At 38.9% G+C, this 54922-nt stretch overlaps 1 protein-coding gene across 2 annotated transcripts; it reads left to right on the plus strand.

The window, feature by feature from the left end:
* Positions 1 to 234: 234 nt before the first annotated feature.
* NUP205 (nucleoporin 205) lies at positions 235 to 53413 on the plus strand. 2 transcript variants are annotated; one of them, XM_035551701.2, is made up of 43 exons: positions 235 to 365; positions 4743 to 4885; positions 5761 to 5932; positions 6906 to 7050; positions 7959 to 8118; positions 10030 to 10258; positions 10444 to 10608; positions 11367 to 11542; positions 14615 to 14731; positions 15351 to 15488; positions 16909 to 17059; positions 17845 to 18050; positions 19312 to 19494; positions 20377 to 20427; positions 21033 to 21242; positions 23759 to 23858; positions 25546 to 25683; positions 25944 to 26133; positions 27061 to 27181; positions 27688 to 27769; positions 28154 to 28318; positions 30548 to 30672; positions 31643 to 31757; positions 32783 to 32932; positions 33591 to 33665; positions 34401 to 34558; positions 35508 to 35588; positions 36300 to 36491; positions 38162 to 38432; positions 38863 to 38961; positions 41141 to 41289; positions 42008 to 42199; positions 42407 to 42528; positions 43959 to 44097; positions 44300 to 44426; positions 45229 to 45305; positions 46866 to 46994; positions 47534 to 47660; positions 48398 to 48564; positions 49184 to 49307; positions 50297 to 50425; positions 51137 to 51210; positions 53061 to 53413. In XM_035551701.2, the coding sequence occupies exons 1-43, from the start codon at positions 338 to 340 to the stop codon at positions 53211 to 53213; spliced, it is 6045 nt and encodes a 2014-aa protein (XP_035407594.1). In that variant the 5' UTR covers positions 235 to 337; the 3' UTR covers positions 53214 to 53413. The 2 variants fall into 2 exon arrangements, with proteins under 2 accessions (XP_035407594.1, XP_035407593.1); XM_035551700.2 differs by lacking the exon at positions 235 to 365 and adding an exon at positions 901 to 3249.
* The last annotated feature ends 1509 nt before the right edge of the window (positions 53414 to 54922 follow it).

The raw sequence follows: 54922 nt of genomic DNA on the forward strand, positions 1-54922 counted from the left end.
CCCCCTCCACTTCCCAGCGCCGGCCCCGCAAGCAGCCGCCGGGGCTCGGCGCCCTCCGCGCCTACAGCTCCCGTCATGCCGCGGCTCAGGCCCCCCCGCCCGCCGCCTGCGGCCCGCCCGCGCTCCGGCCCGGGAGCGGCCGCTCGTCCTCCCCGCGGCGAGGCGGGCGGCACCGAAGCGGGACAGGGGAGCGGCTGCGGGTCTCGCCCCGGCCGGGCCGGGCCGGGCAGCGAGCCGGGGGCACCGACCCGCCCTGGGGAGGCGCGGCGGCGGGCAGCCCGCGGCGCTGCGGGGCCTTCCGCAGGCGGCGGCGCCGCTGCCCCTCCCTCTCGCTAAGATGGCGGCGCCGCTGGCGGTAAATTCGGGTAAGAGGAGCCCCGCGAGGCGCGGCCCGGGCCGGGCGGCGGGCAGCGCTGCGGCGTGCCCGGTCCTGGGGCGCTGCGGGGAGGCCTGCGCGGAACGGGCTGCCCGGCCTGGGGAGGGCTCTGGGGGCTCGGCGGTGGGGTTTAGCTTCGGGGTCGCACGCTTTGAGCCCGTCCGCAGTGAAACGCAAACAAAAAGGAGGGTGAATTGCGGTCTGGCAGCGTGGAGGGAGTTTGTCCTGCGGGGAGCGTTGCGAAGGGTTGGGAGCAGCGGGAGCCTCTGCGGTCCTTTCAGTCACAAGGAGCAGATGGGGGCTACTGACGCAGTGCTTACCTGGTATAACTGCACGGTAACCCCCCCCCCCCCCCCCCCCCCCCAGCAAAACACAAACACCACCCCCCAAAAAACAAACAAACAAAAAAAACACCACCCCAAACCCAAACAACACACACACACCTACTTGTTGAAGCAGGACTAGCTCAGGGCTTTACCCGAAGTTGCTGGAATATTTGTGAGGATGGAGACACTTGCAGAGGCTCCTCCGGGCCTCAGTTCAAATGTCTGACAGTCTTCAGGGTAGGTTTTTGTTGTTATTTCCCCAGTGGCTGACGGAGAGCTTCCGCATTGCAACTTGTGTTAGCTGCTGCTCATCGTCCCCTGGGATATCTCTGTCTCCATTTTATGCATTCAGTGCCATTAAGTAGTTGAAGACAGGAAACCTCCAATTCCTCCTTAGTCGCTTCTTCTTAAGACCTAACAAGTTCAGTTATTTCAATCCCCCCCTCATTCGTCATATTCTTTGCCCCCCTATTCCAGCATCTGTCTTGCTCAGAGGAGCCCAGCACTCAACACAGTACCGGAGCAGTGCACTTTCAGAGATGCCTAACGGTGGCAAATAATTGCTGCCCTACAGCTCCTGGCTGCAATTCTGTTAACACAGCTCAGTGTGCAGAGACCATGTTTTTAGCAAGGGCGTGCTTCTCAGCTTATCGTTCAGCTTCTTGTCTGCCAGGGCACTCAGGTGCTTTTCTGTACAGCTGCTTTCTAGCCACTTGGTCCCCAGCCTGTGCTGTTGCATGGAGTTTTTCTGTCTCTGGTGCAGGACTTTGCATTTGCTAGTGTTGAACTTCATTAGGTTAATAGCAGGAGAGCAGAGACCCTGTGAAAAGTAGTTGTGCCTGGAATGTGGGCATGGCCAAAAGGTGGAGTCTGTCATAGTGAGGCAGTTAATAAAGCCATCAGATTTCAAAAGCTCAAATCCCATGTCAAGCAAGGAGTAAACTTACTGAGAAGTTATTTTGATCTAAATGAATCCCTAAATGAATTGATCTAAATAAAGCCCCCCCCCCCCCCCCAAAAGAAAAAAACGGAAAAAAAACCCCACAAAACAAAAGCAGAGACCCTCATTGGAAGGTGAAGAAGGGTGATTGTTCCTGTGATTCACAGAATCTGAAAAAGTGGCTTTGTTAAAGTGAAAATTGGAGCCGTTCAAATGGGACTAGACCTTCTTGCCGTGTAATGTATACAATAAATTCTATAGTCTTATTATTACAGTAGATCAAGAAGGGGGAACCTTGTACATGAAAGATGAGATAGAAATTAAAATGGATGTGGCCCTAGAACATGGCTTTTACCTTAGATTATAGTTTGTTTTTTGTGGGGACAGACATAGCGTAGTTAAGTCTCTAGCTTGTCAAAAAGTTCAGGCAGAAGCGTCAACTGCTGTTGTCAACAGAAGCAACCTAGCCTGTCCTTCCTGGCTTTCCCTGGTAGGATGCTCAGTCCTAAAACTGTAAGAATGGAAACAGCACAAGTGGCAAAAGTTAGCATGGTTGCTAGCAGCAGCAAAAGTCGAGCTGGTTTTCCATCCTGGTTACTTATTCCTTCTCTGCAATAGCCTGTCTTTGTGCTAGGATAGTTGTTTGTGGCAACACAGTGCAAATCGGGTTATAGATGTGATCCTGCTGAAAATTAGTTCTTCTTTTGGATTAGTGGTCAGTTAGAGTGGATCCTTCGTTTGTTTTAGTGCTTGACAGCACATATGTTTGGGCTGGTGCAAAGCAGTTTTGTTGCAGGGATAAGAGCAAACAACTGGGCAAGGGAAAGAGTTGAGCAGCTTTTGGCAGGCACTGGATTGCTGTTGCTGCTTATTGGACTCTGACGTTATAAGAGTGAAGGTAGGAAAAGGCTGTTTAGAATGGAAGTAATTCTCTGAACTCAGTGAAGTTATGTGGGAGAAGCAGCTAGAGTCTGCAGCGTGAAATTATTTGTCCAGTAGTAGCTGTCTTGAATGAGTTTGTCTGGGCAGGGGTAAAGTCATAAGATAAAACACTCTGATGTTTGAAAAGGGTGGAGGATTTGTCCTTTCTGTAAGCTGTTGTCTGATACACATCTCTACGGACACCGCTAAGCGCATAGGAAGCGACAGTATGCAGGATGGGAGCTTTCGTGAGTGCTGAGCTTGGGGTGGGAGGGTATATTTTATTGCTTTATGTGATTTCTTCCTCTGCAACAGAATAAAACTGAAAATTGTGCTTAGTTTGTTTTTGCTTCCAAGACGTCTCACGCTAACGGTAAAACTGACTGAAACGAGTGGTCTCGCTTGAGACTTGCTCTCGTTCCTGTGCTTGGGTTGCTCACGCGCTGCACTTCTGCGTGGCCTGTGCTGCCTTAGCGTTACGTGCTGCGTTTTGCATTGCTTTGCCTTTGAGGGGCTGTCTTCACTGTATGGAAAAGAGGGGCATCTTCACGTCAGAGCACGCCATTTGGTGTGGTGTCTTAATGTGAACAGCCTTGTCAAGATGATGCGTGGATGGATATATTTTGCTTTGATGCTCCTTGGGGTTACCTCGAGGGTTATAACTGGCCAGAACAAGCTACATGAAGGTAAAATATTGCTTCTGTACTTGATTTTAGTTCATAGTGTTACCTTGTGCATTATCAAGGGAAGAAATAAAAGTCAAGCCAGCGTTAGGTGAAATGCCAGTATTTTTGCATGTGGGCTAACCTGCAAGGCACAGCATACAAAACCCACTGCTAGGAGATGCTCTGAAACAGATGAAACTATAATCAGGCAGCGGTTGTGACGTGACAGCATCCAGGTAAACAGAATACAATTGGTAATGAATTTATTTGGCACATCTAACAATGACTTGCGGTGTGTAGATTCTGCAACTTTCACGAATGCAGATGGTACGTAACAAGGGAAACGTTTTGGTACTTCTTGTTAACGTGAGCCTTATAAATCTCGAGTGGTTTTTTTTTTTTTTTTAAATGGGACGTTAATGCCAAGTGGTAGGAATAATTTCTGTCTGTAAGGTTCTTGGTTTAGGCAATGATGCTGCCAGAATTCTGAAGACTACTTTGGCATGCTATTTTTGTGGGACTTGATGCAAATGAGGAAACTTGTAGTGCAGTCTTCATGCTACAGACTTCGAGTTGTGAATGATGCTGCTTCTAATGAGGAAGAGATCGTTTAGCTGTAGTACTGACTTTGGAGTATGCAAAGGAAACTTTCTTTCAATGTTGAGGAGAAGGAGAGATTCTAGAGTGTGGTTGGACTCAGCTTAATTAAGAACTGACTTAAATTAGTGCTTGCTAGCTTCCAGAACTAATTTTGTCTCTTCTCAGTGTACTGAGGTAAGTGTTCGTGTTGCTCTATTTCTAGTAAAGCAAATTCATATCTTTATGAAGCTCGTCTGCAGAGTGTTAGCAACAAGTGTTACGAATCCAAAGCACTTGTATGTCTATATTTTAATTCGAATGGGAAGGATGAACAAATGGGACAGTGCCTTTAGGCTTATGATTTTTGTTACTTAATGTAGAATCGCCTTTACACTTATGATTTTGGTTCCTAATCCATGTTTTATTCTGCACACTCTGAGGTAGTGATGCTTCACATTGTTAGCACCGTTGTTCATTTGTAGTCCCTCATATTAGGTATTTCTTAGTTTGGTCTTTCTGTCAAAAATGGAAAGCACGAAGCCCACCTTGCCAAGTTGCATTCAGGTTCAAGGTCTGTCCAGTTCTTGATGATTCTTTAATTTTATTGAAGTGGATGGAATTTCTTAGGTATATAAGGACACAAGACTGTAAGATGAATTTCAGCCCTGGAACTTACCTGCTTACTTCATCTTTTCTGTTTCTCTAACTCCCTAAATGCAATTAGGTTTCATATCAGGCAATTCTTGTTGTCGGTGGTACCTTACAAAGGGAAAATATGCTTTGCTTGATGTGCATAACAATCTAGACTGTAAAGCTGGGATAAACACTACATTAAAAAGGTCTTTTTATAGAAAATACTGTATGAAGATTTTTTTTTTCTTTCTTCCATTTCAAATGCTTTTTTTTTTTTTTTTTTTTTAAATTTCTTCTTTCAGCTGCCAGCTTGTGGGGTCCATATAAGGACATATGGCAAACTGTAATGAATGCCATTTGGAAAAGGCAACCTGAAGCTATTCATCGCCTCGACCAGGTTTTAAAGAAACACAAATCTGACTTCATTTCTCTCTTCAGAAATCCGGTACTGGTCTAATGCTCTGTAGCAAAATGAGTTGGAAAATTGATGATTTAATCTGTTTTGTGTTGTTGGTTTGCAAACTCTTTAGGCCCTGACTATTCTTTTCATTCTACATTTTTACAGTACATAATGCAAGTGTGTTACAGCAATCTTCTGTTGTAAGAATGGAAGTAGATTGAAAAATAGATACTGCTCTGCGTCTTGTAGAAGATAATTGTATCTATGATGTTTTTTTTTCCCTCTGATTATTTGAATGCTGTTTTGAAAGAAATAGTAAAAGTATCTGACAATCCCTGAGTTAAGTATTGTTTTTTCTGTGCTCCTCTTGCATTTCTAAAAGGAAGCACAAAACTGCTTCTTCTGGCTTTGGTCCATGCTCATGCTTCAGCTAGATAAATGTACGCGCAGAATAGGTAAACGTAAATTTACAAAATATAGACTATGAATTATTAGGAATGTGAGATTTGGAAAAACTCACTGGTTCTTGTCTGACAGATCACAAGGTAACAATTATAAAACGTCTCCTGTTGTTACTTTTGAAATAGCGTATGGCTTTGTAAGACTGGTAGGTCAGAAAATAAGTTGGGTATAGAGCTTTGTCTATGTATTTTACCATTATTCTCAGTAAACTAAATGTCAGCACTGATTGTATCATATTATTTTTGGTATATTACCACAACAAGACTATTACTGTGCAAGCACGAAGCATTTTTAGGATGCCTTTACTATCTCTGTGTTAAAAAATGCTGCCTTTGTTTTTTTTGACAACAGCGTAACCTGTCAGAACTGTATTTGTGAGGAAGGATTAAGGTGTAAAGCTTTATTCAGTATTTCTTGTTGCCATTTTGAATAACTTCCGTTGCTTGTTTCTCTTCCAGCCAAAGAATGTTCAGCAGCATGAGAAAATTCAGAAAGCAAGTACGGAAGGGGTTGCTATCCAAGGTCAGCAGGGAACCAGGCTTTTGCCAGAACAACTCATCAGAGAAGCCTTTATCCTCAGTGACCTCTTTGATATTGGAGAGTTGGCAGCTGTGGAGCTCCTTCTAGCTGGTGAGAAGGGAAAATATTTAAGAGCTGGAGAAATAGAACTTAAATAGGGCCTTACTGTTTGTGTTAAGTGTATGCTTAATGTGAATGCCTGATTCAGTCAAAGCCTGAGTTTCCTAACATCTAGAATGTTCTTAAAAAGAAATCTGGTACTGTGATTTAGTATAAAGGTTATAAAAGTATAAAGTAAAAGTGTAAAGTTCTGAACTGTAATGTTTGTATGTTATGCAGCTTTTGCAAAAGCAGTAATAATTTGATTTTTTTAAAAATGATTTATTTCTCTATCACTGAATTTCAAAATAGTTTAAAAATAATTCAAATAGTTTTGGAATAGGCTTTGGTTCTGCAAATAATGTGTTAGTTATACATTGATATGTAGCTGTATTTGGATCATAATCTAATAAATGATTAGTAAGAGAAGTATTCTGTGAAGAGACCTGCTTTGCACATAGAAAATTGATTTCAATGTTATTAAACTATAGTCTCTTAGTTATTGTTATTAGTTACTGTTCATCATTAACTTTTTTCGAATTCCTTAAAGAGGTAACTTGCTAGTGTATCACCTTTGGAAAGGCATCAGGAAGCCAGCCTCAATTTCTATTTCAAACTTGTGTTTTTGATGCAACTTCAGACAGAAAATTTCAATTTGGATAAAGAAAATATATATTCTTCTGATAATCAGCTTGAACTGATTAAGACAGGTAGACATCAGTTGCAACTACCATTTGGACTAGGATACATATGCACTTGCACCTCTACTTGTAAATGTGTGGAATTTTTAATAGTTGACTGTGAATTTTAACAATATCACCCAAAATATCTGTGATTTCTTGGAAATGTCTGAAACAAATCAAAATGATGGTGATTAACCATGGTTGTTTTGAATGCTATGTTTATATTTCAATTGGAAATGTAAAGATACAAACCTTTCATCGAAGTATGCGTGCTCAAATTTCTGTACATTTTCATTCAATAGGAGAACACCAGCAACCTCATTTTCCTGGTCTTACAAGAGGTCTTGTGGCTGTTCTCTTGTACTGGGATGGAAAAAGATGCATTGCCAATTCACTACGAGCCCTCATACAGTCACGCCAAGGCAAGACGTGGACGTTGGAACTCAGGTCTGTATTAGGGTTAACTGTTAGATTAACTAGCTCTCTGCTTTTAATGCTTTTAGGACTGTTGAGGGAAAGCAAATATTCTCAAATTTGTTTTTTCATGACCTGATGTTGTCACTTTCATGTTTAAACGTAATATTTTTTGTCTTACAAGTATGTTTAACGGGTTATAAAGATAGATATTTTATTGTCAGTTCTCCCATGCTGCTTGTGTTTTTGGCAGTGCTTTGCTTCAGACACCCACCCAGTCAGGGTTTCTTTAACTAGTGATGCCAACTCAGTATTGGGAAGACTGAGTTTCTGCATGTGCTGTGTTCTGACTTCCCACATCCTGCAAAACAGAGGATTGTGCTCCTGCCTTTACCTAAAATGGACACGCTATCTACTGGAGAACATAATGTTTTTTTGACTAAAAAGAAAACCGTACACACTGTTTAGTTCCAGTGCGTGGTGATTGCTTAACTAGAGAAAGATTCAAAGATGCGTTACAGTGTAGATACAAATTCTGTAAAAAAAAGCGATTGCTTTAGAAGTAGTTCCACTGCTTCAGTAATTGGACAATTGCATTTACTGGTGAGAAAGAGGCTGTGAGCTTGTGAAATCTGCGCATCTTATGTATAGTACTTTTGGCTCGACAGTAATCTTACCTGGCTCACTCATGTTGTGCTCTTCTCATGTTCCATGTTCTTGAAGCTATGGTTACCTAGAGACTTCGTATCTGTTCAGCACAGCATTTTGAGAGAGCACTGCTTATTAACTACTGATGCACATTTAGTTGCTTTGTGTTTCTGATGTAGTTGTACATTTTATATTGGCTAGCAAATAAATTTGATGGGAATGATTCTTTTAGACTTCCTCCGTGACTGGGAATAATATGATTAATTGTTAAATTTATATTCTCTCCATTACAGTCAAGAGCTAATGTCTATGACAACACGCTTCACAGATGACCTAATGGAACACGGTTTGACGCAGAAGATCCTCACACTTGTGTCTCAAATTGATTTGAACAATGAATTCGATAAACTCCAGAGAGAGCGAGGATTGGGCAGTGAGAAACATCGCAAAGAGGTAAAGAGGGGACTAGGTGTGACTGTTCTTCCAAATTACTGCACAGGTTAAAGTACATTTGATCACAAAGAGAGATGGATTGGTCCCCCCCCTTCTGTTTTCTCTACCTTTGGAAGCTCTGTTACTGGCTGAGACATGATGGTAACTGCACTGTGGTTTACACTATACCACTGTGTAATCCAGATTACTACCAGCATCTCTGTTTCTTTGCTGCTCCCTGATATTAGGGCACACATTAACTTGAGTGAAGAAATGCAATTAAGGACTGTGAGGAAGTAAACGTTTTTGCAGTTTTATTCTAAAGAGTGTGTGTTAAATTATCTGCTTCAGCACTACCATTGCCACCGCCACTGGAATAAAAATAGAAAAGTAAAATTCGCGAAGGATTAAAACGGAATGAAAGTGGGTCTAGGCAGGCAAATAATGCGTTTTTTTAATAATCTATTTGTGTTAACATGACCAGAAGCATCTCTAATAGTGAACAGTCAAATTTGCTTGAAAATGAGTTCTCATTTTTGTAGTCCTGAAATTAATTGGGACTGTGTCTAACTGCACACTGTGTTTGTAATAGGAAGATTTTAAACATTATCGTTTTAACTTCTGGTCTTTCCAATGTGGGATCTAAGTGGGTATTCTGTGTTATAATTAATTAATTTTTTTTTTTTGCCAGATAACCAGTTGTGCATTTTTGCTGTTTAATCTAGAAACTGTGCAAAGCATATCCTTCTAATTTGCCTTCAAGTTCAAGTAATGCTTTGTATTAAAGGTTTGCTTCATTGCTTTTAAATGGACTACTATATTCCCCTTTGTATTCATTAGAATTGTGTTTTTTCTGGAGTCTGTGCAGAGATCTCTTGCTGTGTTTAGTGTTGAAGAGTTTCTCATTTTACCACTATGCCCATGATTTTAATGGAGGTAGAATGCCTTATTTTTTGTTTTACTGAGTCCAATGGATATAGATCAAGAATATTATTAGAAACCGATAACCTAGCTAGTAAAATACCATTATGAAAGGCTTTTTATAGGGGCTTTTTATTTTTAAGGAGATTTTTGTTTGTTTGCTTTATTTTTGTTTTGAATTTCTGCTGTTTTCAGGAGACTTAAAGCAGTTAAAAAGTTAAAACTCAGCTTGGGGGGGAGGAATGAATTTAACAAATGAAGTAAATGTCCTGGCTTGAAAACAGGTAATTTTTGGTGTCACTGTTAGAAAAAAAAAAAGACAAATCGATTGTTTTGGAGAGCCAATGTACTTTATTTTAATATAACATGCAATATTGTGCTGAAGAATAAAATCATATTTTTTAGTATGAAAATGCTTCATAGCTTTCCTCTTGGGCATGATATTTGTCCCATACGTATTAGGGAATGTTAGATTTCATTTATGTGTGTATTCAACAGTTGCCTTAAATATTTTGTTTGATGGAAAGAAGTTTTTTAATTTTAAATGTCTTTCCAATTGCTCAATTTCTTTAAAAGTTATGTATGCAAATAGTCAGTTGAGGACATCTCTTCTGGGGAAAGGAAGGAAGAAATCGTAAGACCTTAACTGGATGTAACTGCCAGTGTAGTTATGTATTAGAGATATGAAACGTGACCTTTGTGTACGTGTTGTGTTTACAGCTACGAAAATTCTGTGTAGATTCATGTCTTCTGACCTTGACAGAGGTGCTGGTTTGCATCTTGTCATTCTCAAAGCTATCTAGTCACACCTCATAAGAAATGCCAGGGAATGTGAAGGCTTATACCAAGAAAAAATGTAGCTTTTGTTGCGTAGCACTTAAAGAAATTAGCATTTTCTCCAGCTGCTGTTTTTAAAGTAATTTTTAACTTACTCTAGTCATAATAATGGACTGAGAAAAGCAAACCGAATGCGCTGCCAGTACATTTTTATACACCGTTTCTTTTGAAAAGGTTTCTGACCTCATCAAAGAGTGCCGACAGTCCTTGGCTGAAAGTCTCTTTGTCTGGACCTGCCAGTCACCGCTGAGTAAGGATGACACTCTAATCCTCATAAGTTACTTGGAGAAAGTAACAGTAGAAGCTGATGGCTCATTGGACGGTGTGAACTTGTCTCTTCTCATGGCGCTCCTCTACTGCTTTGATGTCAGTTTTCTAGAACAAGGCACAGAGGATCGTGAAGGTAATGCTGACAGGTTTCCCACGGGGATTATGTTGTGCAGGTGGTTAAATTGTTATTTAACCTATTTTGTCATTGTTTGGTAACAGACTTGTAGGATTCTGCCTGTTTGTTTTCACATTCACTGGGTGGTGGTGTTGCGCTTGTGGTTTTGTTTTTCTTTAAGATCTTTTTTGTTTTTCTTTAAGATCTGATGCACCGGCTCCCTCTGCTAGCAGAAAGACAGTACATAGCAACAATACACACTCGTCTTCAGGAATCTCAGCCTTGGAAACTACCAGGCTTGCAAGCAACTGTTCGATTAGCCTGGTCACTGGCTTTACGAGGAATATCCCAGTTATCTGATGTGACAGGTAAATTGCCACTTGGTGCACTTCAGGATTCACAGCTTGCGAGTGGTGCAAGTCAAAGTGTTGTTACCTTCTTCAGGTATTAGTACTTACCTTCAGGATAAAACTACTGCTGATGCTCCTTCTTCAAAGCTTTCTTGGTACCTGAGTTTGGTTGTTGAGAATTGAGTTGCTGTGATAGGTACACAGATTTAGAAATAATTAATCATTAGCCATTAATACTGCGTAGTGTCTCATTGAAGTGAAAGGTATTGTAATGTACTGCAAAATGTGAAAAATTGCATCTTAGCAGCTTTAATATCACCTGAACACTTCAATGGAGAATAGATTCACGTTTATGACTTTTTGACTGCGCAAATATTAAACCTCCGTATCTTAAGAGGACAGATCTTTTAATTTTTTTTCCTGTACTTCACCAGCTTTCCAGGCTCATGACTAGGTCAGAACTGAGGCTACTACAGAATATTAAAGAAAATGTAAATGTCATATTTAATGTTTAATTAAGGTTGGTTTGTGCTTCTTAGTTCACAGCCTCAGATTTATCAGGTAAATGGATTATGTACTTTAACTTGCATTACAGCAGAAAGTTGAGACTGTCACCCTACAGTAACTTGTGTTTTCCTGTTCAGTGGAACAAACTTAGTGGCTAGAAGCATGTTGATTTGCTTGTCAGACAGGTATTCTGAAACATGTTTAGTTTGTTAACAGATAGTTGTAATTTATTTTCCCCCCTTTGTGATTTTGTTTTCTTTTTTATCCAGCTCTTGCAGAATTCACTGAAGCAGATGAAGCAATGGCAGAGCTAGCGGTTGCTGATAATGTCTTTCTGTTCCTGACTGAATCTGTTGTGGGATCTGAAAATTTCTACCAGGAGGAATTTTACATTCGCAAAATTCATAACCTTGTCACAGACTTCCTTGCACTCATGCCAATGAAGGTAAGTTGTTTCTGTGAATAGCGTAGTTGTTGAGAAACATGGGCACGTCGTCTTCTATTTCTAAAAGTAGGACAGGTAGCATTGAGATTCAGATATCAGCCTGAGCTCGAGGTGCTGCACTTTAGAAAGCTTGTTGACTTTGTGGAACCCATATCATTTGGGGTTTGTTTTCTGCAATGAAGTGTTTTAAAAATCAAATTCTACTTCAGTGTGGTGAGATTGCAAAGTGAGCTTTTGTGTTTGCAGTGGTTTTGTTTTAAATGCTTAGAATTTAAATGAATTCTGGGCTTGATGGCGATGTCTGTGGTTTTTGTCTTTTTTTCCCCTCTTTTGATATTGACAGTTGTATAACCTAAAAGAAGTGACAGTTTTTGTCTTTAATTTTTTATTTCATTCTGTTACTAATGATCTTTTGCACGTTTAAGGGGGGGGATTCTACGTTTTCTTTAGTACCATCAGTTGTTAGTAAAATGACCTGCTGTTTTCACTGGAATAACAGAAGTGCTGTAGAAGGGTTTAAAAAAAAAAAGTTTGAAGCAATTGCAACAGTTTTATTTGTGCAAGACCTTGTATCTAGGCATGGAAAATTAAAATTCTATGAAAATGCTTTTATGTAATTGATGTAGGCTTTCTTTTGTGACCTGCATTGTGTTGAGCTGTAGTTGGAGTTACAAATAATTACTCCTTTCAAAGAATGAGCAAAAAGAAAGATTCAAAAAGACATTTTGTTCATTGTAAACTGTCAGAATGAGAACAATATTGGCAGGAAAACATTTGAGCCTTAGGAATCTTTGAGGGTGCGTATGAAAGTGTTGCAGACAGCTTTTAGGTTTAATCCTAATTTATTTATAATCTGTTGGGTTTCCATGTTGTTTTCTGGAGCTGTCTGTTTCACAAACGGAATACCCATGGAGCAAATATAATGTCATTTCAAATGCATTCGTGTTGATAATTTCAAGCAGTATGCTTCTACTGCAGCGGTTGCCTGCATACAAAACGTAATGCACTGTAGCAGGTTTTGGACTTCCTTTGGAGGCTGCCTGCAGCCTGCGGTGGTGTTTTCTGTAATACAGACACAGTAGCCCTTAGGAGCGTTTTAAATTTGAGGAATATGTGAGGTATATTTTTTGAAACTTCTTTGAACAGTCAGGTTCTAACACGTTTGGAACTGGGAACTTTTTTTATGAGGTAGTTCTGAAGATGCTGTTGCTTTACCAAAGATGAAATATGTCCCTGTATTGATACCAACTTTTATGAAAGAGATATAGGTATGTTTCCTGAATCAAGGTGGAAGAGTTGGAGACTGACCCAGGCTGAGGTTGCTGCTTTCCTAGATTTGAAAGCACATCTGACCCCGTCTTCTGTATCCCACAGAACTCCGTGAAAATCCCAAGGCTGTTTGTTGGTTTTGTTTCACCTGTCTCCTTCATTGTATTGTGGAATTGGAGGCCTTGGCAAGAGTATTTCTCTCCCATTTCAGTTTTTGACTTTGGTTTAGATCTGCAGTTGGTTATACCTAATGCCTAAATATGAAGAGATTCTTCATTAGAAATAGGATTTTGTAATACAGCTTATGAGCAAAAATCTGACCATTGACTTGTGACATTGACCATTCCTGTTTGACAGAGGCCAGTACTAGTTCTTTTAGAGGAACTAGTTCTTTTAGAGGAAAGACTTGTTAGCAGACAATTGGGATGTGGCTCTAGAAGGGATTTTTTGTCCACCTGCAGTTTGTTAGTGCTTAGCTTATGTGCGGAGTTATTTCTACTGAATCCTAAATTTTAGGTAAATAGAAGCATCTGCCTTTCAGGATCCTTTTTATTTTTAGGTGTGTGTAAATTTAAATTAAACTAAATGAAGATTATAATAGGTCAGCATTTTATTTAACTCTTCTGTATAGCTTTCATGTATTTTCAGCTTGCCAGTGATGATTTGGGTAAATCTTTTGGTTGAGTGCATTACATTTGGAACTCAATAATTAGCTTTAGTAGTTTAGATAATGCACTATTTCACTTACCAACACTTTATTTTATCCCTGTATTAATTTTGTTAGTATACTAATTTAGATACTTTGCCCTGACCCTTTCTGCAGTTATCTCTAGTTCTAACTAAGTTTTTGAGACGAGTCAATTCTTTTGTAGCTCATTCAATTTTGCAATTTGATATATTATAGAACCATGAACTTACATCTATTGGGCATCACTGTGTTCTAGTTTTCGTTGTGTTGAATTGGTTGCTTATTTCTGTTTCTTGTTTCTCAGTGTCTACTTAATATGTAACAAAATTGAACTTTTCATCCCCTGGCTGTTTGCTTTCTTTAAGCATCTCGTGGGGTGCTTTGTGAAAGGTGTTTTGATGTTAAAATTAAATCAGCTGGGTTTTGTTTAGTAACTGGTCTTTTTAGACACACAGAATTCTGAGATACTGACTAAAGGACTTTTCCATTGCTGCAGTTTTTCTTCCCTTTCCTTCTCTCTTTTTTGCTACTGTATTTGTTGACATGTGGTCATGCTATTGGCTGTGACAGACAATTTTCCTGGGTCCAAAGTAATTACATCAATACAAAACTTTTCAGAAGATGAAGTAGCTGTAATTAGAAGTAGCCTTAAATAGCTAAGAAAAGTGGAATGCATAGGTCTCTATACAGAAAACATTGTTTCATGCTGTTTTCCATTTCTCTTCACTCCTTTTGGACCATAATCTAACTTTCTTTGTTTGAAGTCCAGCTAACCTATATAGCTTTCAAAGTAAAAAGAGGAAAAGGATCCACCTTCTGCATCCAAACCAGAGAATCGGGTGAAGTCAGCTGGGAAAACCCCCATAGGCTAAGTTCAGGGCTTTTGGTATGAACTGAGGCCTTGGCAGTAAGGAAGTGATCGAATATGTCTTTGAATGTAGGCTCTGTTTAAAATAAATAAATAAAATTGTTAAATATTCTTGTCATGTATGTGCAAGTTCATTTCCTTTCTTACTTTTTAATAAACTGTTTAGGTGATTCAGTTATTTCTGTTGTTCTGTTCATTCTTAGCTAAATATTGATCAGCGTTTTTCTCCAATTCATATATTGTGTAGGTGAAACAGCTGAGAAACCGTGCTGATGAAGATGCTCGCATGATTCATATGAGTATTCAGATGGGTAATGATCCACCTATTTCCCTTCGGAGAGATCTGGAGCATTTAATGCTTTTAGTAAGCCCTATTTTCTCCTAAATTGCTATGCCAAAAAGTGATCGTGACTTTCAGTCTTCATTAGAAAATCTGTATCTGAATAATAAAATGCTGCGTCTTGTACTTTTTGGATTAAAGGATTTTTTTTCTTAAACGAATATTGACAGACACTTGCTATAAGTTTTCCAGAAAACTGCCCTGGCTTCTGATGTTAATAAAGTGTCAATTCATAAATGTTTAGTGAATAAATACTGCATTGTTTCTTCTGGTGGAAGGATTCTTGAGCCAAAGTTATTTTACAAAATTATAAATATCTAAAATGTAAATTATAGTAAGATTATCTTAATGTATCTGTTTTCTTAAACTATGCTATTTTAACGTAACTTAGAAATAGCCTTTATTCTTAAAATTCTTACCTATTCAGTTAAGATTTTTGAGTTTCTCTGGCTGTCACTTGTTCTGCTGTTGCTATTTAGAAGGTGTCATTTTTCAGAGAGTTCTAAGGAATGGAGCATCAGGTGTGGAATGCTTTGTGTCTCAGACATGTTTAGCTTATCTAGAAGCAGTTTTCATTGTTGAAATAATATTCTCATCTTTACATAGTTGATAATATTTTTTGTCATCCTCTTTTGTCTGATAGATTGCTGAATTGTACAGGAAAGACCCTTTTAATCTGGAACTTGCCCTTGAATACTGGTGTCCATCAGAGCCTTTGCAGACATCTACCGTCATGGGGTCCTACCTCGGAGTAGCTCATCAGAGACCTCCTCAGCGCCAGGTTATCTAGATTTACCAGTTTTACATTTTTAAGTGAAAAAAGTGATTTTCTTGAGTGGTTAATAGTAACTTGAAATTAAAGTAACCAAAGGTGCAGTTTGAAGCAATAACAATTTCTGCAATAGTAAGGGTTAAAAAACCCAAATGTTTGGTATCCTTATTACAGCTAGCCTCAAAGAAGACATTATTTTCTTTTATCCGTGACTTATCTGCATGTGTCCTGCTCTGCATCACATGGTTATTGTTGCTTGCTCTAAAATGAGCTGCTACCAGTCATTCAAAGTTGTCAAGAAATTTAGTGAGAGAGACTCTGTCTAACCTCTTTAAAAATTCTGTTTAGGCCAATTTTGTCCCAGTTGCTCAGGATATTCTGCTAATAGTGCTCTTGTGTTTTCTGTCTGATGATCTCTACGTGCCTCTTGGCGTAACTGAGAAGTAAAATTTCTTAACTATAAAAAAAAAGCAACTAATAAATGTAGTTGATAGTATTTAGGGGTAAAAATTCATGAAAATATTGTAATTATTTAAAGCCCAAAGGTTATAGCCTATAAGAGTTGGAACTTAAGATTAGACTGAAAAAGCAATCTAGACAGATGAAGCAGTTGTTCCAAAGCTTTGGATAGCTGGGATGCCATCAACCATCAGTGCTTCTTGAATGACTTCAGTGCTAGGCAAAACCTAGTGTAGGACATATTGGATGCATCCCAAGACCCACCTGGAATACAGGCAACTAAGTTTGGTCCTGGTGCAATCTGCAGACACTGTGATATGGTCCTGGGAAGAACCACTGTGCGTGTGAATTACTGTTCAATGATGTGACATGCACAGTGATTTAATTCCCAGTAACACACTGATTGCACTGTGAAGTGTGCTAATAATACTGTTGTGCAGCATTTGTGAGCTGAAGTAAATTTGAGTGCTAGAAATACAAAATGGGAGATTTAGTGTATTATCTTTGCATTAGTATGAATGATTTTATTTCCTCTTTGGCAAGTAATTTTCACCTTCAGGGAAAATTTCCCTTTCCATCTGAATATGAGGAAAAACTTCTTTACAGTGAGGGTGACAGAGCACTGGAACAGGTTGCCCAGAGAGGTTGTGGAGTCTCCTTCTTTGGAGATATTCAGTGCCTCCCTGGATGTGATCCTGTGCAATGTGCTTGAGGTGACCCTGCTTGGCAGGGGGGTTGGACTGGATGATCTCCAGAGGTCCCTTCCAACCTCAGCTATTCTGTGATTCTGTGAAACTGACTAGGCCAGTAAACAAAGGAATTTTTTTTGGAGTTGTGATTCCTTGCCTTCCGCTAACCCCCACCATGATTACATTAGAATCTTGTTTTCTGACTTTGGCTGTTTACTTGCTTTCTTAAAATACTCTTTTTTTTTTTTTTTTTTTTAAACACTGATCTTTATTTGTTCTAGGTTGTCTTGTCAAAGTTTGTTAGGCAAATGGGAGATCTCCTTCCCTCCACAATTTACATCCCATACTTGAAAATGCTGCGGGGACTGGCTAGTGGGCCTCAGTGTGCTCATTACTGCTTTAGTTTGCTAAAAGTCAATGGCAGTAGTCATGGTAAGAAAAGTAATACTTCAGCTCTTTCTCCTCTCTTTTTCCTGCTACAGTAAAAAGGTAAAAAAAAATTAAAAAAATCATGTGAAATGAACTGTGACTTTGTACTTTTCATTATTAGTACAAAGATGAAATTGGAAGGCTTCAGTTGGAATATAATCTGGAAAAAAAAAAAGACTGATTAGGGTGATAAAACTTCTTGAGTACCTTAGCAAATAATTCATGTAAGTAAACAGTGGGGTTTTAAGGCAGCATGTCTTAACACATAAGATGTAGAATATCAGTATAGCTCAATGTAATATATAAAATTGGTAATATCTTCAAGTCAAGTTATATATATATTTAAATATAGTTATCTTTCCTGAGCTGGTGGTTTTTTGTTTGTTTGGTTGGTTTTGTCTTTTTCCAGGAGCATTTTGAGAAATACTACATGTATAATAAATTCTAACGGAACCCAGAAAGAATTGTTGGTCAGTCCTATGTTTTGCATTAATTTTGCATTGATCAAAGTGGAAAAACACTACTTTGAAGTAGTGCTACAAACATTGTGATTCATAGAATACTTGTTTCTACTGACTTTTCATCTTAGCATCTTCATGTCTCTATTAACAAACAACCCCCCCAGCAAAACAACCGAAACACTAATTTCAGCAATATGAGCTTTTCTTTGAATTTAATACATTGTTTGCTCTAGATAAGAAAGTTTTCCTTTTAAATTTAACTACCTTCCTGGTTGCCCTGTGAAAGAGTAAAAACAAAATCTTGTGACCTTTTTGTCATTTTTCTAGCGGAAAACATCCAAGGAACAGGTGGCAGTCCTGTCTCCTGGGAGCATTTCTTCCACTCTTTGATGCTTTATCATGAACACTTAAGGAAGGACTTGCCAAGTGCAGACAGTGTCCAGTATCGTCACCTGCCTCTTCGAGGAATCACACAGAAAGAACAAGATGGATTAATTGCCTTTTTACAGCTGACCACAGTTATAGTAAACTGGGTAAATAAGGTTTTGTTTGTTTTGCTTGAATACTTTCTCTTTTTCTTGCAGATCGTCATTCATCTGTGAAGTTCATTTGACCAAAAAGATGATTAGGGCAAATTTACCTAGCAGTTGTTTTTGTTTGATTAATGAACTTGAAAAGTATGGGAAGCATCAGAAATAACTGTTAGGACCAAACATGCAGCCAGGGTGAAACGGGAAGAGATGGCACCTTTTCCTGTGTTGCCAATGTTACTGATTTTCTAGCTTTCCTGACACTTCGCTGTCACGACGATGTCTTTCAGAAGTGAGATCTATTCAGAAGAAATGCCTAGGGAGTAGTTCTTTGCATGTAATTTTGAGTTTTAAAACAGAGATAATAGAAGACTTTCAAGGGGAAGAGTAGAAACTTGGCAAGGAAACTGACCAGCTGTGAAACTTGCCTCCAGAGTTAGATTTATAATGTCCCTAAACGGGTAATGCAAAATGTGCCATGGATTGGCTGGAAGAGGAATTTTAAGAGACAAACTGCAATACAGATTTTACATTGTCAATTATCTGGATAACTGAACAGTGTGGAATTCGACTCCTTAGTACCCAGCAGAGTCTGCAGTGTAGAGGTTTGAAGAATACTAGCCTAAAAGTTCTGTGATTTAGCAAGATGTTTTTGCAAGATGTTTTTGCTGACACAAACACAAAGCAGATCAGTGAAACTAACTGGGCTTTTGAAAAATCATTTTTTTTTTTTTTTGGTGCTGGTGGTGGGGTGTTCCTCTGGAAGGCCAGATTAGTTCAGTAGCCTATGTAAACTATCCTGTCAGCATTGGATGAGTGGGGAAGAAGGAACTCTTAAAATTTATATTTCCTAGCATCATCAAACCATAACCTGGGAAGAAGTAAACATCTAAGGATGCAGGGAATTATCATTTGATGAGACTAGAAGCTTGTCCCTATCCAGTGGCTCATCTGAGAGTCTCAAATGAGAGTCTAAAAAAAGGCTATCCTAAGCAACGTCTATTATGCACACAAGTTTTCTTTATGGATAGGGACAACTGCAGTAAAATTTTAGGTAAATTTTAGTACTAGCGAATCGTTAAATTGGGCTTTTTGTTGAATGAAAATTGATTGCATTGGCAAAGTCTGCCATCTTCTGATGTTTTGTGTACGTGTACAAAGCAGAATTCTCATTGCTGATACTGAACTGTGAGTTAGGCATTACAGTACATGAATAATCTTCAAAATATTAACGTGCAATTTTGTTTTACGTTGAACTCTGCAGAGTGAGAATGCTCGCTTGGCTCTTTGTGAGCACCCTCAGTGGACACCAGTGGTGGTCATTCTGGGACTTCTGCAGTGCAGCATTCCTCCTATTTTGAAAGCGGAGCTATTAGAAACCCTTACTGCTTTTGGAAAATCTCCTGAAATAGCTGCTTCACTCTGGCAATCCCTGGAATACACCCAGGTATTTTAGGAGTTTCGGTACTTATAACTATAGCAACCTAGTCTGATGAAATTGTCGGTGTGTTTGAAGGCTGTATTTGTAGCAATTGTATCGCACTTTCTAATAAATTCTTGTGTTTCCATTGTTGAATATCATTTTTTCACTTAGGTATTATTTTGAAGCAATTTTGAAAATGACAGCATGGTTTTGAGCTGTAGATCTCATTGGCTGTGCTTATTTTTATGTGAACATCTTTCATAACAGACCGTCCTGTATGTTCCATATGTTTTTTCCCCCTTCATGTTTGTCGTCAGTAATAAATGGTTCTGCAGGTTATGTAGTTTTCTGTTATGTTTTTTTTTTCTTGTGTGTGTAATATTCTCCCACTGTAAGTGGTGCTCATAAAAGAAAAGAATTGTGTAAAAAGCTCCACTTGCAGGCACGTAATTTTCAGAGGAAAAGTTAATTGTTATTAGCAATTACAGAAGCAATTACTCGGGCAGCTACAGGCCAGTCAGCCTTACCCCCATCCCTGGAAAGGTGATCATCCTGGAGGTTATCTAAAATGTACTGCTGTAAGAGATAACAAAGGAAATGTCTTTTCCCTGACCAAAAGAAGAAGAAAAATTTTAATGTGAAAGGACTTTTGTTCTTTGTTTTAACCATAAGCATGGTGCAGATCTTCGAGGGTGTAAAGCTAGAAGCATTCAAGTGTACAGTATGTAATCCAGCCTTTCAGACAGACAAATCTTAGCTTTTTGGCTTTTAAGAGGATATACAATACTGCTACTTACAGCTGCAGAGTGATGAGTGTGTTTTAGTCCTGATAGAAATGATGGAGATGCGCTTTGACTATGTGAAACATATTGTTTGTCTGTTTTCTTTTCTCTTTCTGTTTTGAAGATATTACAAACTGTGAGAAGTCCAGGCCAGAGACAAGCAATTGGTATTGAGGTAAGGGTTTCTCTGTCCCTAGGTAGCCTGCCTCATCTTCTACAAATGAGTACAGGGAAAACTTGGAGAGGCTGCATCTGCTGCTGTATCCACGGGAAACCCTGGGAATAGGTGCTGTCATTTCACAGCTTCTCAATTTACTCTCAGGCCTCCTTGTAATTTCTGGAAATTTTTATTCATTTATGAATCTAGTGCAGCATTGTGCTAGTAGCAGAGCAGTGTCTAAACCCTCAAGTTCCTTATGAACGCTTCATCCCCAGATTTTCCTATTTGCCTAAATTGGAGTCACTTTTATTACATCTTGGTGCAGGTCACTTCCATTTTAATAAAAATGGTAAATACAAGCAGACTACATTTAAATGCTGAGGCATATCTCCTGTTAACTCAGAAATGAATGAAGAATATGTTCATGAACTGAACTGAGAGTATTGTTGCTTCACTGCTTTTGCTTTGTTTGTGAGACACAGTGGACAAAAGCTCAGCAAAGTCAGTATGCCGTGAAGTACTTCATAGGTGATGCCCTTATCTTATTTGTTCTCATGTGTTTCTTTCTCACTCAAAATCTTTGTTTTTTCTCTTCCTGTGTTTGCTGTTCTCTTGGGAAGGTTGAGCTGAACGAGATTGAGTCTCGATGTGAGGAATATCCTTTAACCCGTGCCTTCTGTCGACTCATCAGCACGCTAGTGGAGAGTTCATTCCCCTCTAACTTGGGAGCAGGTCTCCGCCCACCAGGCTTTGATCCCTATCTCCAGTTCCTCAGGGACTCTGTGTTTCTCCGGTTCCGCACCAGAGCTTACCGGAGAGCTGCTGAAAAAGTAATAATTGTTTGAAAATCTTTTTTTTTTTGTATGTACTGGTACAGATCTAAGTAGTTAAAATAATTTGAGATTGCGGATGCAGCTTAGGTCTGTATTATGTGCAAGTTCAATGCAGGAGAGATAACCTGTGTCCTCTCAGAGTGCTTTGATTCTGTAAACAGGTAATTTTTCAACTCGTGTCAACAGGATCTGTGGACTACTTCTAAGGAGCCTGTATAAAGTATCTAAGAAAAATAAGAGTTTATATAATAGCAAATTTAGATTTAGAAATACAGGATTCTGCAACTCTACTGCAAAAATGGTAAAGATGTAGAAAAAGAAGAAACAGAAAGTCATTGCCTTATGATAAAGCTAAATGTTTCTGACAGTGATTGTTTCTGAAAAAGCTGAGAAGGGAAGGAATAAGAGTTATACTGAACCTGGTACTGTGAGTAGTCTATTGCTGGAGACCGACCTTCAGCTACCTAAAAGAGCAGGCTGTTCATAAAGGTAGCATTTTTATACGTAGATATGGATAGAGATGAATTAGGCAAACTCGATCCCCACAAATCCATGGTTCTGGATGGGATGCACCCACGAGTGCTGAGGGAGCTGGCGGATGTTATTGCTAAGCCACTCCCCATCATCTTTGAAAGGTCGTGGAGAACAGGGGAGGTGCCAGAGGACTGGAAGAAAGCCAGTGTCACTCCAGCTTTCAGAAAGGGCAAGAAGGGAGGACCCAGGAAACTCCAGGCCAGCCAGCCTCACCTCCATCCTTGGAAAGGTGATGGAGCAGCTCATCCTGGATGTCATCTCTAACCGTGTGGAGGATAAGAAGGTGATCAGGAGTAGTCAGCATGGATTCACCAAGGGGAAGTCGTGCTTAACCAATCTGCTAGCCTTCTATGATGGGATGACTGGCTGGGTAGATGAGGGGAGAGCAGTGGCTGTTGCCTAGCTCCACTTCAGCAAGGCTTCTGACATGGTCTCTCATGAGATCTTCATGGGTAAGCTCAGGCAGAGTGCGTTAGATGAGTGCACAGTGAGGAGGATGGAGGGCTGGCTGGATGGCAGAGCTCAATGGGGCTGCGATTAGTGGCACAGTCTAGTTGGAGGTCTGTAGCTAGTGGTGCCCCCAGGGTCAGTACTAGGTCCAGTCTTGTTCAAATTACTCATCAACGACCTGGATGAAGGGAGAGAGTCCACCCTCAGCAAGTTTGCTGATGACAGAAAATTGGGAGGAGTGGCTGATAGACCAAAAGGATGCGCTGCCATTCAGGGAGACCTGGACAGGCTGGAGAGATTGGCAGAGAGAAGCCTCGGGAAGTCCAACAAAGTGTAGGGTCCTGCACCTAGGGAGGAGTTACCCTGTGCCCCTTTACAGGTTGGGGTTGACATGCTGGAAGGCGGCTCTGTGGAGAAGGACCTGGAGTCCTGGAGGGTGCTCTTGTGGCCAAGAAGGCCAATGGTATCCTGGGCTGCATTAGGAAGAGCATTGCCAGCAGGTAGAGAGAGGTGATCCTCCTGCTCTTCTCAGTCCTGATGAGGCCACACCTGGAGTGCTGTGTCCATTTCTGGGCTCCCCAGTACATGAGAGAGACAGAGCTGCTGGAGAGAGTCCAGTGGAGGACTACAAAAATGATCAGGGGACTAGAGCATCTCCTCTTACGAGGAAAAGCTGAGAGAGCTGGGCCTGTTTAGCCTGGAAAAGAGGAGGCTGAGAGGGGATCTTATCAATGTATATAAGTATCTGAAGGGAGGGTGTCGGTAGGATGGGGCTGGACACTTTTCGGTGGTGCCCAGAAGTAGAATGAGAAGCAATGGACACAAACTGGAGCACAGGAAGTTCCATCTGAGAGGTTGTGGAGTCTCCTTCTCTGGAGATATTCAGAACCCGCCTGGATGTGATCCTGTGCAACGTGCTCCTGGTTGAGTAGTGGGGTTGGACTGGATGATCTCCAGAGGTCCCTGCCAACCTCAACCATTCCGCAGTTCTGTGATTCTGTTTGGTTATACTTTCTATGATCAGAACTACGTGAACCATTTGGCTGGTGACTTCTGAACCTCACATACCCAAATCTACAAGTCAGATTTATCCTTTCCTCGTTGTTAATTCGGATAATATTTCTGTCTCCCCAAAGCAAGGAATTTGAGTTTCCTTTATGATCCTTTTGAATGAATGTGCATGCTAAACTGTATTCTGAAAGCTGTTAACGAGCTGTTACTAGCTATATACCTAGTCTGTTCATTGCTTGTAGTTTTTAATATATTAATATATATAATATAGAGAACAAAATAGACAAATCTGTTTTGGTGTTCCATTTTACTTCAAAAAGGAGGCTTGACAGTTCACATTATTTGTCGTGATAGATTAAAAGTGTTGCAGAATAGTATTTTAGATTTAGACAGTCATGCCATACATCTGACCAGTACTTCATTGCACTGATTTTTGTATTCTTTGTCGTCCTTGTCTTGTTGCTGCAGTATCAGTCATATTCTATATGTGATTTTTCTTCATTTTGTGATTATCACAGTGGGAAGTAGCAGAGGTAGTTCTGGAAGTGTTTTACAAATTGCTGCGAGACTACGAACCTCAGCTGGAAGACTTCGTGGACCAATATGTGGAGTTACAAGGTTAACTTGTTCATTCACTGACATTCATTCTGACAAACAGAACTGGAACTTGCTTTGATCTCTTGCCTCTGTCTTGTGATCCTGTTTAATATGGCAAGTAAGCAGGCGAAAAGCTAGGTCAGGGCAATGAGATAGGAAGACAGTCAAAAAGTGTCCACATACTACGGGGAGCTATGCTGTCTATTCAGTAGAGCTTGATATAAGCTGTTTCCAACTTCTCACACTCTACTAGGAGAATGATTTGTGTGTCCCTTGCATTGCTGATTTGGTTAAAAACAGTATATGACACTTTAAAAAAAAAATCCAAAGTTGGTTTTGGCTTATTCCTCTGTTTTTTTTTTCTTTGGTCTATACCTAAATCACCACTATTTATAGGGCTAATTTAAAAGTCTCACTGTATTTGATATATCCTCTAGTATTGCTGTTATTGATATATTAGGTATTCACAGCAGTCAGTAGCAGTAGAATTATGATCTGAAATCGTTAAAGAACGGTTGTCCAGAATTAATAAGACCAAAGTAAATGGCTATTGCCTCATTACAAGGCTTATGTGAACTGGGTTTGGGCTGCAGATAGTTTTTAATACAAAGTTTCTTCTTAACATTGAATGCCAGCCTGGTGCTTCTTGATTTGCTGTAGCAGTAGAGAGCTGTCAGAATCACTTCAGAAGTGAACAGCAACTTTAAGACGCTCGCAGATTTTGGCAGGCTCACTGGAGAGGTTTCTGTGTCTTGTCCTTTGGCAAACAGTTTTTAGCAGCTGAACTGTCTCGAACAATCTCTGTTAGCTCGTTCCCATCCTCAGCTAATGCTTCAGCTTGTGTGGTTATTTGTGGGTTATGTGATACATTGGAGAAATGGATTAAAACCAATTTTTCTGACTAGATCCGTTTCTTGAACTGATTCACTGTGTCTACAGTGAAATGGTTTTTCTGCTGGCATGTTAAAGGGAAGCACAAACACAAAAGGAAAAAGGAGAGAGGGAAAGGGTTTGTTTTAAGCTGTCTGATGTCAAAAGGATCTGCACCTTCATTCTCACTTGCCTATTAAGACATGTTTCTGACTGCTCTCCTGCTTCCCCCCCCCCCTCAATTTACTAGACTAGATAAAACAGAAATATTAGTCTTGAGTTATGCTTTTCTTTTGTTTTTCTTTTGTTTTATTGAGGGTGTTTGTGTTCCAGGCTAGTAGTTTCATTTCGACATGTGTTGTTGTAGCAGACATGCAAGTATTTGTATACTGTGAGCATCAGTGTTTCAGTGGACTTTGTCAACTTTGGTTTCTGGAAATGCTTTTTTCCCTTATGCCGGTTTTGGGGAATGTAAACTTTTTTCAGTTACTTTTCAGTCACGCGAAACCATTTAATGTAGCTCCATTGTGGTATAGAGTCCTATCGTTGATTTGAATTCAAGGCCAGATAAACCTAGGGAGAGTCTAATGATTTAAAGTTGAAACTGTGCTAGTAGATTTTGAAAAGTAATGGTAATTACCATTACTACTCTCTGCAAACTTTCTAAGCTACCTAGATAGCTTATGTGTGGACAAAAACTCTGAAGACTTTGTATGCAGTATGTTTTGTCAATTTAGATGTTGCTTACAGCAACAGGGACTGCTGTTTTCCAGCTCAGGCTAGCTTGAGCAATGGAAGTCTTTTCTATTTGATGGTTTTTTTTTTTTTTGGTCTTCAGGAGAAGAAATAATAGCATATAAACCACCTGGGTTCAACTTGATGTATCATCTATTGAATGAGTCCCCAATGCTGGAACTGTCCCTTAGTTTGCTAGAAGAAGGAGTTAAGCAGCTTGATACTTATGCTCCATTTCCTGGTACGTGCCTCGAATTTATTTTTCAGGTGAAGTTAAAATGCATATCAAGTGGGATTTAAAGCTGATGTTGCACATATCTTCAACTTGATTTTGTTTTTCTGGCATATATAAATTGTGTTTTGTGGGTAATTTTCCTAGCAGTAAATAACCGACAAATTCTTTCTTGGTATAAGATATGGTGAACGTGGTTTATGAACATGGCCTGTTTCAGTGGATCCTTTCTTTTTCTTATGGTTCTTTGTTGTTTGTGTACTGCACAGGGAAGAAGCATTTAGAGAAAGCAGTACAATATTGCCTTGCACTTCTAAACTTGACGCTGCAGAAGGAGAATCTTTTTATGGATCTGTTGCGGGAGAGCCATCTTTCCCTTATTGTCACACCGCTGGAGCAGCTGCTTCAAGGAATCAATCCTCGCACTAAAAAGGCAGATCATGTGGTGAATATTGCAAGGTATGTGCAAAATACTGAGAAGGGAGGAGTTTTGGAGGCACAGAAGTGATTGGATCCTGGTCCTTTGATTTTAACAGCCAGCAGTGCCTCTCAAGATTGGAATCTGCATTAATATTTATTTTCTTTGCTTTTTTTTTTTCTTATGATTTGCCTTATGTGGAGTAATTACCTGGGTTATAATTTTCATTTTGTCACAGTTTGAATGTTTTGCATAGGGTAGGAGACAACTAGAAACTTCTTTTGGCTGCTGTTGTGCGTTTAAATGTCTTACAGTATTATCTATTAGTTTCTATATTAAAAGTATCAAGCTAGCATTCTGAAACACTGATTTTCAGTTTAATTTTAAATTGACTTTACAGACAAACCAGCACTGCTTTTTTATTCAGTGAGATTTTGAGAAATCAAGATCTCTGTATGTATTTTTTCTTTCATTTGCCATATTACTTTTTTTACATAACAGTAGTTAATGAATAGCTAAAAAAAAGTGCCTTTTAAGATGCTTTTAATTAAATTAAACTAAAATTTAATTTTTTTTTTGAATCTCGCCTATTATGGGTATATGCAGTAGTTTAGTTTAGATAGTTTTGGTCCTTGATGATACTTGTTTCTGTGTGATCTGAAGGTATTTTCTCCACGTGTTGTGTGAGTCTGTGATTTTTTTTACTACTGTCTTGCATTGTTTGAGGTAGATTATAGATAAAAAGAATGCTGGAAATTCTGAGGCTGATTATTAAATCTACATGTTAGCCTGTACTTTTGATGGAGGAGAGTGAACTGCTTAATGTGAAGTAAAATTTTGTTGCAGTTTTAACATTTTCTTATATAGTTTGTTTTGTAGTTGTTTTAGTATTCTCTCATCTATGCATTACCATATTGGAATCTTACAGTCCTCAAAAATCTCATTACAATAATCTTGTATTTTTAAAGGTATCTTTATCATGGAAACAGCAATCCTGAACTGGCTTTTGAAAGTGCCAAGATTCTGTGCTGTATTTCTTATAATTCCAACATCCAGATAAAACTAGTTGGTGATTTCACACATGATCAGGTAAGTGTCATTTTCTTTGGATCTGGAAAGACAACGTGTTGAAGAAATACTGGTGCTCTGTAATGTTACTTTAAAAACTATGTTTCTAGATCAAGTACATTAAAACAATATTTTATCTCATCTCTACCTACCCCCAAAAAGTCTTTTACTGTGGCATTGTGAAAAGTGACTACTTCATTAATTGAAAAAAAGCAAAACCACGAATGCTTTGGAAGAAGAGATAAGAGATACTTTGAAATACTGAGACTTTTTCTTGACTTCATAGTCTTCAGCCTCTGAGGATAATTGAGCATATGTAACACAACAGTAGATTTTTTTTTTCTTTTCTCTTCAGTGTCTCTCTGCTAATCTATGCTTAGCGTATAATTTTCATGCTTAGTAACTCGGTTACTAAGTTAATTTTTGTCTAGACCTTGTGTCAACCTATATGGAGGGAATTTTGAAAGGTATTGTTTTTAATACTGTTAAAATCCCCTTTGTTTTCATCCTTCCATTGCTGAATACAGAGTATTAGCCAGAAGCTGATGGCTGGGTTTGTGGAGTGCTTGGACAATGAAGATGCAGAAGAATTAATTAATCCAGATGAGGGTATGTAAAAGGTTTCTTAAAAATGACTTGCACTTATCTTTTGCATAGAGTGAAATTAATGAAAGAAAGGGCTTTAAAGTCAGAAAATCCTTTTCTTGTGTTGTGTTCTGTAGAGACACACCCTTAACAAAAGGAAAAGCATTGTTAAGATACGTTCATAGTGTATGATGAGCCAGCTAGAAACTGAGTGTTTTCAGAAGAGGAGCATTTAAATTGCTCTGGATGTGTTATTCAGAGCTGTAATTTGACACTTTGATCTTGTATTCCTCTGTACTAATATAAGCTGATGTTTTACATTTATTGCATTTAATCTGAAGGCTCTGAAGATTATTACTTTAAATCGATTGCTTTACTTAATTGTTCACCTAATCTTTTTTAATCAAGAGCTGGAGCCTGAAAAGCAGCGGGCACGCATCCATCATGAAACAAGGATCCATATTCTGAATCTCCTTATCACCTCTCTTGAATGTAGTCCTCCCAGCCTTGCTCTGTATCTCTTGGGATATGAGCTCAAGAAGCCTGTCAGCACCACAAATCTGCAAGACCCAGGTATGAAAAGAAAAAGTTGATCCTGCATTTATTCAGTTCTCATACCACCAGCACTGAGAATATCTATCGGAAAATTCACGGGGAGACCCAGCTCCTCTGAATGTTAAGAATAAGAAAACAGGCCTTGTTCTAATCCTCAAAATCTGTACTCAGAGATAAGTTGAACCCAGGTGCAGTATTTTAAACCGCTTTAGAATTTGATCCTTTCTCTAAGTTGGATTTTGGAATGGACTTGAAGTTAGAGTTATGGGAGAAAATGATAATTTTGAAGAGAAGTATAATTTTATTTACTGTTCACATGCATTGTGGTTGTCAGCAATACAAAGAAATTGATTTGGTGATCCAGCAAGTCCCTATGTGTGACAAGACTTTGAACAAGTTATACAACTTGAGTACTCTTCTGCCCCTCCTCAGACTCCCATTTAAGATTAATTATCAAGTAGGAAAACAGTCTGGCTGTTTAACAATGTAGAAGAAAACCTTACAGAAGATATATATGTATATATATATATATACACACATATATATGGCATTTCAAATATTTCTGGAATTGGTGTGAAAAATAGTGAATTAGTCTGTCTTGTTTGGCTGAGCTTCTGAGGAAGCGATCATGCATTCAGTGCAAGGCAGACTTGGATAAACTTGAGCAAGTTCAGAAGAGATGGTTGGGGCTGGAGCACTCAGCTTATGAGGAGAGGTTGAGAGAATGGGACCTATTCAACGTGGAAAAGAGAAGGTTTGGGGGAACCTGATAACAGCCTTCCAATATCTACAAGTAAGTTAATGAGGGGAAAAGGCCAGGCTCTTCAGTGGTGCATGGCAGGAGAACAAGACAGCAGGCATCAACTGAAAAGAGGCTCTGAGCGAATATGGAAGAAACTTCTGCAGAGTGAGGACGGTGAAGCAGGGGAATGGGTTGGCTGGAGAGGACATAAAGTCTTCATGCTTGGAGGTTTGTCAAGATCCAGCTGTATAAAGTTATGAGCTTTATCCTGTCTGCTGTTATAGCTGGCTCTACTTTGAGCAGTAGGTTGGCGTAGAGACTTCTTGGAATCCCTTCAGATCTGATGTACAAGATTCTTTCTCAGGTATTTTAAGGAATGTTTTATGTGAACACATTGGGATCAACAGATTTGATTTTAGCTATTTAGAGAAGCCTATTTCTCATGATCTTTGGGTTGGATGCTTTGGTCCCAGCAGATTGTGTTTGTTTACGGTTGTTTCTAGTTCTAAATGAAGGAAAGGTAGGACCTGAATTTCATTTGGAAAAAAAAGTCTTAGAGTTATTTTATGTCTCAGAAAGGCACAGAAAGGCACCAGCCTCTTTTTTATCTGGAAAGTAACTTAAAATGGCAGACCATGTTTTGCACATTTTGAAATTCTATTCCTAAAAAATATGGATAATTGATCTGCGAGCATACAATTTTAGAGGGTATCATACGTCAGATCAGTAATAGGAGACTGTCTTTGTCTCTAGGCTGTGAGAGATCCTTGCAGACCGCTTTGAATTATCCCATTAATAATGTGAAGAAAGAATGACCATAAGCTATATGCCTAGGAATAATAATTTCCTACTAAAGCATAAATGATGCGGGTCCAAACAGAGACGGTTATTTCCCCTGTAAGAATTGTTGTAAGGTTGTTGATGCATTTACTGCTTAAGGGCATCTTGCCTGGTGGATTAAAGTAATAATTGGATAAAGGATGGATGCAAATTGACAGAATTTTTGCTTCAGTCTTAAAGTCTTTTTTCCTTTTCCTCTTGGTTGCAGTGTTAGGTGCCTCTAGGAGAGTTATTGAACAATTGTGGTCATTTTATGACTAAATACAGAGATTTAAAACTTACATTTGAAATTGTCAAATGAGTATTCAATTAAAGTGTAGGACTGAGAATCCAAATTTTCATTTGGTTGATGCAGAATATTAAAATACCAATTGGACCTCCTTGTATAGAACTGAAGAGAAAATTCTTAAGGAAGTTTTGATTGCATAATTTGTCTTCTTTCTGCAGAGTGCCTTCAGATGTTTTAATTTGATTTTTGCTAAAACAGTTCCTCCCTTTATTTTAATTGAGAAAAATCTTTGCTGGATGTTTTTGCTGCTGCTCTGTGGAGCAGTATAGTGCAGCATAAGGTATCTGAAGCATTTAGTTTCTGTAATTTTGTGTTCTAATCTGCATCAATCTATTATGGAGGCAAGTAAGTAAGAAATTACTTCTGTATTTTGAAGGTGTTTTGGGTTGTCCACGGACTTGCCTTCACGCTATTTTGAACATATTGGAGAAGGGTACTGAAACAAGGAATGGTCCTACAGCAGTTCAGGAATCTCCTCATCTTGCAGAACTCTGTTACCAGGTATGCAACCTATTTTCTGTTGGCGTATACTGAGAGTAGGCTTTAAATAAAATTAGCTCCTTCATGGTCGATGAATACAGATGGTGATGATATTGATAATATTTTTTAGTTTAAAAAGGATCTGCCAGATTTTTTTTTAATATATTGAACTCCTTCTGATCTACCTTTTCCTATGTGAAAATGTATTATCTTCTAACAACACCGAAAACAAAAAGTCTGCACTCGTGTCAGAGCTTGGAATTCGGTTGTACTTGTAAAGCTAATGATCTAAATATTTTTGGCAAGCCTCTGAGTGTCTTATGGCCACATGACAAGTTTTTTTTTTTTTTTATATCTGGAACTGCATTTTGCTGAAATGTAATATGACAGATAATCCCAAATAAGCAAATAAAATTCTCTTCTTTATTCTGCAGCAGTGATGCGTGTGTGTGTATAAAATATAGTCAGAGAGAGTAGGCAGGGAAGACAGTTGGATTTGACGTGTGCAAAATTAGTTGCTGTTTGGCCTTAAATCACACACCTTTATTGTGCGGATAATCTATGACATCTAGAAAGTATTTTAAATACAAGTAATTAAAAGTGGAAGAGGCCATACTGTAGAAGAGGAAAAAGATGAAGATGACATTTCCTGTCTTGGTGAACCCAGAGAGTAAAAAAAAAAGGTGCTTGTCTTTTAAGTGAAATGGACAAACTGAAAGGATTATAGAGTCATGTTGTGGGTGAGTAGTTGCTATAGATGCCTGCATGCCAATAGTCCTTCAAAGTATAATTCGATGTATGTTATAAACAATATGTTGTGCTTTGGAGCAGGCTGCTGGGAAACTTACTGAAAATACAGGTAATAATACTGTTTGAGCAGTAAAACAGAGTTATGCTTCTTTTGCTTTGGTGGTTTTGCTTTGGTGGTTTTGTTTTGTTTGTTTCTTGTGAAATAAACTCCATACGAGTATCCACTGTTTCTGATTTTCAGGTGATCTATCAGTTGTGCACATGTGCTGACACCTCGGGCCCAACTATGAGATACCTGAGGACCAGTCAGGATTTCTTATTCACTCAGCTGCAGTATTTGCCATTTTCTACCAGAGGTAACTTTTGTCCTTAGCTAAGAACAAAAAAATCAATGCCTCCTTCGTGTCTTTAGCAATCCCAGAGGAAAGATAGATACATAGCATGATTAGACTGAATTAATTGCTGCCTCTTTGCTAATCTTTTAGTTCTGATATTATTGAACTCTGCCTGCTTAGGAAGTTCGTATTGTTTTGCAGAACTCTTGTAAAAGAGCTTGTTAGTTTTGGAGCATATCCAGTCTCCAGAAGCAAATCCTTACCTATCTTTTAATTATTGTTGTAGTTTTGTTAGATTCTGCTACAGGAAAAAAGGTGTATTTTGGAAAAGGATGCTATGCAGAACAGGAGGGAGTAGAAGGCTGGTGGTTATAACCACTTTTATTTTCCTTGAAATAAGTATCTGGAGATTTTATTTGGTGCTGATGTTAGGTATGAAGCGAATGGATTTGTTTTAATGTTTAAGACTGGCATTTCAAAGGCGGGCGTCTTAAAACTGCAAAAGTGTACTTACTGGGTTTGTCAGATGCTAGACCACCAGTACTTTGTTAGATGACAGTAGTCTTAACCTTCAAGTGCACATAATCCAGAATGGGGGAAGTACTTTAGACGATCTCTTACATAACTTAAGAATGGAAATGAGATTCATATAGAATACGAAGATCCTTGGAGACCCAGGTTCAAGCATTAACACCTTAAAAGCAAAGTGATAGCTCACATGGGGGTAAATGTCTGATGATTTTCACTGAAATGATAATTGATGTCACTTGCTCATAGATTCTCCCCAATGGTTTTGAGTACAGGTTACATCCAGATTTTTTTGTATGTACATACTCTTAAATCCATGCCTGTGTATGAGTCTTTCAAAACATTCACGTGCATTGAATGGCATTTGTCAGATCCCTCAGTCTTTTTGTGAACAAATGGTGAGCAATTCATAAGTAATGGTAGGTTCTAAAAGCTTTCTCAAATGAAGAAATGCTTTCCTTGGAGTAAGCAGTATTATTTATGTTCAGTTTTATAAGAGTTTTCTTATCTCCACCCAGAGCATGAGATTTCAACACTGAACCAAATGTCCTGGTTGATGAAAACGGCAGCGATAGAAATGCGAGTGACATCACTGAACCGCCAGCGCTCCCATACGCAGAGACTGCTGCATCTGCTGCTGGATGACATGCCTGTGAAACCCTACTTGGGTAAGAAGAACTTGCTGTGATGACATGTGGCTATATGCCTTGACATGTGTCTGTGCCCTCTCACAACACGTGTGCATGCCAAATGCCTCTAGAGAGGTGTAGAAGCCACATGTGGACACCAGATGCCTCCAGGCACTTGTACAAGCCACATGACTCACCATGTGTGAACAAGCAGGTTGGGCACATGCTTGAATATGTGTGACCATGCCTGGGCTTAACAGCATCCGCAAGCGTTTTTGGTGCACACATGTGAACACGCATATGCTCGTCAATGTTCAAACATTTTTTTGGATGACACATTGGAAGACGTGAACACGTTTGTGCTTGTCAGTGTACCCACACAATTTCAAGCCACACATGTAAATACATGTGAACACATGTGCTCACCAATAGCCTCCACATGTATTTTTGGGCAACGTGAGAACACACGTACATGCTAACGGCTTCCACACGTTCTCAGGGAATATAGTTGAACACATGTTAATAGATGTGTACACATCGAGTGCTTCCACATGTGTTTTTGGGCAACATATGTGAACATGTCTGCATGCCATAGGTCTCCACGCATTTTGGGGCAACACGGGTGAACATGTGTATGTGTGTTTTGATAAAGTAGGTGGTATTTATTTGTTATTTCTTTTGATTATTTATGCTTCAGGTGATGGTGAAGGCGGGATAGAAGATGAAAGTCGGTCTGTCAGTGGGTTTCTCCACTTTGATACTGCCTCTAAAGGTAACCTTTCTGGGCATTGATTATTTCTCTGTAAAAATTTTCTGTTCCTGAATTGGGGGGCTGCTTCTAGAACGGACACTGAAAAGTGAAATAATAGGCTTTCAAAACAGCAGCAGTACATGAAATAAATTTATTTAGCATGGAAAAAATGAGTTTCAGAACCTTGACATAGTTGGTTGGAGGGTGGAAAATATTGGACTTAAAAGGAAGGTAGAATATTCTGTATTTAAGTATCTGTGGAAGGGTGAAATGGGAGGTGGCAGTGTATAAATTCCCTGGGAACAGGAAGAACAGTGAGACTGTTGCTAAGATTGAACGTGTTTGTTTATTTGTGGCAAAAAATATAAATACCAAGCAACTGACCTTAGATTTCTTACTACGTATTTAAGTTTCACCAGAAGACTGCATGGTTCTCCTTGAAAACCAGCCTGTTTTTTAAGAGACAAAATTTAGAATCTTGTAGTAGTAAGTTGGATTAAATGTATACATAAAAAGAGAATAACAGAAAACAAGAGTTAAGAATTTAAGGTTCTAGAAAATGTTTTTAAGCACCTTCTAGAGATCACTTGTTTTTTCTGAAGATTTAATGTTCTCTTTTGAAACTTTACATGTTAAGATTTGAATTGTCAAAGGTAAGTAAGGCTCCTATTTGCAATCCTTTTTTAAATCTTTTTTCTTCTTTTTTATCTCCCTGTTATATTTCGGACTACAATCTGAATTGATTTACTTTTCCAGTACGCAGGAAGATCTTAAGTATTCTGGATTCGATTGACTTCAGCCAGGACATTCCAGAGCCTTTGCAACTGGATTTTTTTGACCGGACTCAGATTGAGCAAGTCATTGCTAATTGTGAACACAAGAATGCACGTGGGCAAGTGGTCTGCAACGTCAAGGTGCGCAGTAGTTCGTGTTCTCAAATTATGTGTGCCATTTATATCTTGATAATCATTTAGTTTTTAAAATCAATCAGTGCATTAATAAGACTTTGAAACACATAAAGAGTATACCTGTTTCAGATGTACATAATTTATGCAAACTGTTTGGGTTAATTTATTTTTTCTTCTGCATTGCACACACTGATTTTTCATTTGCACCTGACAGATGTGTTGGTTTAAGACACTTTGAGGAAATATTTTCTGTTTTAATGTTTTTCATATCTCAGAACACCCAAATGATGTTGCAGTAAATGACTTCTACCTTATTTCATTGTTCTGCAACACAACTGTGTAGTTCAGCATATGTGTACACAATTATGTACATAATATGGTTGTGTACTGCAGTAGTTCTTAAAGGCTTCAGTTAACATAGCATCACATTGTGATAAGTAATTGACAGGTATTTGATAAATAGTCCTGAAAAATTTGTGGTCCAAAAGACAGTGGACAAAGCAGGAGTGGAAAAGAATGGCAAAGTGATCTTGCTGGTGATAGGAAAACAACTATTACATATTAGATACAGGCTATTCTGTATTACAAAATATGTTTTAGTCTTAAGAGGAGACAAACCCTTAATCCTGCACATAAAGGCTATAGTGGAGGTTGAAGAGAAGAAGGAGTGGTGATTTGTTAGAAGAACTGATGAAAGAACATAACAACTTTGGAACAGAAGGAAATGAAGGAGTGCAAAAAATGGGAAAGGCAGTAAGCAAGAAGAGGTTGGACAGCTCCTAAAAGTAGTTAGAGAATGAAGTATGGAAGAAACCAAGAAAATAAATGAAACTTACTTGAATCTTCTTAGCCTTTTAGTTGCATCTGTTACTATGTAGCTGTCTCCTTTTAGAAGACAAATACATCTTTCTTCTGATTAAAGTTTTTTTTTTTTTTAATCCCTTTTCGATTTCAGCATCTACACAGAGTTCTGGTTGCAGAAGTCAATGCCCTTCAAGGAATGGCAGCAATTGGTCAGAGACCTTTGCTTATGGAAGTAAGTATAGAAATTGCTGTTGTTGTTCTTGGTGGATTTCATAAACCATCAAGCAGTAAGCTTTACCATGAAAACTTGCAGATTTGAGTCCTGAAATTTAAGTTAGTAATTTCTTAAGGGGAAAAAAAAAGAAAGACATTAAAGTTTGATAAGAGAAACTACTTAACATACTGTTCTACATACAATAGCAGCCAAGTTCATCTTGCCTGTCTCTTGTAGGGGATGACAATTCATTTGTCCTTTCTTTTATACAGCTGTAGTTTCTGTGAACATGGAGGAGCTTAATGCTTAATTATTTTTTGAGATTCCTACCATCTTTTAGTTTTATTTGAAATTGGCTAAGTGGGTTTGAAAATCAAAAGATGAAGGAGAGGTGACACGCTAAAAATAAAGAAACACACAAACAGCCTTTTCACAGTTGTCTGCTTTGATTTTTAAAGTATATATGTATATATATATATATATATATATTTTTACTACACACTTGAGACATTCATGGTGAAAAGCCTTTGTGAAAAGCAGCTCAGAATTGTATTGGCGTATCTTGTTAAAATGATTAATGGCAGCTTGTTTCTGATAATCAGAAGACTTACCTATTTTTTTTTCCAAAGACTATTACTAATAGATTAAAACTTGAAATATTGAAATCTGTTATTGTCATAAATCTCTTTTAGCATTTTATAACTCAATTCCTTTTTCATGGGTGTTCAGGAGATCAACACTATCCTGCAGTATGTAGTGGAGCGGAATAAGTTGCTACAGTGCCTCCATGCTAAGAGGCATGCTTTAGAGTCGTGGAGACAGCTGGTGGAAATTATACTCACTGCCTGCCCCCAGGATCTTATACAGGCTGAAGACAGACAACTGATTATCCGTGATCTGTTACAGGATGTGCATGACAAGGTAATGCTCTACTGGAAGCCAACCCTTTCTTTGAACTTTTTTGCTATGTCTTTTTATATGAAAGAGAAACTACTCTTCAAGTAGCGTTTTTGACCGTAATCAAGAAAAAATTGTCTGCCTTTAGTATTATTTTCAGCTTTTTGATTGCTACTATGCTGAAGTTTGAATGTGCCATTGGGCAGAGGGGATACTCTGTATTTTTGCATAACTACTGTGAACTGCAAGCCATATATTCATGAATTTTGAAGACATCTTAGTGTAATCTGGTATGATGATGATCTGGAAAGGGTGGGTGAAAAGGTAACAGCCCATTTGATGAGGAACATAAAAGATGTCACTGAAGTGATGAAAGCAGCCAGTACCGCATTTGTTAATTTATTGCAATTAGATGACACTCTTTAAATCCTAACACTGCTTCTTTTGAAAAATTAAAGAAAGAGTTGAATGAAACATCAGAGTAGAAAAAGTAAAGATTTTAGAATTAGAAGGGCTTCTGGGAACATGAGCGTTTGCTTTGTCTTAAAATATTTAAAGTCTGCATCTTTTATCGCAGAAATAGAGTACTAATTTTTGAGACAGACTGCACAGTTATGACTGACTTAGCCATTCTCAAAGAAAATTTAATGAAAAATTCTCATATTGTTTAGTCAGCTGGGGAATAATTTCTTGTTATTGTTTTATTGTGAGAGGCATACTGTATTTAGTTTTGGTAGACAAGCTATGTTTTGAGGAATGTATATAAATGAAAATGTCATCTTTTTTTGAACAAAAAGTAACCTTTTAGGGTTTGTTGTTTTCATTAGTTTTTATGTAACTCTTTCAGGAAAATATTTTTTTAATAGAATGTGGGTCTTGTTTTTTATATGAACAAAATTAAAACATGGGAAACAAGGGAGGTCTTTACTGGTCAAAATAATTTCTTCAATTCCTAAAATCTTTACGGAGCACAAATTTCAGACTCTGATTTCCTGTAATACTTTAGCGGAGAATTTTGTTAATTTGAGAAAACAATTATCTTTATTTTTCTTTGAAAATAATTGATCTACTGTATTAAACAACCACACTGCTTAAAAGGAAAGCTGCTTGAGTGTCAGCGATAAAGATACCAGGTTTATCTTTCAAAGGATGAAGTGAACTAACGTGGCTTATGCTAACTTCCCATTAGTTTTTCTCCATGTTGTCTTAAATGCTTCTTTGATGCTCACTCTTTTGAGTTTCCTAAATTATATCTTCACATTTTTAACAGAAATAGTTTTCTTTAAATAGCTGAGTTCTTTAAAAAGCAAAGAAGGTGTCAGTTGTTCTTTCTCTAATTTAAGTTTAAATATTTTACTAATAAACCAACTCAAACAACAGCACATTCCTTCCCGTTTCTTATCCAGATTCAATTATCATCTTGCCTGTGATTTGTGGAAATAAAAACCAGAAAGCTAATGGTCTTCTCGATTAAAACGTGTTCAACGTATTTTTTTCTGGATGTATTTCACCTGACACTACTGATTGTGATTTGTTTTAAATAGTGTTATATTAATGAATTCCTTTTGAATACATAAATGAAATAGCTGCGAGAGACTAAATTAATTGCTTTAATAGCTCATGAAATCAGACACTTGCGTACTTCTTTTCTTCTTTTGTTTGTTTGTGTCTTTTTTTTTTTCTTCTATGTTAAGATCCTGGATGAGGATGCAGCTCAGGAGCTGATGCCAGTGGTGGCAGGGGCTGTGTTCACCCTGACAGCCCACCTGAGCCAGTCTGTGAAAACAGAGCAGAAACAGCCACTTTCAGTCCCAATGACGGGACAGTCCCAATATGTCTTGATGCTGGATGGTTCTTTTGCCTCATCACCTGGTTCTGAGAGCATATCGATAGGTTTTGCTTCCATTGGTGACTCCTCCCTTCACATCATCTTAAAAAAGCTGCTGGATTTCATTTTGAAAACAGGTGCGATATCCTTTGCCCTACGTTCATGGGAATTCTAACCACCAAGAGTACAAAGAAGGACTGAACTGCTCAAGTTTTTTTTATTACGGTCAATTAGGTAGATCTTCCATTATTACTATTGATATAAGTGATGCTACTAGCAAGAAAAAAATTAAGAAAAGTTTTTTTTTTTTTTTTGAAATCTGAACAAGCAGAAGAAAGATGTGTACATAACTTTAAAGGGAATTTCATATTCAAGTGTTTATAGCAGCATACACTTGCTGAATTTACTCATAAATATTATACAAAGTGTAAAACCCTAATTTATAAAATCTATTTGTTTTACTTCTGCCAGCACTGCCACAGAAAAATTAAATTAATTGTCAGTGGAAGATAGCGTTACGGAATTTGTATCTGTTTGGTTCTAATTATGACTGTTTCTTGTGAACAGGAGGTGGCTTCCAGAGAGTGAGGACACATCTTTACGGATCACTGCTTTATTATTTACAGATTGCCCAGAGACCAGATGAACCAGACACTTTAGAAGCCGGTATGGTCCAATTGTACTTTGGGAAAGAGCAGAAAAAAAAAATCTTAATAAACCCTAAACTATAGTTCATGCATGCTGAATTGTCTCCTGGAAGTAGATAGGTTATGTAGATAGAAAGCATCTTACTCCAAGATGGAGTTAGGAGGTGGGCAGGCTGAGGAGCATCAGGGAGTCAGAGAACGAGGTTGTCTGATGGGGTAGAGCTCTGCCATCCCTGAGGCAGGTTCCTGAGCCAGCTGGAGCCACTGCACAAGAAACGAAGGTTCCCCTACCCCCTTGCTGCCAGACAGAGGTAAGGGATGTGAGAGACAGGGGGGAGTGGAAGCAGGTTCCTGTTTGGTGCAGCAGGCGAACCCCCATGCTGCATGCCTGACCTTCCCAGGCACCCCTACATAACAGGTATGAGGCTGTGGAGCTTGATGGGCAAGCAAATGACGATGTGGGTAAAGGTCCATCCACAGTGGGGAAGTTGCCAAGGGCAAGTCAACCTATACCCTGCATCACAGCAACCCCCACGAAGAAAAAAAGAAGGATTATAGTCATAGGGGACTCCCTTCTGAAGGGAATGGAAAGCCCATCTAGACCCGACTCACAGGGAAGTCTGCTATGTCCCTGGGGCACAGATAAAAGATGTCACTTGTAGAATCATTCGCCTGGTACGCCCCTCTGATTACTACCCTTTATTGGTTTTTCAAGTTGGCAGTGATGAGGTGGCAAAGAGAAGCCAAAGAGCAATCAAAAGGGACTTCAGGGGACTTTAAGGGACTGCATGCTGGTGAGGCCCTTCAGTCTGCCCCATGTGGGGCTGAGTTGAATATAAGGCATCTGATGTGTTCCTATACGTACACACACAGCATGAGAAATAAGCATTTCAGCTCCCTGAAATGCTTGTATACTAATGCACGTAGCATGGGAAACAAGCAGCAGGAGTTGGAAGCCAGGGTGCAATTAGAAAGCTATGATCTAATTCCTATCACGGAAATGTGGTGGGACAAATCACACAGCTGGAACATTGGAACAGAGGGCTACAGGCTTTACAGGAGAGACAGGAAGGAAAAGAAGGGTGGGGGTGTTGCCCTCTGTGTTAAGAACTGGATAGATTATGAGAAATTCCCTCTAACAAACAGCCAAGAGCAGGTAGAGAACCTGTGGGTAAAAATTAAGGACCGGATCAACAAAGGACATTTTGTGGTTGGGGTCTACTACAGACCGCCCAATCAAGAGGAGCCTGTTGGTGAGGCCTTCTTGCTCCAGCTACAGGAAGCATCACGCTCACAGGCTCTCATCCTCCTGGGGGATTTCAACCACCTGGCTGTTCGCTGGGAAAGCCGTGTGGCAGGAAGTAAGCAATCCAGGAGACTCCTGGAGTCCATTTAAGACAACTTCCTTGTCCAGGTGTTAGACAAACCAACCAAAGGAGAAGTGTTATTGGACCTGGTGCTCACCAACGCAGGACCTCAAAGATTATTTGATGTTCCTTCTGTTCCTTTAGTTAAAGACCCCAGGGGAAAACAAACAAAACCATAAAACAAAGCCAAAAAGAGTCAACAAAAAAATAAATGTGTTTTTCAAGGCAGTTGGATTTGTTAATGGCTTGAATACTTTACTTACCAACATTTATAATCATTATTTCATCTTAGAGTTTGGATGAGGCTGGAACAACAACCTTGGGTTTGGTAACTATGCATGAAGACTTCTGCTGCTTATTACTTGGTCAGCTTTTTGAGCTATGGTAGTGAAAATAGGTATGGAATTGTTATGACCTTTCAGTATTTTATTGCTGACTTTGAAATCAGGACTTTTCTACTTACCTCGTTTACTTCCCTTCAAACCAAGTGTTTTGGTCCCAGTGAAAGTTCTTAGGCTTAATAGATGTTCTAAGTTACGTGTATTGAATCTTAGAATAGTTTTAGGCAGGTTATTTACAAGTGTGGCATAAGTATACAGGCACATATGTTTTTTAGTTCTGTCTGGTGTGTGTGTGTGATAGTTAGAAAAAAATGGATTTGTAGGAAAACATCTGCACTTCAATCAAACACCCTTGTCCCTTGTTTATGGTATTTCTGTTGCAAGATAAAGAATGCCCTGAAGGATATAGCCTCAGCTGTACTATAGCTAAGCTAATGCTAAGCTGCCCATCTTTCCATTTTTCCTTTTTTGTTATACTTGTTTTTTACAGCTAAAAAAACGATGTGGGAACGTCTGACAGCTCCTGAAGATGTGTTTAGTAAATTGCAACGAGAAAACATGGCAATTATTGAGAGTTACGGGGCAGCTCTTATGGAAGTCGTCTGTCGTGATGCTTGTGATGGTCATGAGATAGGCCGGGTAAATAAATTATTCCTCTGCAATCACTGTTTTGTTTGCTTTAAAGAACATTTTACTACCGTGCAGAGAAGGAAAATTTCATGAGGTAGAACTAGAAAACATTCTGTGTAGATACTTGCTCTCTGTCACATTTCTGTCCTACCACTGATTCTTCAAGTTGTTAAAAGTAGGTACGTACATGCATATTAATTATTTTCTCAAACAGGTTTGTGTCCCTTTGTTTAACAATAAAGGTAGCAAGCACTGCTGCAAAAGATTGTAGGCATAAACTGCTGTGACTTTTATATGTTATCTTTAAATCATGTACTTACCTGTTTATTTTCTCACTTGGGGAAAGTTTGGTAACTTGAGAAAGAAATATTGAGAAAGAAATATTTTCTGACAGGAATCTAGTCAAAGTGCAAAATAGTTTTACTTAGTAATTCTGCTTCTAGCAATACTTCATTAAAAATATTGTGGCATAGTTAGCAAACAGCATCTGTAATATTTTGTTAGTGGATAAGTAATAGAGGAAAGGCAATTGGCTTGTTCTACACTAAAATGTCAAGAAATCTTAAAATATTTTCCACATAAGGGGTTATGCTTGTAGTGCAGAAATGCACTCTGCTTTTAAGAAGCTGTTAGAAGCAACTCCCTAGCATTTACTATTTTTAGGTATTTGTTAGTAATCTCATTAGTCTCATAGATTTAATTGTTTTTTTTTTTTTTTCCATCCTAGATGTTGGCATTGGCTTTGCTTGATCGTATTGTTTCAGTAGACAAGCAGCAGCAGTGGCTATTGTATCTCTCCAATAGTGGCTACCTGAAGGTGCTTGTGGATAGCCTAGCAGATGATGATGTGACTCTTCAGAGCTTACTCACACCTCAGCCCCCTCTACTTAAAGCGCTGTACACCTATGAGTCCAAAATGGTAAGAGCACTTAAGGAACAATTTTGTGTTGTTTTTAAATAAAAGTTGCTTGTTACTTTACAAAAAGTTACTTTACATTGATTGTACTCAGAGATACTGTACTAAAATAATAGTATTTGAAATGGTGCTAAAATAGAGACATAATTTTAATAAGTGTCATTGTTCATCTCCAATTGTAAGTACTTATGTTTTTCCTTTGTTCTCTAGGCATTCCTCACCAGAGTAGCTAAAAGTCAGCAAGGGGCTTTAGAACTGTTGAGGTCTGGTGTGATTGTGAGGCTGGCACAGTGTCAAATATATGACATGCGACCTGAAACAGACCATCAAGGGTAAGTGTTGGTTCCCTGGCTGATTTTGAAACTGTAATACAGTCCTGGGAGAATGTGACATCTTTTTATAGCTATAAGCCTTTTGAGTAAGTATTTGTGGGTGTATTTTTTGTGTGTGTTTAGTTTAAAACTTTAAACCTGTTTTATTGAGAGGAAAATTCCGAATAACTGGGTGTCCAGTTGCTTATACTATGTAAAGTCCTATTTGTTTGATTACTTATATAGGAATGGTCCATGTGTTGTTAATAAATTTTTTATTAATTTAGACTAATGTTTGAAAAACCAGTCCACTATACCTGTTTTGGGGAATTTGTAATTGATTGCTGAACAAAAGGTGCAAAGTTCATCCTCCCCTGAGGTGCACTAGCAGTAGAGTAGTGAAGTAAATGTAATTTCATGTTTAAAAAAACATTACAGTTATGTATTGCTTGACAAGTTTCTTGGCGTGTTGCTATATTGTTGGTTATTGCGAGATGACTTAGAGATCTCAGAGAAGAAAGTCGCGTATTTAGGGGAAATCACCGTGGTTGATTTCAAACCTCAGTCTTTGCTTTTCATTTACAGTTCTTAGTGACACAGTGTTGGTTCAAACACTTTGGAAACAAGTAAGACTTAGACAAGTAAGCAAGTTTGCCAATGACACCAGGCTGTGTGGTGCAGTTGACACACTGGAGGGAAGGGATGCCATCCAGAGGGACCTGGGTAGGCTTCAGAGGTGGGCCCATGGGAGTCTCATGAAGTTTAACAAGGCCAAGTGCAAGGTCCTGCACCTGGGTTGGGTCAATCCCAAGCACAAATGTAGGATGGGTGGAGAATGGATTGAGAGCAGCCCTGAGGAGAAGGACTTGGGGGTGTTGGTTGATGAGAAACTAAATATAAGTCAGCAACGTGTGCTTGCAGCCCAGAAAGCCAACTGGGGATCTTGGGCTGCATCAAAAGAAGTGTGGCCAGCAGGTCAAGGAAGGTGATTTTTCCTCTCTATTCTTCTCTCATGAGAAGAACTCTCATCTGGAGTGCTGCGTTCAGCTCTGAGGTCCCCAACATGAGAAGGACATGGACCTGTGAGAGTGAGTCCAGAGGAGGGCCATGACGATGATCGGAGGGCTGGAGCAGCACTCCTGTGAAGAAGGGCTGTTCAGCCTGCAGAAGAGGAGGCTCTGGAGAGACTTTCGTAGCAGCCTTCCAGTATCTAAAGGGGGCCTACAGGAAAGCAGGGCAGAGGCTCTTTGTCAGGGAGTGTCAGTAGCTGTGTGTCAAAAATATGTTGATTTTCCGATATAAACTTAGTTCAACTACAAGGCTATTATTGAAATATGAATGTTTGCAGATTCTTGAGGGTAGTTTTAAGTCAAGGCTCTGCTTCACTAGTGGGCCTTACTTCTCTTTATCTTTTTTTCTTTACTTTTTTTCCCCCCACTAAACCTCTTAAGCATGTATGGAATGAGAGATCCCCCAGTCTTCATTCCTGCTCCAGTGGAACGCTATCGCCAGATTCTTCTCCCAGCCCTTCAGCTGTGTCAAGTGATCCTCACATCCAGCATGGCACAACACCTACAAGCAGCAGGACAGGTAAGTTCCAAAAGATGCTAGTTACTGCTTACTCAATCAAATTATATGTTGGCGTGCTTTGGAAGTAAGCTTTTCTAAAACAACATTTTCACTGGTATGGGAGATCACTCTAAAATTCTCACAGGAGTAAAAGCATTGCGTCCTCTTTGCCTGACGCTAAATTTTGAGACAATCATATTTCTCTTTTCTTCTTGTGGTACAGGTTTTGCAGTTTCTCATTGCCCATTCAGATACTATTCAGGCAATCCTGAGGTGTCAAGATGTTAGCGTTGGATCTCTCCAGGAGCTGGCCTTCCTGACAGGAATAATCAGCAAGGCAGCTTTGCCTGGTAGGAACTGTGGATTTGAAGTCTGTTACCTACATCTGCATGAATCTCACTTTGTTTTCTATGAAGCAATAGCAAGACATATCAGGGAATACGTACAACACACAGAATTCTCTGGAGATGTTCAGCTCTTGAAAAAATAGGGAAATGTTAAACTATTGTTCTTGAAGTAAGTATGGTGGATTTGCAGTGGACACGGTGTCCAGCTTAATGTGCATTTGACGTCCCATTTTCTTTTCATTATGCCAACTGGCAGTAAGTACTTTTTGTCTTTCGGACCATTTGCAAATAGAAGTGTTCAAAGTGCATGTGGTATCCTCAAAAAGAACTTTCATTCGGAAATTCGGAATTCGAAAATTCCACAACTGAGAAAATGAAGACAGAAATCTTTTGTGTACCCATATATTTGTTATTGTTTTCTACATTTGTATTTATTTTAAAATGAAAACTTCCAAGAAAAAGCGCTGTGGAGCACATTCAGGAGGAATGTCTGATTACAGTAGGATGGAGCGCAGAGTTGTAGGTTGAGGCCAAATGTTCATTTGCTTACAGTATAACAGCTGCAATTTTCATGCTAGCCTTCCTCCCCCCCATCTTTTTTTTAATTAGTTAGCAGAACAGTAAGCTACATAGCATGCATACTAGCTGCATTCATATCTGAATATCTTCCTCAAAGAATGAGAAAAATTTGTTTCGCTGATTTTTTTTCTGACCAATGCTTATATTTAAATGTATATACTGCATAAATCTTTTTTTTACCTTTAAAAAAACACAAAAAACAGTTAATGTCTGTATCTTTTATCAGGAGTGCTAAATGAGCTGGATGTTGATATTAATGAAGGGACGCAGATGGAGCTACAAGGACATATAGGTCGATTTCAGGTAATAAAGTTACCCGCTTAACACTTGTCCTTTTGGAATTGTGAGTGTAGATTAGAATTGCTTCCTGGTTTTCTGCTCTGACTAATAGCAGTTATGAAATGGATGTTTTCCAGCATTAAGAAAAATGTGCAGTGCTTTTTATTAGTAGTAGTTTTGTGGTTAGTTTTGTTGTTGTTTTTTGTCATTGGATTTTGTTCTGTGTTTGCTGTTGTTTTGAAACAAGTAGAGAAGACACCATTTGGCAACATAAGAGTTAGGTCAGAGACTTCGTTTCCCTCCCTGGTTTAGGATTCACCGTATGTGGAGGAGAGCAGTTTGAACTCAACACCATAGTATGTGAACATAATGCAGAATATTGTTACAACTTTTGCCCCAAGCATGTCTCCAGTTCAACAGTGTTGAGCATCGAACTAGTTAGATGTTAGTAGCGTCTAGCATGCTAATATTTTATTTATTTGCTTCCCTTTTAAGAATAACCCTGTCTTAGAAACCAGAAATAAAACCAGGATAGAGTAAGTCCTATTCAAAAGCTGTAACTGCAAATCTTTTTACAGCTCATCATTCAGCAGTGTTTTTGAAGCTTTGCTATCCATGTCAGCGAGGATGTTTGTAAAGAAGTGTTTATTTGAAAACTGTCTGTAGACAGAGCTGTCCTATCAGATATTTCTGGTTGCCAAGAGAAGGATGTGTTCTCTGGGCACTTTGATAGTAACTACTAGATCGACCAGCCTAAAGCAAAGTAGCAAGCTGTAAGTGATTGCTGGAATGCTGGGGTAGTTGTTTTTCTGCTGTGTTATGTCAGCAAGAAATTCCCATGGGAAACACTAGAAAGGTTTCTTGTTTTAAGGAGTTTAAATTAGTTAATTTGAAAACAGCCGTTCTGAGCAAAACTGTACAAATCCAGTCATCTGTTCCTGTAAGTTCTGTCTTTTGTATGTCATGTTATTTTCATCAAGTAATTGAAGAATTCAAGTGTTTTACTTTTTTCTAAAAGTAATTACCAATAAATCTTTAATCTTCGGTATCTTCTTTAGCATTCCAAATAAAACTGACTTCCAGTCTGAGGCACTTTGATGATTTTAACAGCCATATGTAAACTGAAAGGAGATTTATAGATTGTTGCTCCATTCTATGAAACTATTCAATTGTTTTTCTGCCCTCTACTTCTATGCAACTCATTATCTTCAGATTTTGTTTTGATTTATAGTTGAAGGTTTTTTAAATGGGTATAGGTAAACCTAAACTGACATTGATACTATTCAATATAACAGTCCTAAAAAGATGTAAGACATCATTGTGAACTTCTAAATCGAATTCATTTCTCAAGGAACTGTTTTAGGGTGCCATTAACTTTTAAATTAAGTAAAGGTGAATTAAAGCATTGTGTTTTTAAAGATACAAATGTAGCTTTTAAAGTTCTAAAATTTTTATGTGAACTGCTGTCTTTGTTTTGTATGTTAAGGGATATGTATGTATCATTCTTCAGCTTTTAAAAGAGTCAAGGATCATGCACTTCCTTCGCTAAGGTTCTAATTAAAAAAAGTTTGTTTCTCATGGCAGCGCCAGTGCTTAGGACTTCTGAGTCGGTTTGGTGGTTCAGACAAACTGCGTCAGTTTAAACTGCAAGACGATAACTCAGAAGGAGACAGAGTGAACAAGAGGGATGAAATTGAGTTGGCCATGCAGCAGGTGAGGACAGAAGAAGCTGTGAGAGCCTTCAGTCTCAAACTGTGAAATTTTACCTGTTGTACAGATTTTTTTAGTTGAGGTACTTTCACATGATTTTGACTAGTGGTAATGTTCTACACTGCCTTTAGTTTGGTATAGGATCCCATGTTTTGTTTATATTCAAAATAAACATTGAAAGTTTGGTTATTTAAATTTGCATTAGCAACCATTATTGTTTTAGACACAAAGTCTGTGAAGTTCAAAACTTTAAATTGATCGGTAATTTTCAAAATAAGGGCTGGATACAGAGGGCAATAGAGCAATGGGGAACACTAAATGGAACATGCACAAGAAGAGTTAAAAATGACCAGAAATTGCAACTAGTAGGTTTGGGAAAGAGGTGAGGTTGCAAATCCTGGGCTTGAAATAGAAGTGAGGCTGTAACTGATCAGAAAAAAGAATCATCACGTTCAAGTGAGTAGAGAGAAAGCAAAATGTTGTTAATTGACATTTATACATGTAGTAACTTGCATGCTGTCTTTTTTTCTTTTTTTTTTCAGATCTGTGCAAATGTGATGGAGTACTGTGAGTCACTTATGTTGCAAAGTGCCCCCAGTTTTCAGCACACTGTTTGTCTGTTCACTCCTAGCCTGTCAGAGACAACCAACCGAGATGGGCCTCGTCAAGGTGAGATTTTAGCATGCTGTTTTTTGAGATTGAATAGCGACATCTGGGCTAGCATGAAATTACCTACCAGAGGCTGTAGTTTATCTTACACTTTAAGTCTCTTTATGCCAATGCTGTAGCTGCTCATTTTCTTATACTGTAATAAATGCATGTATGGCCTTGCACTCCACCAAATAAGGGAACTAATACAAGTTAAAACAAAAGTGACCAAAAATGCTTTTTAAACTGATTCCCCTTGCAGCCTTAGAAACACATATATCAGTAAAATAATGTGTATGTAAATAAATAGTATAAGAGGGGGAAGGTAAGGATTTAAATTTTTTTTTCAGCAGCTGTGCTAGATTAAGTTAGGTGGAACTAGGACGTTATTGATGACATGTAAGGTGCATTTTGATGCTGACTGGAACTCTTCATTATGGCACGTGGCAACAGGTTGTGGTGTGCTATTATGTAGCTGAGTGGTTAAAAAATTTACATAGTATGTCTTCTGGTCTAGGTAAAGTTTCATGTGTTACGCTCAGTACTTACTGTACTGACTGTCTTCTAGTACTGCAGACACAGAACTTTTTGCCTAGACTTTAATTTGTGTAAATTCTAAAACAGAAATAAAATGTAAACTTGCAAGTGCATGTTTTTCATGTCTTTCACTACTTTATTGACAGAGAAGATACCTTATTGATTTCTTGATTTTTTTCGTCATTTAATTTGATTTTTGTAACTTGGTCATATTTTTCTAGATGCACAAGCTCCAGTGGTTCCGTACTGGCGCTTGCCTGGTCTGGGCATTATTGTCTACCTACTGAAACAGAGCACTAATGATTTCTTCAGTTATTATGATAGTCATCGTCAGAGTGTTAACAAACTGCAAAATGTGGAGCAACTCCCACCAGATGAAATAAAAGAGGTAACAGTTCTGCTAACTCTGTAGTCTGTGTGTTTGCTCGTAACAGATATAGCTCAGGGACTCAGAAGCATCTTGGGTAAGTAAATAGTTCCAGTTCTCTTGCATGATCTTTCCTGCTGTTGATAGGAGGGTCCATAGGATGGGCAGCATAAAATTTGGGGGAAAATATTGGGCTTAGCTCTGTAAAAGTAGCGCATGTTTTTTCATTATACTGGAAGAACATTGCTAACGCTTTGGGATTGCTCATCATGTATCCTTCTTGAACAAATAGATGTAACTTGTGTTGTGTTGAGTAGCTCTAACTTTTGCATCAGTTCTTGTTGAGATGACTGGGTTACAGAGAGAATGGGGATTTTATATAGAAGAGAAATCACTGTCACTATCACAGTGAACTAATAAACTGACTGATAACCCAAATGATCATTTTTCTTGATACAAAAGTTGCTTGGGGATACGTTTAGTTTATTCATTTTTTTTGTAACCAAGGCTATATGAGTTAAAAATAGAGACCACAGTTCTGAAGAAATAGTAGCTGACATTTGACAAATAATTTTATTTGCTTATTTCTTTTATTATTCTGCTCTGACTTGCTACCTTGTTTTTCCTCTTCTTGTTACAGCTGTGTCAGTCAGTTATGCCAGCTGGGGTTGACAAAATCTCCACTGCCCAAAAATACGTTTTGGCAAGGCGACGCCTAGTGAAGCTAATAAACAACCGAGCCAAACTACTTTCTCTCTGTTCTTGTATCCTTTTAAAACTGAAATGACCCTAAAGATGCTGTTCCAGAAATGCGGAGAAATAGGAACAGATTCTTTTTACTGAGAGTTTTGACCACTTTGAACACATTATTAGGCAAAAGGGAAATTTGAAATTCTGAAACTTAAAATAGTAAGAGTGTATTGTTCTGCTACTGTCAGGCTGTAAGTATTTTTAAATTAGTACTCTGGCTGGAAGATGAGGTTAGTGATAATTCCCATCATGGAGACCCCGCTAGGATGTTCTTCAATATTATGATAAAGTACAGCTCTTAAATATTATTACAATATTGTATTGCTAATATTATTACAGCCCAGCTCTTAAATTTAGTATCCAGAACCACTAAATATGTACACATATGTACAGGTGCAGTGGCAAAAGTGCTTTGAAAAATAATTGAGATGTGTGTCTGAGCAAGTGGAGTTCCCAACATTATAGTGAGCTGTGCATAAGCCTTTTCTCATAAACATCAGTAATTCTATGGAAATAACTAATCACACACAAAATAATTGTCTGCAGAGGATTGGAATTTTCCTCTGAAACCTAGCTTAGGAAAGATGTGCTCTTGCAGGAGCACCCGTTGTAGCTTAAGATATTACTGCCACCTCCAGCTTTACAACCTCAGCTCTAAATTCGCTATTTCTGCAACTGAACTACCATTACAAATCACTTGAGCACTGATAGTCTGCTCTGGTGCAGAGTGCTGGTTTAAAGCCTCTCCAGGTTGAGCACAGCAGTCATTAACCTAACCAGTCACTAACCTAGCCAGTACTGCACAGAAGCAGGTAAGGAGAGAGCATGTGGTCCGTTACCAGGCCACAGTAGTGGGGGTTGAACCTGCTGTTGGAGGAAGTTACAGATGGTTGAGATAACATCTTCAACTGCTTCAAAGTGATTGTGTGAATACACTTATATAGTGAATGTACTATCTAAAGCCAACATATTTAAACTCCTTCACTTAGATGTGTGTCTACAGATATTATAGAAACCTGTCTCTTCATTCTTTGGCGTCACCTGGAACACTATCTACTGAACTGCATACCCACTGACTCCCAAGACCCACTGCTGTCTTCCAGGACATCATTTAAGAGAGGAAGACTGCAAGGTAAAATTTCTGAAATGTTGAGGTGTCTCTGAGTAACTCTGATGATTAAATTTAAAACTGATTTAGTTACTATTAATATCTTGCCATTTGTATTTAATGAAGAGATTTTGTTTGGTTTTGGACTTACGCTTCTTTTTTCCTCTGGAGAATTGACAATACAAATATTGTTGAGTCACAGGCTTTTGTGTTTTGTCTATTACGCATATCTCCAAATAGAAGTATTTTTTATTTATTTCTGTTAAAAAAAGTAAAGTTCAAATAATATAATCAGATCGTGGTCCAAAACAATGCATATGAAAATGTTGTAATATAATAATCTAAGATTAAATTAAAAATTAAAATGAAGACTGATGTTTTTGGAAATATTTTTAGAGACGTAGGCACTATTGATTCACCAGAAAAATTTAAGTGTGTTGAATTCTGGTATTAAAAAAAAAAAAAAAAGGAATGGAACTAAGTCAGAAAGAGAAGTGATCTGGGGAGTCTGGGGAGGAGCTTTTTGCAAAGTGCCATGTTGTGTGCTCAAAATTATTAATGACTGTTCAATGATTTAGGAAAAATACGTTAAGTACAAAAAATACTTTAATTTCTAATATACAAGTTTGGTGACCAATTTTGAGTATTGCATTTTAAAATAATTTTATAATGATGTGGAAAAAATATGTTGTTGAGTGGCCAACATAATTTTAACTTCTTGTTTTCCATCACTAGATTCCTTTGGTTCAGAGCCCAACTTGGATTTCAGCAGTGGCCTGAATCGAGTGAGCCAGCATGATATAGATCAGGTGAGATTTAACAGTCTGCCGAGAAGTACAGGGTGCGAGTGATTGCCATACAGCTATTGAGAGCAGTCTGATCATAATTTTCCCATCTCTACCTCTGGTAACTGTGGTGGTTTTACCCAGCTGGGCAGCCGAGCTCCACCACAACTGCTCTCTCACTCCCCCTCCTCAAAGGAAAAGGGGGAGAAAACAGAATGAAAAGGGCTCAAGGGTTGAGATAAGGGCAGGGCGATATCTCAACAATTACTGTGACGGGCAAAATAGACTTAGTGTAGGGAGATTAGAAAAATACATTGCCTATTAGTAACAACCTAGAGAAGTGAGAAACGAGGAAAACAAACTAAAAACACCTTCCCACCGTTCACCCTCTTCCACCTTCTCCGCTGAGTGGCACAGGGGAACTGGGAATGGGGGCTGTGGTCAGTCCCTGACGCTTCATCTCCGCTGCTCCTTCACGGTCCCTCTCTGCCCCTGCTCCACGAGGGGTCCCTCCCACGGGATGCCGTCCTTCCTGAACTGAGCCTGCAGGGGCTGCCCACAGGCAGCAGCTCTTCAAGAACTGCTCCCACGTGGCTCCGTACCACGGGGTCCATCCATCCCCCAGGAGCAAACTGCTCCAGCACAGGTCCCCCACGGGCGGCAGCTCCCCCCAGACCCCCTGCTCCTGCGTGGGCTCCTCTCCACGGGCTGCAGCTCCGGCCCAGGGCCTGCTCCTGCGGGGGCTCTCCATGGGCCGCAGCCTCCTCCAGGCCACATCCACCTGCTCCACCGGGGGCTCCTCCACGGGCTGCAGCATGGAGATCTGCTCCGTGTGGGACCCATGGGCTGCAGGGGGACAGCCTGCTCCACCTGGGGCCTCTCCACAGGCCGATGGGGAACTGCTGCTCCATGCCTGGAGCACCTCCTGCCCTCCTGCTGCACTGTCCCATGGGTCTGCGGGGCTGGTTCTCACTCCTCTCCCCCAGCTGCTGTTGTGCTGCAGGGGTTTTTCCCTTTCTTAAATGGGCTCTCACAAAGGCACAAACAACATCACTTATTGGCTTGGCTGTCTGCCAGTGGTGGGTCCCTCTGGAACCAGCTGGAACTGGCCCTTACCTAACATGGGGCAACTTTTGGATTCTTCTCACAGAGGCCACCCCTGCAGCCCCCTGCTACCGAAACCTTGCCGCATAAACCCACTACATTAGCACCAGCAGTAAATAACTTAATTTAAAACTAATGAAGTGTTGCAGAAATTTTTAGAAAGTGTTATGAAGCAGGTAGCAGCTGCATTGCTGAACACACATTTTCAAGTCTTAATATACAAAATTAAATGAAAAATGAACTAGATAGACTATTAGGAAGAAAATTAATCATTCTTTTCCTTTTATAAACCAGTCAAATGGTATGTATTTTTTAATAATAGCTCACTGAAAACATCAGTTATCCTTGAAAGATTTGCAACGTGAGGGCATGATTCCTGATTTTCTGTGAATCTATAACTGTTGGGAGCAACAGGTTGACAGCAGCTAGGCCGTAGAGTAATGAGATTGAAAAGGGTAAGAGAAACTGAGCAGACTATAAAATACGAATGCTAACACAGAAGTGATTTCTACTTACACAGCAATTTAATAGTTTGTGTTAATTGGATGCAGAAGTGGCAGGAAAAAAAAAGTTCATTTTTATTAATAAATCCCATTGACATTTCTCCTGGTGTTTGTGCACAGAAAAGCTATGCTCAGACGTTTCAAAACCCTTACTTTTGAAAGGGTTTTAGAGAATAAAGCATTGTAAAAGGGTTGACAGACAATGGATAAGTGGATGTTTTAGAGAAGATTTTGTATTGTTTACTGCAACAAATCTCTGTTTCTCAGCTTCAGATAGAAGCCACAAACAGCTTTGGTGAATCTCTGCAGAAGAAGCTTCTGGACATCGAGGGGTTATATTCTAAGGTTCGGTCACGCTACACCTTTATTCAAGCTCTTGTGAGACGCATCCGTGGTCTCCTAAGGATATCAAGGACTTAAAAGACTGATAAAGGATGCTTGTGCCTTGAAGCAGTGCACTTGGGCGGGCCTTCTGGATCATCATATTTTATAGATCATACATTTTCTAAATAATGTCAGAAAAAATGTTACCTTTTTTATTATCTCTTTGGATAAGTTTTGTGCATTCTTTCCTACTGCTCCCAACTTGAACGGAAAAATAAAGAATTGTTTTTAAGTGAGTTATGATTAATGTAAAAATTCAAGCAAGAAAGATTTCAAATGGAGGACATAAAGGAAGCAAAAAGTTGTTCTGCAATTGTGATGATACTACACTTGTGGATGCTGTTAGAGAAAATGAAAAGATCTGTGTCTGTTTATGCTGTTCTTGCTTCACACACATTTAATGAAAGAGAGATTTCAAGTGTCAGCACTTGCAGACTGTGATCACACCCTTTGGTATGGATTCTCTATGAAAGGAGATCATTTTTGCACAGTAAACTGCTTGTTTCTGCTCCCCATTGCCCTTCCTTTTTTAAGCTAACAGGAATACAAGCTTCCTCTCTTTAGACAATTCTAGATATGAGGTAGAAGTAAAAAACAAACAAACAAAAACACACAGGGAAAGGCATGGAAGGTGACTGCCTTACGTTTCGTTCTTTACAGCTTAGAGGACTAAAGACTTCTATGCTGTTTCTGCTGAAACAGGAGTATAAAGACAGAATACAAGGTATGAAGAGGGAGCCAACATGCTCGAGTGGTAGATTGGTTCTGTAGTTACCGATTATTCTCATAGGAGGTTTTTGTATCATTGTTTCTTACGTAAAAAAAGGGTAGTGTAACCTCTGATTTCTGATGTAAGATCCGTGGGATTTCTCTTATTGCACTGTCTGAACTTAGAGCCCAGTTCTCCATGTGTGCCTTGTAAATTGTCTCTCCTGAGTTTCCGTTATGTAGTGTTTCACATTCTTAAGGATGTTGTACTTCACATAATTAATTTGTGCAGATGAATTTTGCCATCTTTTAAGCAGGGGTAATTATAGCCCTGCTATCAGGTGATGGTTATTCGCTGTTCTTTAGGAATAGCTAGTTATTAATGGTTTACACAGTTGGATTTTTTCTGTTGATTGGCAACAGTTTTTTTTGTTTGTTTTTCTACCATCTTAGTGAAAGTCAGGAAGCAATGTATTTAATAAGCAACTCCGTACAAGGACATAATTTTGGAATTCTCCTGTCTCAGGAATTTACTAGATTTCAGAAAATGCCGTTCTGATAACTGACTGATATTTGTGTGGGATTTCTGCCTAGACAGATGTCAGTATTTACTTCTTGCAAATCATTCCTGAACGTGTGGACCTCTGCGTGTTCCAGATGTTTCAACAGCCCAGCAGCACGAACAGGAAGGGAAGTGCTGTAACACCTCACAGAGTACCAGGACACTGTATTTTATGATTGGTAACGCTTTTACCGCACTACTAAGCTGTGCTAGTTTCTGTCCTTCGATGGTGACTCCAGTAGCCACTGCTCTTGGGAAGAGCAAACCTGAGGATGCTTTGACTGCTTATTTGGCCACGTCAGCTGTTGATGATGCAATGATCTCAGTCCTGATACACCTACCGTAGCGATCTTATGCATGCATCTTATTGTTTAAGCCAGAAACCGTTGTACAGAAGGGAGCCCGGTGGTGTCAGTTTGCCCCTCTTCTGCGCCACTGAAAGCTGCACGGCTCCAGGGCGGCTCTGCAGAAATGA

Source organism: Cygnus atratus, chromosome 1 (genome assembly GCF_013377495.2).
Source record: "Cygnus atratus isolate AKBS03 ecotype Queensland, Australia chromosome 1, CAtr_DNAZoo_HiC_assembly, whole genome shotgun sequence".
Taxonomy (NCBI): domain Eukaryota; kingdom Metazoa; phylum Chordata; class Aves; order Anseriformes; family Anatidae; genus Cygnus; species Cygnus atratus.

Excerpts from the sequence above, each read along its gene's own strand:
- NUP205 (XM_035551700.2), top strand. The coding sequence starts at position 3,165 with ATGATGCGTGGATGGATATATTTTGCTTTGATGCTCCTTGGGGTTACC. Across the intron at positions 36,492-38,161 it reads TACAGGATGTGCATGACAAG|ATCCTGGATGAGGATGCAGC; the intron begins GTAATGCTCTAC and ends TTCTATGTTAAG. Across the intron at positions 45,306-46,865 it reads GACATATAGGTCGATTTCAG|CGCCAGTGCTTAGGACTTCT; the intron begins GTAATAAAGTTA and ends TTCTCATGGCAG.